At 34.5% G+C, this 72,089-nt stretch overlaps 3 protein-coding genes and 1 pseudogene across 6 annotated transcripts; 2 read left to right on the top strand and 2 right to left on the bottom strand.

The window, feature by feature from the left end:
• Positions 1-20,559: 20,559 nt before the first annotated feature.
• On the top strand, positions 20,560-21,645 carry LOC134259673 (uncharacterized). The gene has a single exon (XM_062742266.1). It carries the CDS (start codon positions 20,560-20,562, stop codon positions 21,643-21,645), a length of 1,086 nt encoding a protein of 361 aa, XP_062598250.1.
• Positions 21,646-23,353: 1,708 nt separating this feature from the next.
• LOC134259672 (uncharacterized) lies at positions 23,354-24,265 on the top strand. The gene has a single exon (XM_062742265.1). The coding sequence runs from the start codon at positions 23,354-23,356 to the stop codon at positions 24,263-24,265; it is 912 nt and encodes a 303-aa protein (XP_062598249.1).
• Positions 24,266-36,205: 11,940 nt separating this feature from the next.
• On the bottom strand, positions 36,206-42,112 carry LOC134259676 (uncharacterized). 4 transcript variants are annotated; one of them, XM_062742269.1, is made up of 3 exons: positions 41,989-42,112; positions 41,379-41,650; positions 36,206-39,116 (listed from the first exon to the last, which is right to left on the bottom strand). In XM_062742269.1, the coding sequence occupies exons 2-3, from the start codon at positions 41,644-41,646 to the stop codon at positions 38,134-38,136; spliced, it is 1,251 nt and encodes a 416-aa protein (XP_062598253.1). In that variant the 5' UTR covers positions 41,647-41,650; positions 41,989-42,112; the 3' UTR covers positions 36,206-38,133. The 4 variants fall into 4 exon arrangements, with proteins under 4 accessions (XP_062598253.1, XP_062598254.1, XP_062598256.1 ...); XM_062742270.1 differs by having other exon boundaries at positions 42,010-42,106; XM_062742272.1 differs by having other exon boundaries at positions 42,016-42,103.
• A 12,834-nt stretch (positions 42,113-54,946) lies between these two features.
• On the bottom strand, positions 54,947-58,228 carry LOC134259670 (uncharacterized; annotated as a pseudogene).
• Between the last annotated feature and the right edge of the window lie 13,861 nt (positions 58,229-72,089).

Below are 72,089 nucleotides of genomic sequence, written 5' to 3'. Positions count from 1 at the left end.
TTAATAGGCTTTACTGAAGAACTCGTGCTTAAAGAATAAAAATCCTACAACACGCTGCAGACGATACATCGTTCCTTTTACAAGGTATTAAATTTATACCATATTCAATAAAAATAATCGATATCAATATGGTAAGATATATATCAGGAATGCAACTCAATAAATGAAACGGAAAGAATACCGGGTATTAAATGATATGACATTAAATTATATAATACAAGTATCAATAATTCACATACCTAGGAATACCAGTATGTTGGGTACTTAGTACATCCCACTAATTATTTTTAGAATCAGTAGGAGAAGAAAGTAGTGCAGAAAAATTACAAGTTCCCTTATTTGCAGACTTGCATAAAAAATTGTGCAGATTTACTAAACTGGGCCTCAAACTTGTTGATAAGGAATATATCTTTCCTTCCAAGAAAGCTTGGGAAATGTAACTTATTAAGATGATCAGCTGAATTATTTTGTGTATTATAACGCCGGTGTGCGACGTCTGAAATTCCCCTAAATAGGAAACTGCCATAATGCCCATTTTGAAGAGCGACACTCAGCACTGACGCTCATAACTATTTCAAAATAATTATTTTCTACGATTTTTTCTTCTAGAATTCTTAAATTATACCTAAATCATCTATATCAACTAAGACCGGCTTGAAATTTTACTGTATACCTGTTTTACAGACGATATATAAGTCAGGTGTGAGAAAATAGGAAACTGCCATTTTGAAGAGCGACACTCAGCACTGACGCTCATAACTATTTCAAAATAATTATTTTCTACGATTTTTTCTTCTAGAATTCTTAAATTATACCTAAATCATCTATATCAACTAAGACCGGCTTGAAATTTTACTGTATACCTGTTTTACAGACGATATATAAGTCAGGTGTGAGAAAATAGGAAACTGCCATTTTGAAGAGCGACACTCAGCACTGACGCTCATAACTATTTCAAAATAATTATTTTCTACGATTTTTTCTTCTAGAATTCTTAAATTATACCTAAATCATCTATATCAACTAAGACCGGCTTGAAATTTTACTGTATACCTGTTTTACAGACGATATATAAGTCAGGTGTGAGAAAATAGGAAACTGCCATTTTGAAGAGCGACACTCAGCACTGACGCTCATAACTATTTCAAAATAATTATTTTCTACGATTTTTTCTTCTAGAATTCTTAAATTATACCTAAATCATCTATATCAACTAAGACCGGCTTGAAATTTTACTGTATACCTGTTTTACAGACGATATATAAGTCAGGTGTGAGAAAATAGGAAACTGCCATTTTGAAGAGCGACACTCAGCACTGACGCTCATAACTATTTCAAAATAATTATTTTCTACGATTTTTTCTTCTAGAATTCTTAAATTATACCTAAATCATCTATATCAACTAAGACCGGCTTGAAATTTTACTGTATACCTGTTTTACAGACGATATATAAGTCAGGTGTGAGAAAATAGGAAACTGCCATTTTGAAGAGCGACACTCAGCACTGACGCTCATAACTATTTCAAAATAATTATTTTCTACGATTTTTTCTTCTAGAATTCTTAAATTATACCTAAATCATCTATATCAACTAAGACCGGCTTGAAATTTTACTGTATACCTGTTTTACAGACGATATATAAGTCAGGTGTGAGAAAATAGGAAACTGCCATTTTGAAGAGCGACACTCAGCACTGACGCTCATAACTATTTCAAAATAATTATTTTCTACGATTTTTTCTTCTAGAATTCTTAAATTATACCTAAATCATCTATATCAACTAAGACCGGCTTGAAATTTTACTGTATACCTGTTTTACAGACGATATATAAGTCAGGTGTGAGAAAATAGGAAACTGCCATTTTGAAGAGCGACACTCAGCACTGACGCTCATAACTATTTCAAAATAATTATTTTCTACGATTTTTTCTTCTAGAATTCTTAAATTATACCTAAATCATCTATATCAACTAAGACCGGCTTGAAATTTTACTGTATACCTGTTTTACAGACGATATATAAGTCAGGTGTGAGAAAATAGGAAACTGCCATTTTGAAGAGCGACACTCAGCACTGACGCTCATAACTATTTCAAAATAATTATTTTCTACGATTTTTTCTTCTAGAATTCTTAAATTATACCTAAATCATCTATATCAACTAAGACCGGCTTGAAATTTTACTGTATACCTGTTTTACAGACGATATATAAGTCAGGTGTGAGAAAATAGGAAACTGCCATTTTGAAGAGCGACACTCAGCACTGACGCTCATAACTATTTCAAAATAATTATTTTCTACGATTTTTTCTTCTAGAATTCTTAAATTATACCTAAATCATCTATATCAACTAAGACCGGCTTGAAATTTTACTGTATACCTGTTTTACAGACGATATATAAGTCAGGTGTGAGAAAATAGGAAACTGCCATTTTGAAGAGCGACACTCAGCACTGACGCTCATAACTATTTCAAAATAATTATTTTCTACGATTTTTTCTTCTAGAATTCTTAAATTATACCTAAATCATCTATATCAACTAAGACCGGCTTGAAATTTTACTGTATACCTGTTTTACAGACGATATATAAGTCAGGTGTGAGAAAATAGGAAACTGCCATTTTGAAGAGCGACACTCAGCACTGACGCTCATAACTATTTCAAAATAATTATTTTCTACGATTTTTTCTTCTAGAATTCTTAAATTATACCTAAATCATCTATATCAACTAAGACCGGCTTGAAATTTTACTGTATACCTGTTTTACAGACGATATATAAGTCAGGTGTGAGAAAATAGGAAACTGCCATTTTGAAGAGCGACACTCAGCACTGACGCTCATAACTATTTCAAAATAATTATTTTCTACGATTTTTTCTTCTAGAATTCTTAAATTATACCTAAATCATCTATATCAACTAAGACCGGCTTGAAATTTTACTGTATACCTGTTTTACAGACGATATATAAGTCAGGTGTGAGAAAATAGGAAACTGCCATTTTGAAGAGCGACACTCAGCACTGACGCTCATAACTATTTCAAAATAATTATTTTCTACGATTTTTTCTTCTAGAATTCTTAAATTATACCTAAATCATCTATATCAACTAAGACCGGCTTGAAATTTTACTGTATACCTGTTTTACAGACGATATATAAGTCAGGTGTGAGAAAATAGGAAACTGCCATTTTGAAGAGCGACACTCAGCACTGACGCTCATAACTATTTCAAAATAATTATTTTCTACGATTTTTTCTTCTAGAATTCTTAAATTATACCTAAATCATCTATATCAACTAAGACCGGCTTGAAATTTTACTGTATACCTGTTTTACAGACGATATATAAGTCAGGTGTGAGAAAATAGGAAACTGCCATTTTGAAGAGCGACACTCAGCACTGACGCTCATAACTATTTCAAAATAATTATTTTCTACGATTTTTTCTTCTAGAATTCTTAAATTATACCTAAATCATCTATATCAACTAAGACCGGCTTGAAATTTTACTGTATACCTGTTTTACAGACGATATATAAGTCAGGTGTGAGAAAATAGGAAACTGCCATTTTGAAGAGCGACACTCAGCACTGACGCTCATAACTATTTCAAAATAATTATTTTCTACGATTTTTTCTTCTAGAATTCTTAAATTATACCTAAATCATCTATATCAACTAAGACCGGCTTGAAATTTTACTGTATACCTGTTTTACAGACGATATATAAGTCAGGTGTGAGAAAATAGGAAACTGCCATTTTGAAGAGCGACACTCAGCACTGACGCTCATAACTATTTCAAAATAATTATTTTCTACGATTTTTTCTTCTAGAATTCTTAAATTATACCTAAATCATCTATATCAACTAAGACCGGCTTGAAATTTTACTGTATACCTGTTTTACAGACGATATATAAGTCAGGTGTGAGAAAATAGGAAACTGCCATTTTGAAGAGCGACACTCAGCACTGACGCTCATAACTATTTCAAAATAATTATTTTCTACGATTTTTTCTTCTAGAATTCTTAAATTATACCTAAATCATCTATATCAACTAAGACCGGCTTGAAATTTTACTGTATACCTGTTTTACAGACGATATATAAGTCAGGTGTGAGAAAATAGGAAACTGCCATTTTGAAGAGCGACACTCAGCACTGACGCTCATAACTATTTCAAAATAATTATTTTCTACGATTTTTTCTTCTAGAATTCTTAAATTATACCTAAATCATCTATATCAACTAAGACCGGCTTGAAATTTTACTGTATACCTGTTTTACAGACGATATATAAGTCAGGTGTGAGAAAATAGGAAACTGCCATTTTGAAGAGCGACACTCAGCACTGACGCTCATAACTATTTCAAAATAATTATTTTCTACGATTTTTTCTTCTAGAATTCTTAAATTATACCTAAATCATCTATATCAACTAAGACCGGCTTGAAATTTTACTGTATACCTGTTTTACAGACGATATATAAGTCAGGTGTGAGAAAATAGGAAACTGCCATTTTGAAGAGCGACACTCAGCACTGACGCTCATAACTATTTCAAAATAATTATTTTCTACGATTTTTTCTTCTAGAATTCTTAAATTATACCTAAATCATCTATATCAACTAAGACCGGCTTGAAATTTTACTGTATACCTGTTTTACAGACGATATATAAGTCAGGTGTGAGAAAATAGGAAACTGCCATTTTGAAGAGCGACACTCAGCACTGACGCTCATAACTATTTCAAAATAATTATTTTCTACGATTTTTTCTTCTAGAATTCTTAAATTATACCTAAATCATCTATATCAACTAAGACCGGCTTGAAATTTTACTGTATACCTGTTTTACAGACGATATATAAGTCAGGTGTGAGAAAATAGGAAACTGCCATTTTGAAGAGCGACACTCAGCACTGACGCTCATAACTATTTCAAAATAATTATTTTCTACGATTTTTTCTTCTAGAATTCTTAAATTATACCTAAATCATCTATATCAACTAAGACCGGCTTGAAATTTTACTGTATACCTGTTTTACAGACGATATATAAGTCAGGTGTGAGAAAATAGGAAACTGCCATTTTGAAGAGCGACACTCAGCACTGACGCTCATAACTATTTCAAAATAATTATTTTCTACGATTTTTTCTTCTAGAATTCTTAAATTATACCTAAATCATCTATATCAACTAAGACCGGCTTGAAATTTTACTGTATACCTGTTTTACAGACGATATATAAGTCAGGTGTGAGAAAATAGGAAACTGCCATTTTGAAGAGCGACACTCAGCACTGACGCTCATAACTATTTCAAAATAATTATTTTCTACGATTTTTTCTTCTAGAATTCTTAAATTATACCTAAATCATCTATATCAACTAAGACCGGCTTGAAATTTTACTGTATACCTGTTTTACAGACGATATATAAGTCAGGTGTGAGAAAATAGGAAACTGCCATTTTGAAGAGCGACACTCAGCACTGACGCTCATAACTATTTCAAAATAATTATTTTCTACGATTTTTTCTTCTAGAATTCTTAAATTATACCTAAATCATCTATATCAACTAAGACCGGCTTGAAATTTTACTGTATACCTGTTTTACAGACGATATATAAGTCAGGTGTGAGAAAATAGGAAACTGCCATTTTGAAGAGCGACACTCAGCACTGACGCTCATAACTATTTCAAAATAATTATTTTCTACGATTTTTTCTTCATAATTATGCGTGTTTCTCGTTATTTATCTGTTAAATAAAAACTGGTTGATAGAACTTATATATATATACATATAATGCCCTGTTCACACGAAAAGTTTAATTCGCAGTAAATTAATGCGAAGTAAACTAATGCGAAGTAAACTAATGCGAATTAAATTGCGTTCACACGACAGCTAATGCGAAGTAAACTAATGCGAATTAAAATTTTACTTTGACAGTCAGGCGTGAGGAAGGCTATTATGACGTCATTTACAAATCACGTCACCTTATCCTGAAACAGATGCATTTGACATAATGTCACAGTGTCTGGAGACATATCTTAGTGATTGACACATTTTTCCTTAGTTTTTCACTCAAAAATAGCACAAGTACTTCAATTTGACCACTGACATGACGCATTTGACTTAATTTTGCCATTACGCATGCCCAAAAATTTAATTCGAATTAGCTTCGCTTAGCGTTCACACGGAGCTAATGCGAAGTAATATATATATAAACTAATTCGCATTAAATTCTCCGTGTGAACGCAAAGCGAAGCTAATTCGCAGTAAACTTACGTTTAATTCGAATTAAACTCTCCGTGTGAACAGGGCATATACAGATATTTAAGGTTTGTTACTAGACTTCAGTTCTCGGTTCACCTCCGTTCACACCTTTAATTGGTATCAAATTATCAATCGACCATGGGGAGCTGTGTTTGTTAGTTATTAACATACAGGTAATTTTTGACACCTGTCTGAGATAACGCCCAAGGCGTGGTTCACACCTATTAAGAAATGACTGAGGGACTGTGGCATGTTTTTTCTTCTTTTTTTAAATACAAGTATCTGTTAAATTCACCGCGATTAAATGTGTAGCCGTTTATTCTCTATAATATAGAAATTTAAAAGATCATTTAATAATTCTATACGAGGTAAAAAAAAAATGAAAAGTTCTAAAATTTTAAAATCTTATTTGTCTTGCCTTCTTTTAAGATTAAAAGAAACAAAGAAAACGTAAAGATCTACGACTTTGGATACTATTACCATGGAATCAAATTCAGTGGGACACCGCTTCGATTTGAAGCGACCGAAATCCCTAGGCATGCGCATAAGCCAGTGCTCAGTGTCGCTCTTTTCCCTATATATTCTATTAAGAGCGACACTGAGCACTAGCGACAGTTTTCACGGTTACACCGGATGTTTACACAAACATGTGGTTTTCAAGCGAACTTATATGAGTTTGAAGGGTAGCGAAAATAAAATAAATTTCCTCTATGAGTTTTAAAAGGCGGTCGAATAGGTCCATTTTGACATCATCTGTTGAGTTAATTTTTTCTATAGCTTTTGCTGCAGTTGAAATGTTTTTCTTTTTCAGCTCTGAACATTTTTGGTTTCGAATTTGAATTTATGTTTCTGCTGTTATCGGGCAGTAAGCCTGAAAAATCTAATCAAATAAACATACATTCAGACGCCGCCATATCGAAACTCTAGTAATCCTACTGTATGGCTGGGTTAGCTTGGGTAGAGTTCATAAGGTCATATGACGTATTTTGAGTAGTAACTATGGTCGTTCGATTGAAACTCCAGTAACTCGAGTACGTACTCGGGTACGAATCGAAGTCGCCCCTCGTGATCACGTGTGTTGGCAAGGGAATCCACCTGGCAATTGTGTTCACCGATAGTACAATAAAGGAATTTATCAAGCGTAAAATTCCTGTGGTATTCGTATAGTAACCCATAATGCAATTATCATTCATCTGATTTGTCAGTTAAAGTCACATTGGTGCCCCATTTGCTAATCTGACGCCAAAAAATATAGTCCCGGTTCCCATGCAAAATATTTGTCTAAAAAAAATTCTAATTCATGACAGCAGAAAATTGTATCATAGAAAAAACTTTAAAATAATTTAAAATTGAATGAATTCAAGAAAGATCGATTGAAGTACATTTCTACAGAATGATATTATAGGGTGGTGAAAACTAAAACACAACATAACTTTTCTGTTTACCATGTCCCCACGTGCTAGTCACTTCCTAGCCACATTTCCGTGAATAATTTACTCTATCTCGCTGAAGTCTCGCTAGCTCTCGCCAGAGCCAATGTCAGAGCTACTCTGAACTCATCGGGTTTTATAATATGCAGAACACCGACAAATAAAAGGTTCCGAACACATTAGTAGGGGTGATTTTGCCCCGTTAAATTCGCTCAGTCACACTCACAGTTCGGTTTAAGAATTCTTACGGAATTTTCGGAACCCGTCTTGTTTTAAATTCGCCCGCTTGTGACAAGGGCAAAATAAAAATTCAAAACCGCTAGATCTTGACAATCCAAGAGAAAGGATTTTTTTCTTAAAGCTGACATGAATTCTTAAAAAGCCATCATTTTTCATCTTTGTACGACTTACTACATTCCTGTACGCCTTTTTCCGCCATATTTCTTCGATTCCGCCATATTTTATTGAAATTTTTTGGTCACCTGTACCTGCTATATATAGCCTTGTACGATTGCTTCACTTGAGTGATTTTCTAGCCTGACTGTCGACATGTACACATCTCCGATAACAAAGTTTTTAGAAGTCCATAAACTGACCAAATACATGTTTGAAAAGTAAAAATTCAAAAAAAAAAAAAAATAGAACTATACCGAGAATTAAATTTTTTTTGAATGCATTTGCTGCAATATAGAAGATAACCTAACACGGAATACATACATGTACACCAAACACCCATGCAGGTCGAGAAAACGCGTCAAGCGCAGTGATAAAAACATTTACCTGACTACTGCTATCGTTACAGGAATGTGCACATGTCGAAAGAATTATCCTATTTTACTTTTATTGAAAAATGCATCTCAGAAGTCATGTAATCCATTGCTAACTCAACAGTGAAAGATGCTTGGACACACGTGGCCCATGCCGTGATGCCGATGATTTTATTTAGTCAGGGAAAATATCAAAGGTTGAAAGCTCAGTGGGGTTGATTGAAAAAAAGTAATTTTTTCAAAAATAAACATTACGCTTGTCTGTACATGTTGTAAATAAAATTTACGATTAAGTACATGGTTTAACTTCATCGAATTCATAAAAAAGCAGGCATTATTGCGAATCATTCACCTTTTGAAGATATTTTCCCGTGATATGAAAGGGGGGGGGGTGAAATAAAACATGCATAACACTCTCATAAAAATAATGTAAGAAAAACGTCTGAAACAGAATGGATTTTTTTTTTATCAATTATTATCAAATAAATACTGTGTATTGGCTTTATTAGACCTAATATAATTTGATTTAAAGTTGTTTATAATTTTATGCACTATGAAAGAAAAAGTGAGCACGTTCACATACCCCACGCTCCCCCAAAAGTCGAAGTGATTTTCCCAGAAAAAAAAATTAAGGAATCGTAATTTCCTCGTAATATGCACATCTATACACATTGTGTCCTAAATATCTGTAAAGTTTGACGAAATTGTGTGCAGCGGTTTATGAGGAGTTGCGCTGACAAACTGCTCACCTCTATATTCAAGATATGGCCAAAATCTAAATGTAAAAGTGCGGAAATTCCCGAAAAATAAAGAATTAGGAATATCCTGGTTATGTGCAAATCAACACACACATTTTCTCCTATAAATATCTGCAAAGTTCGACAAAATTCCGTACAGTGGTTTATGAGAAGTTGCGCTGACGAAAAAAAAACAAGACTGACTGACTGACGGGTCAAAAACATTATACCTCACGCGTGGGGTATAATAAACGAGTTTGATTCTGTGGTACAATAATAATGAAAATAGAATTTAATGTGAATTAAATTTCTAGACATAAATAATTTATGATTATTAGAAAAAGCATATAAGAAGAGAGAGTGAACTCCTCGTGAGAATTCCACATTCTACCAAAAACTAGCTTTTTAAAAATTCTCTTGTCTGTTGTCCAAGTTCAACACATACGTTTGAGAAGGTATTCGAGAAAGTTCCCAATGTTCCTATTCCTGTGATGTATATTTCACGTTTATTATATCTCCCGCCTGAAAAGTGGGAGGTTATATAGTAATCGTTATGTCCGTCCGTCTGTCTGTTACGCTTTGGGGTACCCATCTCTTATCCGCAAATCCTCTTATACCACTTAGAGAAATTTAATGAAACTTTCAAGGAATCTTCAAGTTTATTACATATTACCATTATGCACCTCCTATTTTACTTTTTGATCTGACACGTATGGGTTTATCGAAATATGGACTTTGCCATTATAACCATATGGGAGGCAGGGGGTATCATTTAGTGAACTCATTGCTCATAATTCATGTACGTCTAGTTTCTCTTTCAATATGGGCGTTTGGGTTAATTTCCTGTCAAAAGTAAAATTATTATTCAATTTATGAAGTTTCGACATCCCGCCGGAAAAAAATCCTTGATCTGTCCTAAGCCATAATAAATAGTACAGCACAAAGTGCGTAGGATTTTATACTTATCATTGCCCCAACGGGTGGTTACAGACAGAGAGAGAGAGAGAGAGAGAGAGAGAGATTGAGAGAGTTCAATATACAAAAGAATAAATACATGTAATAATTATCCGTATTCAACCAGTGTCAAGTATCCCTACCCTAGCTTTTAAAATTATCTCCCAAATTCACCTACAGAAATTATTTATATACATGTATATATACATATAAAATACCTAGACTTTCAGGCAGGGATACTGAAATCTCGAAATACTTCCTGTAACAACATAATTATAAAACAGTTACATTCCTCAAAATGCACATACTTTGTAGTCGGAATGACACATTTTAAAAAAAATCTCAAAACTGAATTCGGCAGAAATGTCTGTCTTCCAAGAATATTTAAATAACGGTCATGTCAATTATTTTTTATGCCCCCCCCTCCCGTCCAAAAAAATCAAATGCCTAAATGTCAGTCTGAACAGGGGATGGCCTTTCTCCGTGTGTGTATGTGTTCAAGAATGTATAGATGTACACATAAAAAATTGTATTCTGGTTCATTGCTTTTAAGATTTGAAGTAAATTATTGCCGTACATCAAATTACTTGGTTTAGATTTGAGATTAGTATTAAAATAATCAGTTATAATTGACAAATGAATTTTGCGACGCAAACCAGACTATATACATGACTTTGTATAGAATGTATATTAGAACAACATGTAGATATACAATTCACAATTATAGCTTATGAACATCAGTTATAACCCCCCCCCCCTTTCAGCCGCGCAAGTACCAAATAACTTCTCTTTCCACTTTTGATATTTTCCCTGACCAAAATCTGATCAGCACGGACTAAGTGAATCGACGAGCTAGTGTGTATGGAGTAATGACAATGTGTTTACTATTGAGATTTTGTGGATTTTATTTCTTTTTTGTGATGCATATTTCAATAAATGGAATTCAGGGTGTATATATCACTTGACTTGTGCACATCTTCGATGCACCAGGTATGGGTACGTTTACAACGTTCGAGGCGTTTTCTCGATATGCATCAATTACATAGGACCTGCAAATCAAAGAAGTTGGTCGTTTTGTTCCATTCAAATGATATAATTTCAAAATGTGTTTTCAAATTTTACTGCTTTTTATTTCAGGTTTATTCTGCATAAATTAGCGCACTGTAAAAATACTTACTCATGCATCTAAATTTCTCTTCCAAACTTGCATTTTTTTCCTTTTGATTTAAATCAATAATCATTCAAAAATATGATTATTATGTTGTTTGTTGTGGTTTTGAAATGTCTTGATCAACCCATGTGTTCCCAAATGTTTTACCACCGGAGATGTGCACAAGTAGATAGCCAAGCCGAAAAATCATTCAAGTGTAACGAGCGCATTGGGGTATATATATCGTTACAATGAGACAAGGTATCTGAAAGAAATATGGCGGAATACGGCTTTAGTTGGTATGAAACAAGTCGTAGACCCACGTACATGTATGCTATAGTACTCGACAGCGACAAAAGAATAACTGTATACTTCCTCTAATGCAGGAAAGAAAGGTACCAAAGATGACGAGGAGGTGACTTGCTGCCCCTGGTAAATTGACAAAAAAATTTAGTATAAATTTTACTCAGATTTTTGTATGTAACTAATCTCTGATATGTGTTCTTTTATAGAATACTTTTTTAAAACGAAAATAGAAACGTGATTTGAAAAATGTAGATCTTTTATTGGGGTAGGAGTATCGTGTTTACATCCAATTCCCATTGCACTTTAACCCCACCCCACTCTTTGAAGCCCTTAAAATATACGAGCACAGGTAGGTACAATTTTCTTCTTTAGCTGGTCACTGTATTTTATTGAAATCTATCTATAATATATAATATATATAATTATTATGTGAAAGGAGAAAATTGTACCTAACTGCGCTCACATGTTTTTTTTTTTAAATTGTAAAATCTAGCTGGCCTTTCCCATTATGAACAGATCGACGAAACTATATTTTCTGACGTAAGAATAAATTCATATGCTAATAGAGGCACTTGAAATACTTTCTAACTGACCAATCAGCTAAATAGAATTTGTTACGGGTGAGTACCACAAAAATACTATGGAAACATGCTTCGAATTTTACTGCTTGCCAAGAATTTTTCATGCAGTTGAGTCTCAGATTAGACACGGATCTACATATGTATAATTTCCTAGATCACAGTAAAATTGATATAGTTACAAACAATTGGTAAATATACATTAGTTTAAAATTTTTGTAGCGTGTTTTGTGAGCAATTCGCTAGGTCTACACGTATTCCAGAATATCAGTGAATGCAAGTTTCATGTTCATTTCTTTACCTAAAAACCGTAAATGCTGAAAATTCATGCGTATAAGTATTCATAAGTATAAACAGCCTTGGCTGATCATTATAAAAGTTTGAAATGTAGAAAAGGATAACAGGTAAATTGACCTAAACCACGTGTCTTTGATAAAATGTAAACGTAGTAATTAAACCAGCATATTTTGTTGTTCTGTCATCGGATTTGACAATGACTATGTGCGAAATAATAACAATAGCCCATATAAGGTCTTCTCGGACACGCATTTCGGATTTTTCCTCTATTGTGCTAAGATCCGCCCATGTTCTTGCCATAAAAGAACATATTCTCACAAACCTGGCCGAATTTAGCTGTGATAGGGTCTAAAACTTAATTCAAAGATAATGCAGTATTCCAATTTAAATCTGCACTAGGGATTGATTCTATGTTACAGTCAATATCTACTCTTTCTGTGTCTATTAAGAAAAAAAATTCAGATGTAGGTCAAAATTGGCAAAGTATGGCGCCCAATATGGGAAATGACATAGTGACTACTGTTCTTCCCAGTGCAACGGTTTCAATCAGGGTAAGTTTAGATCAGGGTAAATCAAATTTTCTTGACAATGAAGAGACTTTGATCGATTTAAATTTGAGCTATTTAGATACTCCCTCTAGTCCTTCACTGCCCGGAGTAGGTCTTTAAGTTGCTTTTCAAAATGCTTTCGAATCTGTTGATATTGAGAAGTCTTTAGCTGATGATTCATTGTGGAATATTCCACAGCTAAATCCAGATGAGGTTACCGGCCCTAGAATTGCACTGGTCTGGTCTAGCTAAAGCAGTTAACGCTACTCTCTCTAAAATCTTCAAAAGAAATCATAAATGACATTCGTAAAAAATATAATAGGCCAGAAATTTGCACTTTGTTGAAAGTTCCACGGGTAAACAAGGACATATGGGATGTTCTCGGAAAAAAAAACTCATTCTTCTGATGTCTTTTCAAGAGATATGTAGATGTCTCTGGCCCAGGGTTTAGTACCTATTGTAAATTTAGCAGATCAATTAGGTGGCAGAGGATAGTTATGTTCCCCAAACGGAGTTTGGGAACATATTGTTTTTACTCGGTTTCTTATTATTAAGGTCTTCCGTCTTCACGGAAGACCTTATAGTGATTCTATTGTTTCTTATTATTATTATTCTTTTTTTTTTAGACAAAATTTTGTGCAGGCGATTTCTCGTAAACTATTCGGTGGAATTCAATGAAAATTTCAGGAATAATAGGTCATTATATGAATTTTATATAAAATTCCGTTTGTTGGAAAATTCGCTACCAGTGCCAAGTTATGGGCAATTTCCTGATTTTAAAATGCAATTTTGTCTTCGAATGTTCTCGAAAACGGCTCAAGATATTAACTGGAGACTTGTTAGAGATGATAGACCATGAGTTATAGATGTGCAATTTTGCCTTCGTTTGCGTCGTCAGTACTTCCGGTCGCTACAGGAAGTGAATTTAAAATATGCACTTTTTCAACTTTTTTTGTTTTTCAATATTTTTCTTTGATATATTTAATATTAATGGAGACCCTACTGGAAAGGCCTAATATATAGTTTATTTTAGAGTTGATCAATCCACACACTAGATATTCGCATTTAAAAATCTGAAGCGTGTCCAAGATGGCGGGGCGTCTCCGTGAACTCCGCCATTAAGCAAGTCGGGTTCTAGAAGGTCAGCTGAGCGTTTAGATGAACGAAACTTCTACCAAAAAGATTTATGAAATTTAAAGGATTATTTAGATTGCTACATCGCAATTACGTTGCACTGAGTATAGTTTTAATATGAGGTTTCCTCAAACGTCTATTGAAATTGCTTTTGTCTGCATCTCAAAGTAGAATACAACATGACTACAAGTGGAAATACGATGACAACAATCTTTTGTTTTGCACCAGGGAAAACTTATCCTAAACCATGGTTATAAGTAATAGCTTTTCAAGAAACTTGCCTGACTTAATATTCACTATGTTTCTGAAGTATTACTTGACTTCTGTTTATTTTACCTCGCAGGCTTATGAAATATTAAATGAATAGAAAAGCCAAAAAAAAGAAAAACATTTTTTTTAAAGATTGTTTATTAAAGGTTATATAAATATTCTTGTAATAAATGCAAGTTATTGAACATAAAGAGTATCAGATTCCTTGACCGCTGGAGGGCGAGTGATTTTTTTTTTCAGTGAAACAGTCCAGCCTTTTCATGAACGTGTAACTCATCTTCACTTTGGGGGTAAACAGGATACAATTCATGGAAAATCTTACCGAATTCACAGCTTCAGTTTTACTTGGCCATATACGATATTATATTTGTATAATGTGATAAATATACTTTCTAACGCTCGAAATTCCGGTTTTAAGAACATACATTTCTAATTTTCATTGAAGCTATCAGATCCATTAAATAGATCAAACATTTCAAAGGAATAGCGTTAAGAACTACTTGTGACGTTTGGCACGAAATAATGTATCATGACCAATCTTAAGTAGTAGACAAATGGCAACAATAGTGCAGAAATATATAACATTGGCATGCCTGTATATGGAGTTGCATAGAATTAAAAGTTGAATACATATCGAATAAAGGAAAGAAATCAGTATCATCTGTTCATCACTAATAGATTATCTATCCTAAAAATTACTGTTAAATCTCAAGTAAAAAATTCCGATGTGATCATCTTGAGCAAGTTTGGCGCGAAGATTTACTCGTGGCGTTTGATGCAAAATTATGAATTATAGTGACCGCCTTTCATTATTCTAAGACAGATGTACTGTTTCAGAAGTATATACAAGTAGATTTAGAGATGTGGTCCCAATAGCGTAACAGTAAGCGCTTTGTATTTTCATGCTGGCGACCCGGGTTCAATCCCCTTTGTTTCCATAAAACGTTTTATCACTTTTTTTCAGCTCGATTTTGCAGGGTTTTTTTTTTCAGAATCGGACGGAAGACCTCTCGTTGCTCGCAACGAGTTTCTTTTCTAGTTATGTTCCCCAAACGAAGTTGGGGAACATATTGTTTTTACTCTGTTTCTTATTATTATTATTATTTTTCTTCTTCTTCTTCTTCTTCTTCTTCTTCCTGGAACTTTTTTGTCCGTGAATGATCTTGTAAACTGTTCGTCCGATGTAGGTAAAACCTTTTTAGGGTTAGTAGACATGTTATGCAGATTTGCGGAATCAAGGTCATTTTGCGCGCACGTGCTTGCAAGAGCGTGCACGTGCAACACGTGAAATCACCAATATAATAGATATAGCCACAACTTTTCTTTTTTTTAGATGAAATGCTTTGAAACTCATAATGTAAGGATATATTAGTAGTATAGACATGACGACATGGTGAAAATAGCAAGATCTCACGCGCATGCACGTGCACTTCGCTCTGATTGGCTGCAACTAAAGTCTCAATATCTTTCTTGTTTTTTGACGAAATCCTTTGGAATTTTGAACATAGCCATGCATTAGGATATCCTACAACATGAAATAAAGCAATTATCATGAAAACACGTGCATGCACGTGCGCTGCAATCTGATTGGCTGAAACTTTAAACAGCTATAACTCCCTTGGTTTTCAACCAAACAGGATGGGATTTGGAATATAGATAGATATAATGGACTTCTACAAGTAGGTATGGTCACCATGCACATTCATACATGTGCGTGTACATGTACTGCAATCTGATTGGCTGAAACTTTAAACAGCTATAACTCCCTTAGATTTCACCCAAACGGGGTGGAATTTAGAACATACATAGATGTAATGGACTTCTACAAGAAGGTATGGTCACTATGCTGATGTATGCACGTGCGTGCACGTGAAATGAGTAAAATCAAACATACACTTGAATGAACCTAATTTTAAATAATTTTGGATTAAATACTTTAATATTCAGTGTATTAAAAATATAGATTGTGTAGACAAGATGATATGGTCATGACGCAAATGCATTCACATGTGCACGCGTGCAATGCTAAAGTTTAAATGATTTTTGTACACTTCTTTGTAAATGTTGTTAAAATCTCAGATGCATAGAGTTTGTCTTATTTAATGAAGCTTACAGGGAATATGGCACCAAAAGGGAGTTGGGGAGCGTTTGGGGAACATCTGTAACGGTCCCCGTTACAATTAGCACTAGTTATTATTATTATTCTTTTTTTTCTTCTTTGTTCTCCGGTACTTTTTTGTCCGTGAGTGTTCTCAGAAACTGTTCACCCAACTAAGCTAAAACCTTTTTAGGGTTAATAGGTGTGTAGTGTAGGTGTGCGGAACGAAGGTCATTTTGCGCGCATACGCATGCACGTGCGTGCGCGTGATATGAGTGAAATGATCGATATACTTAATATAGCTATAACTTTTACATTTTTTAATGAAATGATTTGAAACTCATTCTATAAAGATATATTAATAGTGTTGATAATATGACACTGTCAAATTAGCACGAACTCACGTGCATGCACGTGCGCTTCGCTCTGATTGGCTGAAACAAAAATCTCAATATCTTTTCTGTTTTTTGACGAAATGATATGAAATTTAAAATATAGGCAAACTTTAGGATGTTCTACAATATGATATATAACAATTGTCTTGAAAGCACGCGCATGCACGTGTGCTGCAATCTGATTGGCTTAAACTTTAAATGGCTATAACTCCCTCGTTTTTCATCCAAACAGGATGGGATTTAGAACATAGACACATATTATGGACTCCAAAAAGAAGGTACGGTCATCATGCACATACATGCACGTGCGTGCATGTGCGCTTCGTTTTGACTGGCTGAAACAAAAATCTCAATATTTTTTCTGTTTTTTGACGAAATGCTATGAAATCTAAAATATATACATACTTTAGGATGTACTACAATGTTATATATAACAAATATCGTGAAAACACGCGCATGCACGTGCGCTGCAATCTTATTGGCTAAAATTGTAAATGGCTATAACTCCCTTGTTTTTCAACCAAACAGGATGGGATTTAGAACATAGACAGACATAGCAGACTCCTACAAGAATGTATAGTCCTCATGCACGTGCGTGCACGTGAAATGAGTAATATTAAAAATACGCTTAAATGAGTGTATTTCTTAATACTTCTGGATTAATTGATTTGATATTAAGGATATCAAAATGTACAAATAGTGTAGACAAGACGATATGGTCATTACGCACATACATTCAGATGAGCACGCGTGCAATGCTAAAATTTAAAAAAAAATTTGTATCCTTCTGGGAAAACGTTGGTTAAGTCTAAATTGCATAAAGTGTGTCTTATTTGATAGCGCTTGCAGCGAATATGGCACCAAAAGGGAGTTGGGGAGCGTTTGGGGAACATCTGTAACGGTCCCCGTTACAATTAGCCCTAGTTTTTTTTGCAATCAAAACGTTTGACTGACGGTTTACTTAATATTGAGCTGCTTTAAAAATGTGCATTGAAAAAATTTTAAATTCCCTCTACATGTAATAATAGTATGATGTAGTCCCTTGAGAAATTTGAAGCTTTTAGGAATAAAACATGTACAACTTACACAATGAGCCCTAAAGATGACGCAGGGACAATCTCAAAATTTCATGTGAATCAAGCCTATTTTCACTATTTCGCCGCAGCCGCATCTGCTTCCAGGCCCGTGCGCCTGACCTAAGCTACCACACAAATTGCAGAATAACATTTGTACATACCAATGAACAGCAAGAGATAATGGTTCAACCACCTCGTTTTCAAGCTACAATTCATCCTGTGAACCCACCCCGCTTTTCTGTTGAAATACCGGTAGAGCGAGTTTTGGGCTTAGTTTCGTATTTCTAGTCCATATCCCATATACAGTAGTAGTGACACTAAAGTGTCATATTTCAATAAAATATACAAGGCCACCAATTCCCTCCAAATGCACCCTTAAAACATTCTAGCTATAAAATTACCTATAATATGCATTCAAACCTCAGGTTTCTCTATTTTTTCTATTTTTTGACGGTACTTTATTCGAAACTATCCTCCACAGGTGCTTGAGGACAGGACCCCCCCCCCCCGCCCCCCTTCGATATAGACCCCTGGGCTTTTTCGGTTTTTTTCTCATAAAAAATCTTTCATGGCCATATTTGTGATAAGATCTATACCAGCAAATCGAAAAATTACCTAAAACAAACGTTCTTTTAAATCTACCCTACATTCTCTATATAAAAATCAACAAGGTTGCCAACTCCGTAAAAAGCTTATCGAACGGAAGTAACGAGGAGAGGACTAATTTCCGATGTTCCCTTATACCCAAATATGCGTGTAAAACATCAACAATAGAAATATTCTTGTTTTTTTTTTGTACGAATTCTTCATCAAAATTTTATTTTCAAACGTTTTGTAGATTTACACAAATATTTAAGGAAAAGAAGATATTTTTATAAATTGCATTTTTAAAAGGGCATAACTCTCACATACAAATCAGGTATTTGAAAAATAATTAGAGACATTTCATTTGCATCAGCGGTTTAGAACTCTATTCTCCCAATACATTTGAAAGACATTTTTTAAAGTGTATATCAACCAAATTTCTTCAAAAGTTTACTTCAAAACAGTGTCTCAGACTTTCTGCAGAACTGTGTATTTTGGTAAAAAGTCGTCTCCTCGTCACTTCCGTTCACTAAGCATTAACCCTGACTGTAGCTTGACATCCTTTCGAAAACTTGGTCATAACGACTGTTAAAGTGCCTTTAACCTTTATGAGAGTTGATGGTTAATGAAAAAAAATATTCAATCTACAATATAACTTGTTGATTTTAGGGCTTTCTGAAGATTTATGAGACGATTCAACCAAAATTCTCGGCAGTGGCTCTCGGTTTGCAGACGAAGTTGGCAACCTTGTTAATTTATATATAGAGAGGGTAGATATTTTTATAAATGTAAGTTTAAGCAAATTTTCTGAATTGATAGGATAGATTATATCACAAATGTGTCATCCATATATAATTTATGTGAAAAAAAAGTCTAACAGGCCCGGGGGTCTTTATTGGTGGGGGGGGGGGTCCTGTCCTCAAGCACCTGTGCTATCCTCTGCCACCTTAGCAAATAATAAAGCAATCGACAGTCAAAAGACAAAAGCCATGCTATCTGATTCAATATCTTCTTGGATATGGGTTTTACAATTTGTCAATAAAAAGACGACATGAAATCAGAAATCACTTGAATCCTAAGTACAGGAAAATATATAGTTCTGATGTCCCTTTTTCTGAAAATCTGTTTGTTGACAGCTGTATGTTAAAACTTAAAGACATTGGTGACATTAGTAAGTATCCCCTTAGCTCTAACAGGGGGCAAGGTAGAAACTACTCTGCATACAGGAACAGAGTGCCTTTAAACTGCTGGTTATTTCCAGCAGCACAACCAAACATATCAGTACAATCAAGGTTACACGTATCCAAACAGAGAATACCTATACAGACCTCGAAGTGACCAGGGCTTCAAGAGAAGAGGACAGAGTTACTCCCAGCAGCAAAACTAATACCAGAGAAACAGTCAGAAGAAATAGTTAAGGTTATAAAGCTGAACATTGACTATTGGAAAAATTTTACACATGATAAATGGATTTTAAGCACAGTTGAAGGCTATAAAAAATTGATTTCTTTGAGGAACCAAAACAATCTTGAATTCCAAAAAGGAATCTCATTTAATGAAAATGATTCAATGCTGGTTCAAAATGAAGTAGAAAATTTATTAGCAAAGGGTGCCGCTGAAAAAGTTTACTATATCCATCAAATGAATATATTTCTAACATTTTTTAGTCCCAAGGAAAGATTGAAGTCAGAGATCAATAATAAATTTAAAGGGTCTGTTCATTTCAATATTTCCAATTACCTGCCTCCTTAACTATTTGCAATTTCCCTCTAGATCCCCATACAATGCCTCGATATATTTTTTAGAGTAACTACGGTATCACCTCCAGTTATCCCCCTTAACTATAACTCTTCAGTTTTCTCTCGACGCCATATTGGACATGCGGTTTTCCTCATACAGTGCAAAATAAAGTTTATATTGGCGTTTTTGGAAGCGTTTATCCCGTTGTAATTATGGAGAAAGAGTTTAAAGACTGTTCTAAATGTTCGGGTAAGATGAACATTCTAGATGATCACGTTTTTTGTTATAAACATCGTCTCTGTAACGAGGCCTTTCCATGTGACATTTGTAAAACGTGGTCAAAGGAACAGCGGGATAAAATAACGAAGATGATCGAGAAAAGTGTACAGAAAACAATTAAAATGAACAGTAAGGTGCCTCAGTCCGTCTATGGAGACGGCATGGCAGTGCAGGACGTAAGTCCGTCTGTGGAGGCGGCAGTCCAGGAGTCAAACGACAATGCCTTACTGAATGCCGAACGTAACAGACCCGACGTTGTGGATTTATCCGCAATTGTTCAAGAACAAGTAAGACAGCAGGTTGAATTGTTATTTAAACAAAAGAATGTTGATGAAAATTTTAATGATCAACATAACATATCGGCGTTTGCAGCAAGTGAGGCAAGGTTGATCAGAGGAAATGAGACCACCAATTCCAAAACGGCAACCATAAGCAGACCTCATTTTGACAATTTTAAGGCTTATGATGAACAAATGTCAGCCTTTGAGTCCAGTGTTGCAGAGGTGTTGTCTGTTAATGCACGAGATAATGATTTTGAGGATATAGATTCTAATGCATCATTTGGTGGTTTGTGTACCAATTCAGATGCGGCCGTAGAGGTGCCTTTTGGTGCACCAGATTCTTCTGATCCGCTACAGTGGAACGGTTTTGTTTCAAAGATGGCAAAAGTACTCAATATTGATCTTGAAGCTGAGGATCCATTAGAAAATGAAAGAAAATCATTTATTTCTTCGCGATTGAAAGGAGACAAGAGTGACAAGAAAAAGTCTCTCCTTAAAATGCCTATTGAAGGAACACTCATTGATATGATTAAGACAGTTGAGAAAGAAGCAACTTCGGAGCATTTGAAAAATAGGTCAGTACGTGGCAGAGATGATAAAGCATTTATGGTTAAAAAGGATGACTTTGACGCCTTTTGTAATCCTCCAAAGTTGGATGACAATATTGAGGAGGGATTAGTAGTAGGCCAGAAGGGTAGTTTTGGAAAATCGAAAGTGAATCTTTCCATAAGGAGTTAGATAATGACTTTCGGCGAATTGACAATTCAGCAAGAGCCTTATTCAGAGCCATTTCATATGGCACTATGATAGCAGCTTTCTTAGATGAGGCTGAATGTGGGGATGATCGAGTGGAAGGACGTAAAGCCCTCATCAACTCTTTCAGAAGCATGGCTGATTTGACAGCAAGAGTGATGGCAAATTCAGTCTTGAGTAGAAGACAAGTTTTTCTTAAAAATGTAGATTTTATAAGCAAGGCAACAGAGAAGAAATTGCTGAAACTACTTATTTTCGGCAACCAGTTATTTAATGGACAGTACTTTGAATCTCTCCATACATCTGCTGAGAATCTACGAGATGCTAGAGAAACCCAAAATGTTTACAATACATCAAAGGGTTATAATAAGAACTACAAGAGTAGAGAAAATAGGAACTCTACCGAGTTGAGCAGGAAGAGGAAAGCAGAGGTAAATGAGACCTCCACTCATTCTGCAAAAGTCCCTAAGTTTAATGAGACTAATGCCTTAAGTTCTGATCACAGCAAGGACAATTTTCGTTCAGGACAAGGGAACAGGAAAAATTCTTTTTCCAGGCGAACCTTTGGGAACCAGAAAGGGTTTCCGACTCCAAGGAAGTGAATCTCGTTAACAGCCAGTCTGTAAATATGTTTCCCCAGGTAGGGGCACGTTTGCTAGAATTCCACAGGAAGTGGACTGTAATCACGAAGGATCAATGGGTAATAGAGACCCTAAGGGAAGGGTTAAAATTGGAATTAATGATTCAACCCTATGTAAATATCAAGGAAACATGTGTACCAAGATATGGTATTCACGAATCAGTTATTTTAGCAGAAATAAACATGTTATCAGGAAAAAATGTTATAGAACATGTGCCTGCAGGGCAAGTAAGCGACGGGTTTTACAGCTCCATTTTTGTGGTGCCAAAGAAACAAGGAGGGCTTCGGACAATTCTAAATCTAAAACCTCTAAATCAGTTAATAGTACCTCGACATTTCAAAATGGAAACATTGTGTTCTATAATGAAAGCAATGAAAAAAGGGGACTTTGCAATCTCACTGGATTTGACCGATGCGTATTTCCACATTCCAATTCACACAGATTTCCAGAAATTTCTAAGATTCAAATTTCTAGGCCAGAGTTACCAGTTTCGAGCAATGCCATTTGGACTTCGTTCTGCTCCAAGGGTCTTCACAAAAATAATGGCAGTCCTAGCGGCACACTTAAGAAAAATGGTAATCCAAATATTCATGTACCTAGACGATTGGTTGATGATCAATCCAGGCAAGAGAACTCTTCTTCAACAGAGAGACTATGTATTACATCTAGTTCAGGAGCTGGGATTGTTAGTGAATTGGGAAAAGTCGTCCCTAGTGCCATCCCAACATATAGAGTATCTGGGAGCACATTTCAATCTGGTAGAGGGCATTGCAACACCAACAGAGTCCAGGTTTCAGAATATTTCAGACATAATGCAGACTTTATCAATAAGTCAACACACTCAAGCAGTAGTTATTCTCAAATTGTTAGAACTGATGGCTTCATGCATCTATCTGGTTCCGATGGGAAGGTTACACATGCGTCCTATACAGTTATACCTGTTAGCAATGTGGAGACCAAAGATTCACCCTCTTACTCATGTGATAGTGATCCGGCCAATCCTAATTCAGCACCTGCAGTGATGGATGAATCGGGAAAACTTTTTCAAGGGAATGCCTTTACAGGATCCGCCAAGCCAACTGACATTGATAACAGATGCATCAGAACAGGGTTGGGGAGCACACCTGGAGAACTGGGAGACGTCAGGGGTCTGGCCGCAGCAATATCAACAGAAGCACATAAATTGGCTGGAGCTAAAGGCAGTACAGTTGGCTCTTCAAGAAGCTCTGTTTTTGATAAAGGGAAAAGTGATCCTTATACGGTCAGACAACACAACAGTGATCAGCTATATCAACAAGCAAGGGGGGACACACTCACCAGAACTGTGTTATCTAATTTGGGAGTTGTTCCAGTGGTGCATACAGAACAAAATTACAATACGAGCTGTTCACATTCCAGGGAAGAAGAATTTTCTTGCAGATGCACTTTCCCGGGGGAAAATAGTTCGAATGACAGAATGGTCACTCAACAAAACTGTTGTAAATTTATTGTTCCAACAATTAGGAACTCCATGTATAGACTTGTTTGCAACTGCGCAAAACAAGAAGTTGCCAGTCTGTTGCTCCCCGTTTCCGGACATCAATGCTTTTCAAGTAGATGCCTTAGCAATGAGCTGGGAAGGGATTTATGCTTATGCATTCCCACCACCTATTCTTGTGCCCAAAGTCTTACAGAAGATACGGGAAGAGGCAACTGTTGTACTACTCATTGCTCCAATGTGGCCCAGGCAGTCGTGGTATCCTCAGATAATAGATCTTCTGATCGATGTACCAGTCAAATTACCACTGTGGCCAGATCTTCTGTCTCAAAATCACAATCAGATTTTTCATCAAAACCTAGAAACTCTCAGTCTTGTAGCATGGAAACTGTCAAAATGCAACACAAGTCAAGAAGATTTTCTGAAGAAATTGCAGAAATTATGGCAAATGCCAGAAAGACATCTACACAAACAGTTTATGATGTAAGACTCAGAATATATAACAGTTGGTGTAAAGAACAGGGTGTTAATCCCATTACAACATCTATACCAGAGTTAGACAATTTTTATGTATCTTTTCAATGTGAGAAAGTGTAAACCACAGACTATAGCTGGATACAAGTCAGCAATAGCAATAGTTCATCAGAATGGGAGCAGTATTGGTACAAGTACAGAACTTTCTTCATTGTTGAAAGGTTTATTTAATAAACACCCATCTGTACGTCAGTTGACACCGAACTGGAATTTACCACTGGTTTTGTATACTCTCACAAAACATCCATTTGAACCACTAGAGTCAGCAGATCTAAAGTTTTTGACTCTTAAAACTGTTTTTCTGGTAGCCATAGCTTCAGCTTCGAGAGTGAGCGAGATTCACAGTCTCACTTTAGATGATGGTCACTTTAGAATAGAGAGGAAAGGGATAAAAATGTTACCAAATATGGAATTCCTTGCAAAAACTCAAACCATAAATAGACCATGGGACCCTATTTACATTCCTGCATTTGATTCATTCGCCACAGATTCAGAGGATTTAAAATTGTGTCCTTGTCGTGCATTGAAGATTTATATCAATAGAACGAAAACTATTCGGAAGTCAAATAGGTTATTTGTGACCTACCAACAGAATAACCACAAGGAAGCATCAAAGGACACTACTGCAAGATGGATAGTTAGCATGGTTCGTTTTGCGTATGATAATGCAGAAGCAGCAACATTAAATTTAGTTAGAGCACATGACACTAGACAGTTGTCAACTTCCTGGGGTTTGTTCTGTGGTGTATCTGCAGAAGAGATTTTACGGGCAGCACACTGGGCATCTGAATCTACCTTTACATCATTTTATCTGAAAGATGTTCCAGATCATCAGTCCATTTTTGCTAAGGCAGCAATTTTGGACTCGTCAAGGAGAGGGAAGCAAAAATAGGTAATTATGTACCTTTTATGTACTTTTGTCACTTACTTTTCCTCTCCCACCTCCAATTTGGGCTGCAAATTCCTTTGCAAATAGTTAAGGAGGCAGGTAAGTGGAAATATTGAAATGAACTTGGATTTTGGGGGGTAAAATCCGTGTTCATGAGATATTTACACTTACCTGCCTCACCCGGCCCTCCTCCCCTCTCGAGGAAGTTGAAAGGTCAGAACCTTTTAAGTTCGTCGAGAGAAACTGAAGAGTTATAGTTAAGGGGGATAACTGGAGGTGATACCGTAGTTACTCTAAAAAATATATCGACGCATTGTATGGGGAACTAGAGGGAAATTGCAAATAGTTAAGGAGGCAGGTAAGTGTAAATATCTCATGAACACGGATTTTACCCCCAAAAATCCAATATGAAATTATTGAATACCAACATTTTAAGCAAGAAAATCGGCATTTTGTTTTGGAACTAATTGAAAAATATTATTTGACAACTATCGATCTTAAAGATGCTTATTTCAGTATAAGTATTCATCCAGGTTTCAGGAAATATTATTTTGGCTTTTTAATTGGAATGACAGTTTGTATAAATTTACTGTTCTTCTTTTGGTCTGGCGTCTGCGCCTAGAATTTTTTCCAATTTTTTTCAGATCTATGAATATTAAAAATATTAATGTTGTTTCTATATTGATGATTCTTTCATTGTAAATACAAGTTTTGAGAAATGTAAGGGAGAAACTAAAACTGAAATAGTGACAAATGAGTTGGTTTGTTGGTTTCTCATTCCCGCAAGAAGTCAGTAATGATACCCGCTCAAAGAATAAAATTTTTTGGCCTTATCATTGATTTTGTAGAAGTAAAGGTCTTTCTTACTGATGAGAAGGTATCAAAAATTATGACACTATGTTAAGAGATTTTACACGAGCGTAAATTTGCATCCTTGATTGGTCTTATTGTTCATGCAATCAATGCTATATTTGTTGGACCTTTGCATTACAGAAATTTGGAAAGAGATAAAATAAAAAAGTCTTAAAAATTCTATAGATTATGAATCGGAAATGGTTATTTCAGAAAACGTCACTCTCGAGAATTTTTCACTCATGTGGAGACGCCATCACTTACCGGTGGAGGGCTACAAATTTTGTCCTATGCTCGGCACTCAGGGCCTTTAGGCAGTGAGGGATCTTTTTCGTGCCAGTACCTACTGCGACACGGGGCCTCGGTTGTTTTAGAATCTAAGATGCATATTAACGAATTGAAACTTAGAGCTATTCAGTTTGCACTCAGAAATCTTTTTGCAAGCTATTCAAACTGTCACATTGGTATTAAATCTGATAACACTACTGCAGTTGCTTATATTAATTCCATGGGTGGAATGACTTCTGAATCCCTGGATTCTGTTGCTATTCAATTTTGGAACTGGTGTTTAGACAAATATATAATTATTTCAGCTAAACATATTCCAGGAGTGGAAAATGTAAAAGCAGATTTTCTTTCCAGACAGTTCTCAGATTAAAGAATGGATGTTAAATCTGACAATTTTATTCGAATTTGTCATCATTTTTTCTTTCTTGACATTGATTTGTTTGCTTCAAGACTTAATGCATAGTTAAGAAATTTCATTTCTTAGGTATTTGATCCAGATGCTGCTGATACTGATGCTTTTTCCCTGAATTGGACTACCGGTAATCTAAAACCATATAATTAAAATGATGCATTACTAGGATTGATTCGATAATATTGTTGTTTTATTACATTTAAGAGCAATAACTTTTGTATACTCTAAGCTGCTCACTTTGTCTATATAAATGACCTGAACCCTGTGAGAGGAGTGGTTGTCTGTTTTCAAACGCCCCACTGTGCATATTTCAATAGAAATAAAATAGGATATAATAATATATAAAATCGACATTTGTACTCCCCTGTAACGATAGTAGTATTCAGATAAATGTGTTTATCACTGTGCACAATCGACGCGTTTTTAAAGAATGTGTCTAAATTCAAGGAGTGAAACTTAACTAATTTCTTTTTATGTCTCCTATGAGAAATATCAGCCTGATAGTGCAGTGAAAAATAATCAAACGCAGATATGCGGTTTTGTCGAATATGTCATTTAATACAATGACAGAAAGTAAAATGTATAACAAATCATTAAGGGGGATCACCTAATATTAAACAATACAGGTTACATGTACATAGATGAAAGGTACAAGTGTGATCCCCCTGAGACTGACTAGAAATTTACATGCAGTGAACATATCAGAGTACATGTAAATATGCATAAAATATAACATAAATCACGGGCACTGGAAGTTAATGTAAATATATAGTATGTGTATGTATGAAAAAAGAAGTTTGGACACTCTTTTTGAGGCAAATTCGGGTTTGGGGTATTGTAGGCCTTTCTCAGAATACTTGACGCGATTAATCGTTCACATATAACTTACTTTAAATATATGTACCGTTTCGTTCCGCCCCAATGCCGTCCCTTCGAAGAAAAAGATGTTTTTATACCTCCAAGTGCCTAAGAATTTTGCTAGACTGCCTTACTTCCGGTTTATCCAAACTGAATATAAAGGTAAGTTCTGATTTAACTTCCAGTGCCCGTGAAATAAATGAGTAAATCCTTAGAGGCGTCCACACAATTGCGCCAATCCAAGAAACGTATGACAAGTTATTAGAAAAATACAAATAAGAACTAAAATGCAAAATAATATAAAACCAAAAACCCCAAAAAGGGTGGGTGGTGGGTTTTTTTTTCAACGCAATACCAGGCTAACAAAAATGGCGCAACAAAATCAAGGATTTTGATTGGGTTACTCTGTCAAGAAAAGCAAAGGTTGCGATTTCGCAATGAAAGGATATATGATAATTGCGCTGCGATAAAGGCGCATATCCTGCAGACTGCGCAGGGATATGCGGAATTATCCTAAGATGTAAAATATAATGTATTTCTAATAGCGGCATGAATTAAATTATCTGTGATAATATTGTTTTATGATTACAGGATCAGTAGCGTTATGGCTGAAGACTAATTTATCAAACCATCACTCTAAATTTCTGCAGCTATACATGTACTCAAGATATCGAGCAGAAACTAAAATGTTACAGATTTACAGAAATCATACAGACGGGCGGACCGACGGACAGACAGAAATGATTGTCAGAAAATAAAAAAATAGATCAAACTAGGAAAGAAAATGAAAATTATTAATTATTATATGAAAATTAAAATGTATAATTAGAAAAAGAAACCCTTATCAATTTTCAAAAGTTTTCTGATACCTGTTCCTTCTGGGGGGAAAAAGATAAGAGAGAAAATAGCCGTTGAAGCTCGCTGAAGGAAAATGAAGATATTATATAATAAAATATAAATATACTCAAACGGAAGGAAAAAAATAAAAATAGCCACATCTTTTACAACATGGTTATTTTCTGCGTCTGCCAAAGTCTGATAATAGGCGGAAATTTTGAAGGATTCCCCTTTAGAAAAGATATATAAACTCACCGAGAAAAGAATAGGGATCAAAATTTATCCACTGATATGACAAATACACCTCTTTATTAAGTTGCTGTTTGTCATTTAAGCTAATTATCATTTAATAATGATAAGGCGAATTATATCAAAATCAAAAATAATAAAAACATACCTTTATAATGGAAAGTAAACGAATAATTATCATTGAATTTTTCTTTTAAATGGTTTTCGATCTTTTCCTTTTCTCCAGTGGAAATTAATTTTTTATCTTTTGAAACAAAAAGATTGATGAAGCCGTTCATTTGTACTGGGTATATTCTCCTATATGTCAGGGAGTAAATTAAAGATATCTTGCAGCGGTGCAAAATAAAATTGATATAAAAGAGAAATATTTTGGCATTCTATCCGCAGTATATAGTAATCCAAAACATTCATGGATATACTAATTCATCTGAAAATCATTATAAAAAGATATTTTTAATAAAATCCGTCCAAATTAAGTTTCGGCTAATCACTGTTTGAAATTGGGACGACATGTCTTATTTTCACTTTAACCCACCGACAAGATTATTTGTCAGAAATACGTTTCACATATTTCAATCAGTGCATCAGTCTATGGTTTGTTTCCATTTTTCACACATTTGGATTTCAGGTATATAAAAATGTGTGCAAAACAGGAATTTGATCAGATGAGATAATTAATTAATAGTCTATACCAAAGCTGGTAGAAAGGGGAAAGGTGGATCTACAGGAGAGAATGATTGGAACATAAAAATAGAAATTAAAACAAAAAATTATGTGCATTACAAGTTTTCAATTATTTCAATTTTTACTTTCATATCAAAATAGAAAATTTTACTTAAAAAAATTATGAATAGTAAGTGGTAATCATCAATTTCTGCATTATAGCTTTCTAGTCAAAATGTCAAAAGAATGTGCTATAAAAGAGAATGTGTTTTCTTTTTTTTATTGACTGAATAAAAGGAATATATTGCTAATAAATGCTTGCTTTTCTATTGCAAAACAGAAGGAAAAGTAAAAAAGAAATTTCTGTCTTTCTCTCCGGAAATTGTGTTTTTTAAGATGTCGCTATATTTTTATCAAAAAGACTCTTATATATAAACTTAATCATAAGACTTCCTACTTCTATTTTTCTGGTACTTCGGATGAGTCTGTATAAACCGAGGTCCCGTGCCGCACACAGGCACTTGACGGATTTAACCTTTCTTTTCATCAATAAAAAAAACCCATATTATAATTATAACATGTATTATTTTCTCCTTCACTCTCTTCATCCGCAAAAAAAAATCTTTTCTGAACCATAATTGTAAAGAGACTAAATTCAGAATAAACAAAACATTTATTAGTTATGAGTTATATATTCAGCTTAATACAAAATATTTCACTGTTTTTTTTTTTCTTTATTTAATGTTCATTTTAAAGTTTTGTAAACAGACTTCCTCAGCAGACTCCGATGTTGAAATCTTAATCTATATTAAAGATTTAATGTACAATTCTGAAAATATTCTTTAATGTTACTTACAATGTACAATTCTGAATTTATTATCATCCTCTGAAAATATAAGTAAATAAAGGACAGCGCTTATCATCTTCGTCAAAACTTAACATTCTACACCGATACATGTAAAAAGTATAATATTAAAACAACCGTTAAGAAAAATACGATTTGTTTGTGTTGATTCTCTTCAAACATTGTACTTCTTAGTTGAGTATGAACTCGAATGAATAGAATACGCAAACAGCTGTTTAAATATCCAAGACATTTTACTCACATAATAAAGTGCATATCTAATTTATACGCTTAAAAGAAAACATCGAACACTCTACATGTTAAATACTTCACTTATGCTAACGAAAAGAAATTAAATTATGCTGTTTGGTGTAATTTTCAATTATAAAAAAAACTTGAGGATAAAAATATCAAGTGCCAGTGGTGTCGCAGTAGGAGTTGGCACGAAAACAATGTGTTTATGCCCTCATCCCGTCGAAATAAAATGAAATAATTTTCCCTTAAAAAGAATTAAAAATTGCTAAAATCACTTTTATTTTACAATTGACGAAAAGTGTGCTGAAAATATGTAAATCAATAATATCGAAGGAGATATTCTATTTAGAATTTTTTGGGAAGAAAAACATTTTTAATATCTTATTTTCTAACAAGGGCTGTCTGTTTTCTTCCTCCTGATTTCTTGTTGTTTTCTTTTCAATGATCCGGACAGAAGGAGAGGGATATGGAGATAACGAACAGTATTCAATCTCAAAGTCCATAAAACAATACAAAATAGGAGCAGAGCAAACACGGACCTCCGAAACATCAGAGGTGGGATCAGGTGCCATGGAGGAGTGAGCATCCCCTGCCGACCGGTCATACCCGCCGTTTGCTCCTTGTCATGATCAGGAAATAACGGGAAAATACGTCGTCAATTTGGTGTTTAAATATTGGACTAACAACTAGTATGAAAAACGTCAGTCAGCATTTGACTCAACGATAAATTGTATTTGCTGACAAGGTCTTTGTATCGACCATAGAACTTACGAAATGATGACTTTAGAACGAGACGGCTGATATTCTTGTTTCATACAACTATGAGTTAAAAGATGTTTTTTATCTAATTAAATATTGATTAGCAACAGTAATTTATTATTCTTAATTTTCAGGGAAAAGGTAATGACCTTGATCTGACCTTGCCTCTAATATAAATTGTCAAATTCAATTTCATCGAGACCGTCACTTAGTTATATTGTCACTTTGATTCTGTGAAAATTTTATTAATTTTTAAATACAATATAAGAAGCATCCTATCGTAATATTTTCTAAAATTTTCTGTGTAATATCACGACTTAATCCCAAAGAGTCTTTTGTAATGGAAAAGTTGAGAGCAAAAATAAACATACAAAGATGAAAAACCGTGTACAAACAATGAGATGATATTTAGGGTATCGGGCAAAGCAAGACACCCGATGGCAACAAATGTCGGAGTATGAAACTTTTTACAACATGAAATTGTGCATATGGTCACATTTCCTACAAAGCCTAGCAATCCGATAATCAAAGTCAGAACCACGATTGATTTCACAAATCCTTCCGATGTCAAACCAATAATTTTTGAATTGAGTAAATGGAATGATAATGTATAATCCTTTTCAGGATCAAAGAAGGTAAAATAATCCAAAAAGACATTTTTCGTTTCATTCCCGCTTCTCTGAAGATTTCTGTCAAGTGAAAACAAATGTGGGATCCAAAAAGTACTTTTATATTTCAATTCTGTTTCTTCATCGAAATGAGACAAATTCCATTCGGAAGGTTCAGATGTGGGTACGGAAATTTCCCTTTCATAAAATGCCATTTCTCCACAAACTGTAAAAAGTATTTTCTTCATGGTCGAGCTGTGAAAAAAAAAACATATCGGTGATATTGTAAAGTGAGTTAGAAGTTACATCATTTAAAAATAATTAAAATGAAACGAACAAAAACCTAGGAAGAGGATGCACTGGCCAAATATACATCTGTTCATAACCCCCTTCCACTCCTACAAAAAGAATATATAGACTTATGAAAGTGTTCTCTCACATTTCAGGATTGAGAAAGTTTATTACTTTTTTGCTCGTACAAATATTTTCTTTATGTGGACCCCTCATCCCTGGGAAAAACTTCCTAAATCTACGTCTGTCGCCATTCATACATGTATATCGCCGTCAAGTTTGTTGCATGGGTCATTTAAGCATATAGGGCTTTATTTATCCCACGTTTCCAACAATCTTTGATGCTCTGGCATACCCAACAAACTATTAAACATATTCTGCATGTCAGTCATAACTGTTACGATTCCCAATTTCTTGTAGTTATCATATTTTCAGCTGTCTTCCTCAAAGCCTATGCTGTATGCAGTTGAATCTAAATGTAACCTTTACATGCAGCCATGCGTTCCGGCATTAATCAATTACATTAGCTTTTTCCATTATTTACTTCATCCTCTAAAACCATTTTTAGACTCCCGGAGTGAGTTGTTCATCTTTACTTCGCGGGTTCGAATCTACAGCGGGACATGTACATGATTTCATTTTTTTTTTTTATTTGAGATACAAACAATATATACAATTTATAAAAATGTGTTCTTTTTCCATTACTCTGATGAGTATCATACAACTTAAAATGAATGCTAGATGTTTTGTTCAACATCTTCATAATTTACTCTAGTGAAATAATTAACTCCTCTCCCCCCAATGTAAACGTGTATAACATCATGCTTATAGGTTCTATAAATATTGATGGCATAAGTCAGGCAAGCTTTTTGAAAAGCTGTTACTTGTATTGTGAAAAGTTTACAGAAATTTGAGCAATTTCCCTGCGATGTCACGGCGATTTTAAAACTTTCAAAGCACCGTAATGATTCCATGTGGAGTGTAAAGCTTGGTGGGACATGGACTTAAATTACATGTATATAGTTTTGGAATATTTCGAAATTCTTCTTGTATGTGTTACTTCATATAACTATTGACGACCTTGAGGTCTTTATGAACTCTCACGACCCAGCCAATGTAGCGCACTGGCGTTTTATTGCTACTAGTGATGCATTTTTTTATTATTTAATCCTAGATTTTTTTTAAATAGAAAGGTTTTATGTAGATAATATTATTCAGATACAGTACATTTAATTACCATTTTAAGACCCCACGACGCAATGCATTATTTAAACTGTTTGTAAATGTTACCCACACATATTGCTGAGATTTACTCAGTATTCTTTAAAAAACAGTAAAAGAAACTTAGACCAAACTCAAAGGGGTGTATCATTTCCTTTTTGACAGAAATTCAACGTTGATTTGTAAAAAGAAAATTGTAGCTTCAATAAAATTCACTGACAAAATAAAGCCAATGTCAATTTGAATTCCAACTGTTAGATATTAATTAAATAAGTTTACACTTAAAATAAGAGGTTACCTTTGGGGGAAGAAGATAAGAAAGGAAATAGAAAATAAAAAGGAAGGAAAATGAAGATACTATATAATAGAATATAAATATACTTGAACGGAAGAAAAAAAATAAATAACCCCATCTTTTACAACATGTTTACTTTCTGTTACTGCAAAAGTAAGATAATAGGAGTAAATTTTGAAGGATCCCCCTTTAGGAAAAAAATACATAAACTAGCCGAAAAAAAAATAGGGATCAAAATTTCTCCACTGATATGACTAATACACTCTCTTTATTAAGTTGCTGTTTGTCGCTTAAGCTAATTATCATTTAATAATGAATAAGGCGAATTATATCAAAGTCAAAATTAATGCCCTATTCACACGGAGAGTTTAATTCGAATTAAACGTAAGTTTATGGGAATTAGCTTCGCTTAGCGTTCACACGGAGAATTTAATGCATATTAGTTTATTTCGCATTAGTTTACTGCGCATTAAATTACTTCGCATCCGCTCCGTGTGAACGCTAAGCGAAGCTTAATTCGAATTAAATTTTGGGGCATGCGTAATGGCAAAATTAAGTCAAATGTGTCATGTCGGTGGTCAGCTTTAAGTACTTGTGCTATCTATTTTAAAGTGAAAAACTAATACCCCATTCATACGACGAAACTTTGCATATGTGTGCAAATTTACATATAAGTAAATATACACATTATATTACACAATATATTGATAAAAGTTAATTTGCTATCCGTTCAGAAGATTTATGTACTGTAAGTAAATCATTATATTTTCATATGAAATAAGGTGATCTACAGATTCAGAATTGTGGAACCTTATAGAAAAAGGTCATTTTCTTAATATTTCGGTATAAGACTAACTTTTGAATGTTCCTCAAGAAAGTAGGGGGAAGTCCGATCAATTTTTTTTTTTGGTATGAAAAACAACAAACTTTTAGGAAAAATTTACACACAAAAAAAGGAAAATTAATCGAAATCATTCTTTAAAATTGGAAAATGCGTTGGCTTCGGTCCCCAAAGAATTTAAAAGAGCCGTTGAGAGTTCAGAAATAGATGGCTGTAGCCATCTACTGTATGGCGTCTTCAGCAGAGTAAAGCACGACTGGAAATCTTGTCGGTATTTGGAAATCAATAGTATATCAAGGTTTGCGAGGTAATTATGAAGTTTCAGCTTGAATATAATATGTTTTTCCAGGAGAATGAAATGGACAATCGGTTTGTAAAAAATTCAAACAAAACAAACATGTGAATAGGAAATAAACGCGAATCCCTCTGTTGAAATGCATGGTGGGATCAGGTGCCAAGGATCGAGAATATTTGAAAATGCTTAAAAATGCTTAATTTCAACATCCTTGTTGAAATTCCTGTAGCATTAATTTATAAGTCAGTAGCTTGCCTTGGTTTAAAAACAAAGAAAGGTAGAAGAAAGTCAATCTAAAATGGAACCGAAGAAGGATATGGAGATAACGAACACTATTCAATCTCGAAGTCCATAAAAGAATACTAAATAAGAGCAGAGCAGACACGGACTTCCAAAACATCAGAGATGGGATCAGGTGCCATGGAGGAGTAAGCATCACCTAATGACCGGTCACACCCGCCGTACGTGTGCTCCTTGTCATGATCAGGAAATAACGGAAAAATCCGTCGTCAATTCAGTGTATAAATAATGGACTAACAATTAGTATGACAAACGTCAGTCAGCATTTGAATCAATGATAAATAATATTTGCTGACAAGGTCATTGTATCGAACATAGAACTTACGAAATGATGACTTTTAACGAGACGGCTGATATTCTAGTTTCATCAAATTGCTTGTCAATAATTTACCTCGTTTTACCGAGTGATTGATGTAATGCCTATTCCTATCACAGCTCCGGAGAATTCCCATGAAGACAACTTGAATAGTAAGGGGACTACTTATTGATCCTGCAGGGCACATGTTTGCGCGATTCCAGTTGTATTTTTATAATTTAGAGGCATAAACATAGGTTTGCTAGAAAGGGTGCAAGATGCGCACGTTTTTGCAAATTCAAATTTATCTCAGAGGAGACTGGAGATATAGTGTGGATCCTTGTTTTCAGAGTTGAAAAAGCGATTTGTGGAAAGAACTATGCTAAAACAACCCGGCGTATCCTTTAAAGACTTTAATGCACTACCCTTATAAAACTCAAATTACATTCAGCTGCCCTTGAAGTACAGCAAAGATGACCATAAAAATCCAGTATTTTTATCTTTTGCTTTCTAGCCACCATGTTAACAGACTGATATTATATAGAAAACAATACATTAACAACCGAAGCAGCGCTAAAAATGGAGATTTATGCAATAAACAAAACAAAATACATACTAAGTAAATTTGCTGCATGTTCATACGACAAAATTTACACACATGAACTAATAATTTGCGACAACATGTATGCAAAAGTTAATTTGCACCTAGTCCTGACCAGGTGTAAATTTACTCAACTGTGCAGAATTTACATGTGAGCAAATCAGTTCATACGGCCAAAATTGCACATGTGAGTAAATTTACTTACGAGTAAATTATCTCGAAAGAATAAGCAATTCAGAATGGCAGTATCTGTCATGGCTTTATTTTGTTTAAGATAGGTTATTACATAATAAATCAATGGTATCAAACAATGGACAATGATCAAGTATTATTGCAAGTGTCAATGAGTAAGCGCCGATCCTCAATCTGGCATTTGGCGCCTACGGTTTGCAGAAACGGAGCCATATGGTGCTGACAACCCTGGAGGGTAAACAGAAGTTGCCAGCGATGGCTTGTTGCAAAATTCTGTAGTTCGTCGGCATGGATTGCAGCCTGGAAGGATCTCTAAAGCCATGACGAGGGACGATGTTGCGCTGGAATCGGAAATGATAACAGCAGAAACACAGGAGAAAACTAATAATAATTGAATGCACAATATTTATGCCCTAACATACCTATGATAAAAATACTATATCTATGCATATCCGCGTACGTAACTGAATAGGGTGATGTATATATGTAAGCAGTTTTTATGGATGACTGGTATATGTAAGCAAGTTTTATGGATGATCGGTGTAAAGGAAAAAACTGTGTGGATTAGATGAGGAATATTAATCTACATAAAATGGTGGGGGCGGGTGGGTGATCAAAATCGTCGAGCGAAGAGGATGTGTGCGCAAGCGCATTTAAGGCTTGGGGCTATTTTGGAAATTTGGTTGAGGTCAGGGGAGTTATCGCGCTTAGGCTATTCTTCTTCGATAACTGGCATTTACCGCACATGGCGGTAAATGCAATTATCTCGAAAGAATAAGCAATTCAGAATGGCAGTATCTGTCATGGCTTTATTTTGTTTAAGATAGGTTATTACATAATAAATCAATGGTATCAAACAATGGACAATGATCAAGTATTATTGCAAGTGTCAATGAGTAAGCGCCGATCCTCAATCTGGCATTTGGCGCCTACGGTTTGCAGAAACGGAGCCATATGGTGCTGACAACCCTGGAGGGTAAACAGAAGTTGCCAGCGATGGCTTGTTGCAAAATTCTGCCAAGTGGATTGCTGTGCGCGAATTTCGAGACAGCAATCCATCCGCCAACAAGTGGCGGACAATTTGGCAAACAAGACATCATGTCTTATGCAACGCAATGATTCTCAAAGCAATACAAAAACAATATGCAGGGTATCATCAATGAATAATGTGGCAAAGCAATATAACACAACATATCAAAGCATCAATCAGCATAACTGGGGGGGGGGGGAGAGGGAAGGATGCAATGCAACTCAGTGCAATTGCGACTACTATCATGAATATGGGATGGTGTGAAGGTGTTTCTTTTACAAGCCATGCACAGATACTGTGTTTTATGGGAGTGTGGGGAAAACCTTTTGACTGGAAGTCAGAAACTTGGACAATGCCGTTTGAATTGTAGTTGTAAAAATAGAATTTCCAAGATCTGATAAATGAACACAATCGAGGAATAATTTGGGCTGATCAATTCTAATATCTGGGTAACGAATGAGGGCCCCATTTAACTTTTGCACAACAAAGCAACCAATGGAATTATTGATTCTTTTTCTAGATTTCTCTGCAGCTTCGCTCGAAATCATGTAACGCCAGTATTTGCGAGGAAGTATGTTTGACCATACAAGAAGAGTGTTTGGTAATTTTCTATGAATGGAGGCTAATAATGATTTCATGGCTATTTGTAATTTTTTAAGGGACTGAATGCCAATACTGTTGCCACCGCAGTGAACTATTAGAACTTGAGGAATGATTTCATTATGGCGATTTAACAAACTAGCAATGTGTTGATCAAGTTGCTCCCATTTTAGTCCCCCAGATCCGGACCAGGTTACATCTATGTTTAAGTGCTCCAGAGACAAGTTTTGGCCAATTGGTGAACGTGTGCAGTAATCTTCAGCTCGTCTGATGATGGAAGATCCAACAATCCATACTTTGCAGCGAGTTCCTGCAAACTTAGCTTACAGTTAGTAAGACTGACTATCTACAAGACTACAGTATTAGGGCGAACATATGACTTAAAAGCGTTGGATTTCCATCTACCCATGGTTTTGATTTCTTGCTCTGGAGTACCTTGCATATACAATGAAGTTGCAGCCCCTATGCGAAATGAATGGGATTTGAATGTTGATATATCAAGTTTGAGGAATGATAGAGCTTTCTTTAGTATTTGATTGAATTGATAGTAAGTCAAGGGTGAGCCATCCATGTGGCACAGAAACTGTGATGTTTGAGTTTGTGATGGTCTATGGGTCGCGTACTCTAGCAGGTTGTGGAATAGGACTTGATTGTGCTTTGTACTGTTAATGTGCATTGTTGTGCCCTTGCCATGCTGATCTGTTTTAGTTTTCCCTAAAGTGATCTGAATGGATGATTGGGATATTGATACATTTTCTATTGATAATGGGGAACTGTGGGTATTTGCCCTAGTGGTGGTTATTTCACCAACTCGAAGTAAAGCAAAGAATGCGAGCCCATATGCTGAGGAGAACAGTAATTTTTCATAATAATTGCGACACACATGTTGCAGCGAGTCTATTAACTTGACTAATAGGGGAAATGTTATCGGGCTTCTTGAATCTTTTCTATGTTTTAGTTGTTTAAAGCCATTTAGCATTTTCTTAACTATGAAAAATTGGCATGGGTCTGGGAAATTACCAAGTTTTATGTTGAAGCTTAAGCCAGCTAGGTAGGTTTTGGCTGTAGAGTATGTTGTCCCCTTTGAGGATAGGTAAGCAATATAGTTAATTAATTGGTCTATGGGAGGGGGCCATACTTCTGTTAAGTTAAATTTTTTTCTAAATTGTGCAAATGAGTCAAGACCTTTCTGGTATATTTCTTGAGTGTTATGAGAGACTGATGCTGAGAGTAGTTGTTCTACTTCCTGCTCAAATGGTTCCAGAATTCCAGAGGAACTTGGCAGGGATAATAGTCTGCATGGGGGGCCAGCTTCCTGAACTTTTGCCACTGAAAACGAGATATGGCATCAGCTATAGAATTAGAATGACCTGGTACATGTTCGCAGCGGACTTGGATATTGTATTTTAATATTTTATAAAGAAAAGGCCTGAGGAGGGACATAACTCTTGGTGACTTTGATGTTTTTTGGTTGATTATCTCGACAACAGCCATGTTATCAATATGCAAGATTATTTTTCTGCCTTGTAGTTTGTGGCCCCATATGTATATTGCAAGGGCGACTGGGACTAGCTCCAGATAAGTCAGATCTCTACAATCGTGTTGTGACCATTCTGAGGGCCATTGTAGGTAGGACCATTGTGTACCAAATATGACCCCGCACCCAAGTGAACCAGAGCTATCAGAGGATATGTGAATAGTCTCTTTATGTGACCAGTGAATATCTGGGAATACAGTTGTGCCATTAAAGTCGGACAGGAACTCGAGCCATATATCTACATCTTCGCGAAGTGCCCTTGAGATAGTGATATAATGGTGTTGTTTGTATCCCTGTGATAGGCTGTCATAAAATCGCCTACAAAAGGCTCTCCCTGCAGGTATTGCCTTAGAAATAAATGCCAAAGATCCAACTAATGATTGCATTTCTTTAAGAGTAATTTTGCAACGCGAGGCAACGTTTTGAAGTTGGGCTTTAAGGGCGTCGACTTTATCTTTAGGGACAAATATAGTTTGGGTGATGGTATTAATCCCTAACCCTAGAAATGTTAAACAAGTTGTAGGACCTTCAGTTTTTTCCTCTGACAGAGGAACGCCGAGCGTTTCACAAGTTATGTCAAATATTTGCTTGAGGTTTTTGCACACAAGGGTGTTTGCAGGGCCTGCAAAAAGGAAATCATCAAGGTAGTGTACTAATGTGTCAATATTGGCTCGATCTTGAACAATCCAATGGAGGGCTGTTGCAAATTTTTCAAATGTAGCACATGCTATAGAGCAACCGAATGGGAGGCACTTATCGAAATAATAGTTGTTAAAATAAAAACCAAGCAAGGAAAAATCCTCGGGGCGAATAGGAAGGAGTCTGAATGCACTAGAAATGTCTTTTTTCCCCAACAAAGCTCCCTTGCCTAGTTCTTTTATCATTCTTACTGTCGAGTCAAATGATGTATAATGAACGGTGCAGAGATCTGGGTCTATAAAGTCATTAACACTATTTCCCTCTGGTGCAGATAAGTTACAAATCATACGCCACCCCCCTTGCTTTTTGGGAACAATGCCTATTGGGCTACACTTGATATTTGACATGGGGATATTCTTGAACGGCCCAGCTACTCTACCTAATTTAACCTCTTGATCAATTTTTTCTTGGAGCTGCTGTGAATTTGTTTGTGCAGATTTCATGTTTTTAGATTTTTGATATTCCCGTATACCCGAATAACAAATGTTGAAACCATATTGAAAACCATTGATTAATTCATGAGCAATATGTTGCAAGGGGTAGTCTTTTAGCATTGATTTTAGGATGTTAACGTTGACTGGGGTTGGGGCCAAGTCCCAGAGGCCTTGGTTGGTTTGGGGGGAACCCTCTACTCTGAAATCTGCTTGGGGGCTGGCGGGGATGTTCGGCTTGGGATGGGCGAAAGTTTTCTGTGCGAAATGCCTGACTGTTGTGCCAGCGGCAGTTTATGAGTGGGTGATTATTGGAGCATTTAATGCAAGCATGTTGATAAGTGCAGTATGGTCTTCCGCATGTGCCTTTGTAATTGAAGTCAAAGCATTTTGGCGATTTAGTTGTATAATTTGGGGTTTGCTGTGATAGAGTGTTGTGGCCATGAGACACATACAAGAGCCATAATTCTGCGTCGACACACCCCCAGTCGAGAGTATGGTTCCTGGAGCGCTTTAGTCTAAACTGTATGTCATAATTGAGCCAGTTTAAGTTTGATGATCGCTGTGCAGCAGTGCGTATGATGTTAATGTATTTAAGGATTGATTGAATGTGTTCAGGGAACTTAGTCAAGTAAATGCTGCTGAAAATGAGGAAAGCATTTGTCCATGTTTCAATTGAAGTTATTTTGATTTCTTTATGCTTAGCCTTTAGCACTAATTCGCCAGCAACAAATGCGAGCTGTTGCTGGGGCTCGTCATTTGGTTTGAGAGGAAGTAATTTATGCAAGTGAATGAATGCATTATCATATATGTTTTGTCTCAGGTTGTCTGGGACATGGACGCCCAATGCGTCTGAAACGCTACATAATGAATTTGGTGTTGTTGCACTTGAATTAGATAATGTATTAGTGCTGCCTGAAGTACCTGTAGAAAGCATTGTTGGCGATGCCTCAAACTCTAAGGGGTCAGGGATGTCTATTCCTGAGGAAGTTGTAGGCTGGTTTGATAAGGCTAGAGGTATGGCGTCAGGAGTGACCTGGTTCGGTTGAGTCACGGTGCTTGTAGCAGTGGTGACCTGGTTCGGTTGAGTCACGGTGCTTGGAGGCCTGGATGCTTTGGCCTTTTTGGTGGCAGCTGGAGCTCGGCCGGGCCTGGCATATGGAGACTTTGTAGTCCTTTTTGCACGGAGCATGTTTCTATAAAACAAACAACTGTGTAACTTGTGTTTAACATATACATAATTTATTATTATCATTATTAATTGCTTATATATTTATAAATTTTTACTATTAATGTTTTTTTTTTTTTTTTGTTTGTTTGAATCTGAGATTGTAAGTTATTAACATCGTTTACTAATTATGAATGATCAAATTATATGTAGAGTTAAAGCCCTTTTGTTTAACGTTTGGCATGCCGCCATTAACGGATGGTGATGATGAATATTGATCCAGCAAAATCTGCTCACATCTTAAGTGCTGAGGCAAGGGAAACGCCCAATTCGCTTCCAATGCTTCACTAGATGTTTAATACATACCGATGACCGGTGGAACGATACCTGTACAATATAGTAATCCACGTAATGGGTTGCAACTTGGAGGTGATTTTTCTGTTGATGCTGTCTGATCAAAATCGTCGAGCGAAGAGGATGTGTGCGCAAGCGCATTTAAGGCTTGGGGCTATTTTGGAAATTTGGTTGAGGTCAGGGGAGTTATCGCGCTTAGGCTATTCTTCTTCGATAACTGGCATTTACCGCACATGGCGGTAAATGCAATTATATTAAGGTATGCAAATCATGTCGTATGAATGGGGGTATAAGAAAAAATGTGTTAATCACTAAAATATGTCTCCAGACACTGTGACATGTCAAATGCATCTGCTTATGCATAAGGTGACGTGATTTGCAAATGACGTCATAATAGCCTTCCTCACGCCTGACTGTCGAAGTAAAATTTTAATTCGCATTAGTTTACTTCGCATTAGCTGTCGTGTGAACGCAATTTAATTCGCATTAGTTTGATTCGCATTAGTTTACTTCGCATTAATTTACTGCGAATTAAACTTGTCGTGTGAACAGGGCATAACAAAACACATAACTTTATAATGGAAAGTAAATGTATAATCATTGAATGTTTGTTTTAAATGGTTTTCGATCTTCCCCTTTTCTCCAGTGGAAATTAATTTTTTGACACAAATATTGATGAAGCCCTTCATTGGTACTGGGTGTATTCTCCTATACACTGTATATCAGGGAGTAAAGATATCTTGCAGCGGCGAAAAATAAAATTGATATAAAAGAGAAATGTTTGGGCATTCTGTCCGCAGAACATAATAATCCAAAACATCCATGGATATGCTGATTCATCTGAAAACCATTATAAAAAATATTTTTAAAAATCCGTCCAAATCAAGTTTCTGTTAATCACTGTTTGAAATTCGTACATGCCGTATTTTCAATTTAACCCACCGACAAGCGTTAATTGTCAGAAACACGTTTCACATATTTCAAACACGTGCATCAATCTATGGTTTGTTTCCATTTTTCACACATTTGGATTTCAGGCGTATAAAAATGTGTGCAAAACGGGAATTTGACCAGATGAGATAATTAGTTACTTGGTATAGTCTATACCCAGGTTGGTAGATAGGGGAAAAGTGGACCTATGTGTGAGAATGATTGGAACATAAAAAAGAAATTAAAACAAAAAAATATTATGTGCATTACAAGTTTTCAATTTTTTCACTCTTTTCTTTCATATAAAAATAGAAAATTTACCTAAAAAATAATCATGAATAGTAATTGGTAATCGTTGTCAATTTCTGAATCATAGCTTTCTAGTGAAAATCTCAAAAGCATGTGCTAGAAAAGAGAATGTGTTTTCTTCTTTTTTTGACTGAATAATAGGAATATATTGCTGTTGATTCCTATTCCTATTGCAAAGAAAGGAAAGAAAAAAAAAGAAATTTCTGTCTTTCTCTCCCGAAATCGTATTTCTTAAGATGTAGCTATATTTTTATCAAAAAAACTCTTATATGTAAACTTAATCATAAGCCTTCCTACTTCTATTTTTCTGGTCCTTCGGATGAGTCCGTATATACAGGAGGTCTCGTGTCGCACACAGTCAATTAACGGTTTTAGCTTTTCTTTTCATAAATAAAAAAAGCACCCATATTTTAATTATAACATGTATAATGTTGTAAGGTGGAATTTTCAATTATGAAAAGAACTTAAAGATAAACATATCAAGTGCCAGTGGCGTCGCAGTATGTGTTGGCACGAAAACGATCCCTCCCTGTTCAATGGTCCTAAGTGCTTATCCCCTCTCCCCACCGAAAAAAATGAAATAATTTCCCCTTAAGTATTATTAAAAATTACTTAAATTAACTTTAATTTACAAATGAAGAAAAGTGTACTGAAAATAGTTAAATCAATAATATCAGAGGAGATATTTTATTAAGCATTTTTTGCCAAAAAAAAAAGTCTTAATTTTCTAAATAGGGCTGTCTGTTTTCCTCCTTCTGATATCTTGTTTTTTTTTTTCAATGATCCGGACAGAAGGAGAAAAAACAACTCTGATTAATCAGTTGTTTCTTATTTCAAATTATTTTTTCTTCCGTTTTCATATATCTATATTCCGTATCTTCGATTCCTTTCCTTTTCAACAATCTTCAACGACCATTTTTTTCTCATTCCATATTTTGAATTTTTACAAGAGCGAATAGGCGTCAAAAATTAAAAACATCGTGTTTTTCTAATAACTTTTTAGCTTCTAATTACTTCTTTGCGTTCTTCGCCAATTTCAGCATTTATTGGAATATGAAGACTTCTTTATTTTAATTTCCTTTCATTTTTTGTTCCGATTTCCATTTGATTTACTTACTGATTTTTTTTTTTTTTTTTTAATTTTCTGTGCATATTTGAAATTACCAATCGCTAACTACCGGTAATGATTGGCTGGGTTTATAATTTTAAAGTATACTGCATTCTTAAGGTAAAACTATACATAGAATATAGGAATGGTACAATTCTTGATCATTATAAATCACATAAAAACTTATAATATTAAAATGAAACTTGTAAGTTTAGTTACATTTTCATATTGTTATTTGCGAAATCAAAAATTATTGTTAATTTTTCTTCTTCTGATTTTTGACTTGCATGATTGGCAACAGTAATTTTTTATTCTTAATTTTCAGGGAAAAGTTAATGACCTAAATCTGACCTTGCCTCTAATACAGAACGGTCAAATTCAATCTCATTGATATTATCAGTTACATGTAGTAATATTGTCACCTTGATTCTGTAAAAATTTCATTAATTTTTAAATACAAGAAATATGACAAGAATCCTACCGTAATATTTTCTAAAATTTCTGTGTAATAGCACGACTTATATGTGGAAAAAGCATTTCAAGCGAAAAGATATTGAAATATTATTTAATCTAAAAGTTATCAAAACTTCATATCTTTGGATGGGTTTGATTGACACATCCATAAACTTACACTAAGTTTGATTTTATTCTTAATGATTAAGAAAAATGGCAATTATGTTGTGTATAGTAATATTAAGTTCAATAACTTTTAGATGAAATATTATTTTTAATATATTTTCGTTTGAAATGCTATCACGTATAAATCTTAATATTATACAGAAAATTTTAGAAACTAAATAACTTTAAATCTGAGTCTATACACCCTTAAGTGCTGAATGGCGTTTTTCTACTTATTGTTAGTCCATTATTTCCCAATCATGACAGGAAGTGCACTGCAGATATAACCGGTCAAAAGGGGATTCTCACTCCTCCCTGGCACCTGGTCCCGCCTCTTATGTTTAGAGACCTGTGTTTACTTTGCTACTGATTTGTATTGTTTGGGTGGACTTTCAAGCTTGATTACTATTGTAATTATCACATGTTTCATTCGACAAATCAGAATGTATTCAAGAAGTTTGCGTGCGAATAAAAAAAAGAGACTTCTGTGGTCATTTAGATATATCGACAACGTATTATTAATTATTGAAACATTTCTGATGTCATCTTTTGTTAATCTTTTTTATTACCCTGCACACCGCTCAATAAGTTAACGATAGGTGTCAATTAAGATTCAATTTATTGGACAGCTACAAGTAACATTCAAATGAGAACAAAGGGTGAGGTAAATAAATTTATTAAACAGCAGCAAAAAAGCAATGACAAATCAAACAAATTTATATGAACAATGTTGAAAATAAGTCGCGTAAATTGTAAATACTCTTCTGGAAATGGCACAAATAATCAAAATACATTTGAATGTCTAACATGAAATTAACAAAAGAAACCGTGTGTCCGATCATAATTTTCCAAGATGTTCATTACTAATAGATTCATTTCACAATAATTGGGACATAGATAATTCACGGGATCTTGTAGACACATAAGAAAAATTAATCAAAAGCATGTGTTTACTTAAAAACTACATTGGGCTTTTTGCTTTTTTAAGTATCCATGTTTCCGCCTTTAACTAAATTTCAACTGATTCTGTATTATTTTCGTTCGGGACCAATTGCCCATATCTAGTCCTGTAAATTCAGCATAGGAAAATTAATCATACAATTGAAATTATAAATTATCGAAGATACAAAATACGGCATCAAATGTTCATAATTTTTTTTCAAAAACATGCAAAATAAAACAGAATAAATTTTTTAATAATGAGGTCAGGAATGAATCAAACGATTGAAAAACATTTAGGAATTGATTTTAAAGAATTTATTCGAAAACCTTTGTACAGTCAGAGAAGAACAAATTCTCCAAAATAAGGGTCAAACCCTACATAGGGCCACACAGCAAATCAACCACCACTGTGAAACAGAAACTGTACCAGGTCATTTTGGGGGAAGGTTATTCCATTTGTGTTGAAGTGCTGAAGCAGGTTCTTCGACATTGGCAGGTAGTCCAAGTTCTTTATCCGGTCAGAGTTGTTAAATGAATTTTCACAAGAACTTTTCTTTATAACTCATATTTTTTTTTCATTTTACCGTTTTCTCCATCTTTGATATAAGAAAAAGTAAACGATAACAGGAGTTTATATCATACTCGTCGATTTTTACTTAGTTGATGCCGTATATTGTAAATTCTTGCATGTGTTGCCCTTTGTATTCCGTGTCCTGGTTCCTGTTTCAGCGATTCTTGGTAGGATTGTAAAGCACCGTTTAAGTCTCCAACAACTTGCTGACAGATCCCTAGTATCTGCCAGGATATTTGTCTGTGAATTGGTGGTACATATCTTCCATCATCGTACAGGAGCATAGTGTGAAGGTCTGTCAGTGACTGTAGATACTGAGTTCTATTACCAAGGCGGTAGTTTTATAAAATTGACAGCATTGTTACCAATACAAATACTGGATATAGTACACCTTTCACATCCGGTGATTCTAATTTGTTCTCCTCTTGTTCTAATATTAATTCTTCAATAAAGTGAATCCCATGATAAAACGTAATATCCACAACCCAGGCGGCTTTCATTTTTCTTGACATAGACAAATTACTTATTTCTTCACTATATCTCTGTCTGTCTACGTACCGGTTTGTTGTAATACAAAATAAAGTCTTTTGATAGTCTTTGTTTCATCAGTTTAGAAACATCAAGTGCTTTATTGTATCTCCCTGTCCTATAGTAAAACAATGCTAAATACAGTGAATGTGAGATGGTTCCTATCTTTGACGACAATTTCAACATGTTGTACAGCATTTTCCCCGTTTTGTTCATGTCTTTTTTTTTTAGAATGTGTAGAATACTTTACAATAATAAAAGTGGTCAGTGCAAGACCATCAGCTGTATACCACTGTAATGTTAAGGATTTGTATGCTGACAGTGACGAATTTAACAAAGTGTCAACAGATTTTAAAAATATAAAGGAATGACGTGTATTTATTTGAATGAATTTTAATTCATCTAGCTAGCGTACGCAATTCTTTACATGCACATCCCATTGCTTGACATATCCCTGTAGTTAATTGAATCTCACATGGACCGCTGAGGGCTGGTTCTAGGATAGATCTGAGTGTAGAACTAAGCAGTAGGCAGGACACGCCCATTCTGTAATACCAGTAAAGTTGATCTAATAAAGAATCACGTGCAATGCCGACAATCTTATTTATAAACAAATTGTTCCGTGGAATAAAGAAATTAGCGAATTTACCACGCTATACACTCAGAATGAGATATTTAAAACCCATCCAATAGCATTCCAGTAGATTGGTAGGACACCACCTCAAATGTCCAACTTGTATTAACCAGAACATTGTAGTCTTCATGAAGTTAAAACACAGTAATGGTTCCTCTACGTTCTCATTGATCACTTCCTTGAGAAATATTTTGAGAATTCCATAACACATAAATTGAATATGATTCATGGAATACACTAGTCTTTGTTCTGCAAGAGAAATTAAGGAAAATCTACAATCTAATATATCCCCAACGCTAGTTTGTTTACTTCAAATAGCCACACAGAGGTAATTATTGTTTAAGATATCTTTAAGAACACTAGCAGGAGGCCATTTGTGTCTGAGGTATCTTTCAATCCAGTCATTTGTATCAGGGGGCCAATATTTGCAGGTAAAGCAAAATGCTTTATCAACATCAGTACCTCCATATGTATGTCCACAGAAGCATGGACCATGTTCCTGAACATTTTGATACATCATACAACTAGACTCCTTTTCAACAAAAAACTGCCTCAGAAAGAAGCTAGAAATGTAAATTCGATCATTTAAAGGAATGAATGCTGATGTCAAGAAATCATAAACAGAACGTGTAAGAAGCTGTAGTCTAACTTATCCAGGTTTTGTATCCGTGTCATCTATGAAAACAATGTAAAGATTTAATGAAGCATAGTCCCTCAACTGAGAAATGTCATTTATTAAAAATGACGTTTACAAAGCAACTCCATGTAATCTCTGTCAGATGTTTTAAACTAAATCCTTCTCTATACATGTACCTACCGCTTAACATTTTTCTTCTTATATCTACATCTTTTGAAATTAATTTTAGATGTGTTTTCATTTATCATGTCCTCCATGTCCCACGCGTCCCTTCTGATGGTCACTTCTGTTGGTGTCCCTACTTCACAACACAGACCAACATACAGAATCTCTGAGTGAAAGTTAAAATTTTGTTTTTAAATTAGAAACAATTTTTTCTAAAACAACAGTAGTGATTTAAACAATATATTAAATTAATCGTGAAGTTTGCTATTGTCTGTTTGCAGGAGTGCATTAGTATTGTGGGACTGTTGTTAATTTATTTTATTATTATTTATTCATATATGTCAATTACTTTGTAGATTACACCGAGAGCCAGTGGAAAGTGTCGGACGAGGAAATCAAGAAGACAGTGCGGATCAAGCTGAACAAGTGCAATAAGAAGATGTACCAGGCCAGGAAAACCAACACACCTGAGGATTCTTAAGTGGATTTCACAGCAATGGCTTGCTTCTTCCTTATGATTCAATGATTCCCTCCCTTTTCGACTGTTATTATTAACTTATTTATAAAGACTTACTATATCCTGATATATAGAACAACCGCTTCTTCTTTTCAATTCATGATTCCCTCCTATTCAATTGTGATTATCAACTTATTACAAAGACTTACCATATCCTGATGTATAAACAGGTTTAAATACCAGGAAAAGGACATTCAAAAATCTTATTTTTGGATGTGCCAATATGTATGTATTGTACATTTAATAGTGCCAATTAAGTTTATTGAGTGTAAGTTTTTATAGTGCATGTGTTTTGAAATGTATATATAGAGAAAAGTTTAAAAGTGCTGTTTTTTTCTTTTACTATTTTTACCTTTAGTATTATATTGAATAACTTACTTTTGTTTATTTAAGGCAATGTCAGAGAAAACCATATCATTTTTGTCAGTTTCATTTATTTGAAATGTCCTAATTTATTCCTAGAAGCTGTATTTGTTATATCTCTCAAAGTTTTTATAGGTGTTTTTGTAGTTTGATGCAAAGTCTTGTTATGTTCCCCAAACGAAGTTGGGGAACATATTAATTTTACTCTGTTTCTTATTATTATTATTTTTCTTCTTCTTCTTCTTCCTGGGTACTTTTTTGTCCGGGAGTGATCTTGTAAACTGTTCGTCCGATGTAGGTAAAACCTTTTTAGGGTCAGTAGACATGTTATGTAGATTTGCGGAATCAAGGTCATTTTGCGCACACGTGCTTGCAAGAGCGTGCACGTGCAACACGTGAAATGACCAATATAATGGATATTGTAGTAACTTTTCTATTTTTTGATGAAATTTTTTGAAACTCATAATGTAAGGATACATTAGAAGTATAGACAAGATAGCATGGTCAAAATAGCAAGATCTCACGCGCATGCACGTGCGCTTCGCTCTGATTGGCTGAAACTAAAGTCTCAATATCTTTCTTGTTTCTTGTCATAATCCTTTGAAATTTTGAACATAGTCCTACATTATGAATATCTACAGCATGGTATAAAAGAATTTTCATGAAAGCATGCGCATGTGCACGTGCTGTAATCTGATTGGCTGAAACTTTAAATGGCTATATCTCCTTTGTTTTTTTGACGAAATTCTTTGAAATTTAAAATAGTCATGCATTAGGATAACCTACAATATGGTATAGAAAAATATTCATGAAATCACACGCATGCACGTGTGCTGCAATCTGATTGGCTGAAAATTGAAATGGCTATAACTCTCTTGTTTTTCAACCAAACCGGATGGGATTTTGAACAGAGATAGATGTAAAGGACTCCTACAAGAAAGTATGGTCATCATGCACGTGCACGCACGTGCATGCATTTAGAACGAGTATAATTAAAAATACACTTGAATGAGTGATTTTTATTTCTTTTGGACTGAATGCTTTAATATATAGTATATTTAAATATATAGATAGTGTAGACAAGATGATATGGTCATAACGCACATGCATTCACGTACATGCGCTTGGGTGGAATGCTAAAATATGAATATAATTGGTATCCTTTTGGGAAAACGTTGTTAAAGTCAAAAATGCGCAGAGTTTGTCTTATTTAATGAAGCTTATAGGGAATATGGCACCAAAAGGGAGTTGGGGAGCGTTTGGGGAACATCTGTAACGGTTCCCGTTACAATTAGTACTAGTTAATATTTGTTGTTGTTTTCCCGTTTCATTCTTATATTAATAGTATATTCCTCAGGATGAAAACAATCATGTACATGTGCTTTATAGAATTTATGTTTTTAATCTTTATTCCATTGCTTTATCTTCGTGTCTTATAATGCTATTTTTTACTTGAAGTTTTAAATGATAGCTTGTTTCTTGACTGTGTCTAATTCGTCAAAATGAACTTTCATGTATTAGAAAAATACAGGAAAAATTAATTGTGATGTAAATGCAACTGCATTCCTCTACATTGCTTCATAGAAAAAATAAGTATTCATAAAAATTACCGAAATATAAGAGATTATTCATATACTGTACAGATGTATGTATACCTGTTATTAGAGAAAACCACACAGATATAAATTTTTGAAAGTTTAATGGCGAATAATGGCCATGGCAGCACTACAATTTTCAGTAATAAGCAATTACAGTTAGTTACTGGTTACAACCGTAACCAAGGTTATCGATCCAAATACATTGGACGATTTTGGCAACCCAAATGGCAAATGGTAAATACATGTAAATGAAAATCTACAAGAAATAGGCAAATATAGAAATGAATATGAAATAGGCAAATATACAAATGAATCTGTTAAACAACTTACTGGCAAATAATACATTGCAAATGTTTCATCCAGTCTGACACAAATAAGCAAATTGAAATTTCACACATATTGATAATAATTTTGTACAGTTGTAATGTAGCGAGCCCTGGGATCAGATGCTCACTAAATATAACCCTATTTAAGTTCAGCTAAAGATTGCGTAGTCTTATTCTATCCATTATATACAAATCGGGAATCGTACGAAAATCATTCACATGCAAGGCAATAGTTAGCCCTGGGGTCAGATACTCACTAAACATACAAATCACTCTTCAAGTCCAACGACAGATTGTGGAACGGATCTTAGGAATTGTAACTTCATTGGTGCTGGTACAGTAATGGATACAGCAACAGCCATCGAAGGTTACAGCCATGCAGTGCGCCATAACGAAGTTAGGTATTAAACTAAGAGATGTACAAGGCTGAAAATAGAAAAATTCGAGCAGCAGCAAAATGACACCAAATAGACACTTATTTATATATAATCTAACAATACTTAAAGGGTGTTGGTGGGTGGGAATTTTTTAACATAGTATGAAAAATAAACAAATTTACAACTTGAGATGCAGGATGCTTCTGCTTTCCTTGGTTCTCTAACGGAAAGGAAGTCCCAAGGGTAAGACTAAAATACCGAAAGTTGATAGAACAGGGAAATACTTATGACCCAATAACCCCAAATATTGGCCTCTCTAATAACGCGATTTAATTCTCAGCAATTAAATCGAATTACGAGGGGATTTCAATAAATAATGTCATTGGGGCTCAGAAAGAAGCAAACGACGCTTTTCAATGATTTAGTCTTCAAGATTTTACTTATTAATCTATTTTAATTCAAACACATGTCTGTAACATTTTAAATCCATTTTCCGATTGTTTTTAGAACTCATTTTTGGGTATGACCCTTAGTATACTGGAAAATGGCAGATCCAATGATTTCCTGGACTTGTTTTTTCCTTCTGAAAGGTGTTTTATTCAAGTTTGTAAATAGAAACAAGTCAAAAGGTCAAAGATCTGGCAAATATTGTTAATGTGAAAAACATTAACTTTCTGTTTATCCCGTAAACCCCTTAACTCTTTAGGGCATGCGGATTTAAACGCTGTCATGAAGAAATTCAATGTAGTGATTCCTGATTCTGCGTCCTTTCTCTGATAGACCTTTCGATTTCTTTGCAAAAAAGCTGCTTTCTAGTCACCTCCAGATATTAAACTGTCTCCCCGAATACGAATTTGAACAATAATACCACTAATATTTAAGAAAATTGCATATAAATCTGTTTTTGTGCTCTTGCATACCTTTGTTCTTGACAGACCTTCGCCGTTTTTATCAAGTACATCTTATGGTAAATTTTGTTTTAATGGTTTTAAGCAATAGATTCATGTTCAAATATCTGTTTGAATATAAAACAAACGTGGATTATTACAATTACTGATATTTTAAAATAATTGTTAAGACTTTTGTACACGCTGTCGTTTTCACTAATTTTTCAAAATACAGGGTGACCTTAGAGTACCAAGCTTAATTACTGTCAAACGTTTCTTAAAAACAGTGTAAACTACTCCCGATATGATGTCTATCAAATTTGCTATGTGTCTCAGAGTCAATCATACAACATCAAATATTATTTGTTGAAATTTGGCAAACAGTACATAAGTTGTTATAATTTTTGTTGGCAAAGAGGGTACCCATTTTTGATGCCCATTATATAAATTTTTATCTTTGAAATCCACCTGCTAATTTGTCTTTAAAACAGGCATCGGTTGCTGTAAATGTCACATATTTCAGTGAATATTTCTTTGGGATTTTAACAAGTTTTACAGCAGCTTTAATGTTGCTTTTATTTTCACTCTTGTTTACTGATTCTTTACCATTCATTTATAATGCAGTGTCTCGAATAGCCCTTGTTTCCCAGCTTCTCACGATAAAACTATGTGATGAAAAGTGGTCACATAAACTGTTAAAAATTCATTAAAGATTCAATAATGAGGGAAAGTCAAGCTTTATGTCATATGACTACTATGTTGTATGTAATGAAGCTTATGACATTATTTATTGAACGCCCCTCGTATTAAGGAAAACCACACAGATATAAATTTCTTAAAGTTTAATGGCGAAAAATGGCCATGGCAGCACTACAATTTTCAGTAATAAGCAATTACAGTTAGTTACTGGTTACAAACGTAACCAAGGTTACCGACTAAAATACATTGGGCAATTTTGGCAACCTAAATGGCAAATGGCAAATACATGTAAATGAAAATTCAAGAAATAGGCAAATATAGAAATGAATATGAAATAGGCAAATATACAAATAAATCTGTTAAACAACTTACTGGCAAATAATACATTGCAAATGTTTCAACAGTCTGACACAAATAAGCTAATTGAAATTTCACACACATTAAAAATAATTATATACAATTGTAATGTAGCGAGCCCTGGGAACAGATGCTCACTAAATATTACCCTATTTAAGTTCAGCTAAAGATTGCGCAAAATGGACACTATGTGTCCACCGCCACAATGGCGGTAGCTGAACGCTTATGACTAAAATGCCCCCTCACCCACCCACCCCCACCCACCCCCATCCCCCCACCCCTTTCTAAAGAAAGGCAAAGCACATAAATTAAACATTGCATACCAAGACAAATGAGTATAAAACAATCACATTAGCTACATTAGTGTCTATTTAAGTGTGATTTACATTATTTAGTCAGTGAAATAAGAGTGTCATTGCCATTTTCAGCAGGAAAAACGCCCACCCCTGACATTATAAATCTGTGCAAAGCTTTCCTCAAAGTTTCAACAAATATCTTATTGCCTTGCTGTGACAAGTGCACCCCATCCTCTTTAAGCAAAGTATGATCAACCGAAGTGAAATCTGGGTAACGAATATATCCACATTGATGTGCCAGAAGTTTCTTTGCAACAAAGCTGTTTACTCGAACCCTTGCTTTATTAAGCGCCTGGTTGTTCTTAGCATTGCGCCACATCAATCTAGGTAATATCTGAGACCAAATAATTTTAGCAAAACCGAAATTGAATCTAAAGAATCATTTATGCTGTGACGCAAAACACAGATGGAATTTGCCCAATGTCGTTGCCCCCACAAAGTAAAACTAGATAATATGGGGGATCTTCATAATTTAACATTAATTTGATTTTAGGGAGGAGATGTCGCCATCTCATGCCGCCTTTTCCCTGCGACCAGATTTCAGCCTTTAATGTGGATAACCCAAGACTGGACCCCCCATTTTGTCTAGCATAACCAAAAGCATGCCATATAATTGACGATCCAACAATCCATATTCTTATACCTTCTGAAATATATGTAAACTAAAATGAATATATTTAAAATAACATTTATCAGACTGGTATTAGAAAACCTATCAAGCTATTCTGTATGAGGTGCTAGAAGTAATACAACCAATTGAATCTTTAGCCATTAATCAAATTTGAGGTTGGTATTCTTATATATCTCTTGTAAGCTTTTGATCCCCAACGACCCAATTCTTGAATTTGATCATCTGACATGCCGTTAATAGAAGCTGTTGTGGCACCACCTATCCTAAAGGAGTGTGACTTGTACTTATTATTGTCTACCCCAATGCACGACAAAGACTTTTTCAAAATGGCATTGAATTGATAACGTGTTAATGGTGACTTGTCGAAGTGACAGAAAAAAGGACTTTTAGTCACGGGACATTGAACTGAATATTGTTTTAGTAGCTTGACTGGACATATCTTTCCCTCAACTGCAGGTAGAACCAAAACAACCCCTTTTCCAAACTGTCAGTTTTAGAATGAGACAAATAAATTTTTACATCTGAATTGTCCCGAGAGAATTGGATGCTGCAAGCATCCAAGGCATGAGAACTACTGCTTTTCTTACTATCTAACACCAACCCCCAACCCTAAATAGGCCAAAAAATGAGCATGAAAAAACTGCTGAAAACAATGTAGTTTCATGGGATGATTTACAAACAATTGGGAGTACATTCAATATTTTCCCCCAAAATTCTGGTGTAATTTGCAATCTAGCATCTACTGAACTTTGCAGTCTTTACATGCCTACCACCATCTTTTTGATTACAAAGTTTTGGGTGAAACTCGGTTACCATCAAGTTTACATTTAAAGCTTATACCTGAGAGATAGGTCCTTACAGGAGCAGATGACAGACCCTTTAATGAACAACTAGCTACAAATTCTATAATCTGTTTTTCATCAGGAGGCCAAATCGGATGTAACCCACAAGATAACCTGAAACGATCAAATTCAACTAAACCTGTCTGATAAGCAAGTCTTGTATTTGTTGAAATTGAACTCTGAACTAATCTGTCAAATTCAGTCTGGAGATGACGTTTCAAAAGGACTCTGGAATTGATGCTGGCTCCAAGTCCGCCTGAAGTACAAGTGACCGAAAACGCTGAAACTGACAACGAGATAGAGCATCAGCAACCTCATTATGAACACCTAAAATATGACAAGCCTTGAACTGTATATTGTTTAACATGGAATGAAGTACCAAGGGACGAATTAAGCACAAAACACGCTTAGACTTAGTTTTTTTTTTCAAAATTGTTACTAAGGCCTCGTTGTCTACATGGAAAACTATTTTCCTGCTGAATAACTGACTTCCCCAAGCATGATTTGCCAAAACAATTGGAACAAGTTCAAGAAATGTGATATCCCTGATTACTTCAGTACCAGCCAAATCACTTGGACACTTGAAAAACAACCAATGATTCCTAAAGAAAGCACCTCAACCTATCTTTGAATTCCCTGCACTGTCAGTAAATAATTGGAGTTGATCATCATCTACCCAGTCGATTTGTGGAAAGTGACAGCAGCCATTGAACAAATCTAAAAATGTAAACCACACATCCAAGTCCTCCTTAACTGCCAAAGAAACCCTGATAAAGTGATGTGGTTTACAGACCCCTTGCATGATGTCATAAATACGCCTAGTGAAAGTCCGACCTGACGGAATGGCACGCAAACAAAACAAAAGTTTAACAAACCTGCAAGAGCCTGAAATTCCTTTAGAGTAGCCTTCTTTCTTGACAAAAAACTGTTGATCAAATCCTTTAAACTATTTAACTTATCAACTGGGATTCTTATCATCATTTCAACTGAATCTAACTCAAAACCCAAAAAGGTCAGGGAAGTTGAAGGCCACACTGTTTTATCATCAGCATAAGCCCCACAAACATTGACATAAGTTCATCACATGTATTGCTACCTGTCCTACCAGCAAACAAAAAGTCATCTAAGTAATGCACCACTAATTTCTGTCCAGACTGTTGCTTCAAAATCCATTCCAAACCAGGGTTCTCCATGAGCTGTTTTACTGTGTTGCTCCCGACACAGTAAAATTTTCTCCGACACAGTAACGATTCAAATTTTATGCAGTAAGATCTGTGATAATTATAAAATCTAAACACACAAATTCTCTCAAACTGAAACTTTAATCAAACAATTTTACCGTCTTTCAATTCTAAAAATTAAGGTACTTAATTATGATAATTACTAGGGCTTCACCTTGCATTATCTATTATCTCCTAGACCCTCGGCGGACTTTAAGCATGACGAAACAGAGACAAATAATTTGTTTTCATACTTCCATGTTACGGATAATTAGTAGTTGCAATAAAATACATTTTATTGTGTTTAAAAACTATTTAAATATGCCTTTTTATAGAGCCACGGCGCTAGATTATGTTAGCCCTGTAAGTCAAACACAACATCGTACCAAAGTCATTTATCTGATGTAAATAAATTGCTAAAAATTTTCAACATGTTCAAGGAACTTTTAAAAATATTTATCTGTTCTGAAGTTTCCTTTTTTAATGCGGTAACTTGATCAAGAAAACTGATAAATAATCACGGCAAATCTCCTTTCAATAATAATAAGTAGTCCGGTCAGAATTTCCTCTGCATTTAGAACGTGTTTTTACTTTTATCAATATGTACGACCATACCATTTGTGTAACGAATTAGCAATTTTAAAATAAGTGTGTGCATGTATATTTTTGTACTTATAATAAATAGTGATTCAGTTGCGAATTTGGTAGCGAAAATACCGCAAAAGTTTAGTGCTTCGCGTAAACTAAGCAACACAGTAAGATTTCAAATGATGGAGAACCCTGCATTCCAAACATGATGAAAATTCCTCAAAAAGACTACAAGACACTGAACATCCCAAAGGCAGGCTTTTGTCAAAGAAAAACTTGTCATTTATTTTAAAACCTAAAAGCTCAAAATCTGATGGGTGAACAGAAAGCAACCCAAATGCAGACTTTAGGTCCATTTTACCCATCAAGGCCTCTTTACCCAACAAACCTAGTAACCTAACAGCATCATCTAATGAGGAATAATTGACTGAGGAGAAAGATGGATCAATAAATGAATTAACACTTGAGTTTTCAGGATAAGATAAATGATAAATCAACCTAAATGAGCCAGTGCATCTGCTAGCCCCTAGACGAACAGTGTGGATGTATTTAAGCAAGCCAAAAAAATTTGTAGGGTGTACTGTGGCATATATTGATGAGAAAATCAAAAATACATCAGTCCACTGCTGTACAATAGTAATTTTTACTGTAGCCCGTTTCGGTTCAATCACTACTTGACCATTAGAGACTGTTAATGTTTGCTTACCATCCATCGGGACCGGATTGGATAGAAGTTGACCTAAATCAATGTATTCACCTTTAACAATTTTTTGTTTGAAAGATTCTGTCACATTTGCCCCCAAACTACTGTATATAATATCGATCTCGTTACCTGTGGTATCTAAATTGACCTCAGGTTCATTGCTGGGACTAGTGGAAGGAGTAGCCACACTGCAAGTTGTAATACTAGCTGTACAGGGTGTGTTTTCCTCTGTCGAAACTTCTGTTGACGCAACCGATCCCCTTAATTGTTTTTGTCCACTCGTAGGTGCTGACTTGGCAGTGGATTTCCGCTTCGCGGGCTTGGCAGCCGGTTTACCTCTAGGCATTTTCTGAAACTACCGACTTAAGAGTAAGAAATAAATATAAAAAGCATAAAGATATTAATATTATTATTATTATTATTTGTTTATTTATTTATCTATTGCTAAAATATTGTCTCAGCGTTACGACCTTTCTGTTTTATTACACATGTGGCTTTTCAAAATCGAAAAACATCCGAAGAGTCATTTACATAATGGTGCATATACGCACGAAAATAAAAATTGCTAGAAATATTCTCCTTAAATTTCAATGCAAAACATGAAATTTTTTAACATAGTATATAAAATTAACAAATTTACAACTTGAGATGCAGGATGCTTCTGCTTTCCTTGGTTCTCTAACGGAAAAGGAAGTCCCAGGGTAATACTAAAATACCGAAAGTTGATAGAACGGGGAAATACTAATGACCCAATAACCCCAAATATGGGCTTCTAATAACGCGATTCAATTTTCAACAATTTAATCGAATTATAAATATCGTTTAAAAGAAATTTAAAAAATCATACTTTCTTTAAAACAATGCAAAGAATACATACATGCATTTTTGTACTTCACTATCAAATTTATTGTTACTATTTATTTTCAATTGTAATCTTTGTTACAATAAATTTTTTTTAGCATAAACTGTTTGCATCACTTGTATATGTTTAGGAAAGTCTGAAGTTTTTACTAAGTTGCTTCAAGTTTTCCCTAAGGTAAATCAAAGTTCCAAAGTTTTCAATATAGTAAATCAAAGTTTTAAAGTTTTCATTATAGTAAATCAAAGTTTTCAAGTTTTTACTATAGTGAATCAAAGTTTCAAAGTTTTTACTATGGTAAATCAAAGTTCCAAAGTTTTCGCCATAGTAAATCAAAGTTCCAAAATTTTCGCCAAAGTAAATCAAAGTTCCAGTGTTTTTGCCAAAGTTAATCAAAGTTCCAAAGTTTTCGCTAAAGTAAATCAAAGTTCCAAAGTTTTCACTATAGTCAATCAAAGTTCCAAAGTTTCCGCCAAAGTTAATCAAAGTTCCAAAGTTTCCGCCAAAGTTAATCAAAGTTCCAAAGTTTTCGCCAAAGTTAATCAAAGTTCCAAAGTTTTTGCCATAGTAAATCAAAGTTCCAAAGTTTTTGCCATAGTAAATCAAAGTTTCATAAGTTTTTACTTTGGTACTTTAGTAAACTATAGTTAACTATAGTTTACTATAGTATTTTTTGTTAGGGCTACTGGAAATATGGCCCATTCTGTAAATTAAGCAAGGAGAATGATAATGACGCAAAATAGAAAACATAAGAATTAATAACTTTATTTTTTTAAAAATATTTTTAGCGTGGTATGTTTTTGTTCAGTCTAATTAAAATTACATGTTAGATCCGCTCGCATACTCGGTACACTAACATCGATGTTAGTGAAGCGAGTATGCGAGGGGATCTAACATTCTAATTTTAATTAGATTGGTTTTTGTATGAAATGAAAATTTTAAAATGCCTACTAAACTGCATTAATGTGAATTAAATATAAAATTTCTTTTAACTTAATAAGGATTTAAACTATCTGTTAATATGTAAAATATGTATATAAATATATATTTAAATTATTGACTTTTAAAATTGTTTCTGAACCTGTGCTTGATTAGTGTTTGATGCAAGTGAGTTTATATGCATATTATTTAGTAATATTTGCATATCCACTGCTCTCTCCCTCTATGAACATGTAGTCATCAATTGCATTCAAAGGACTATAGACGCAACTGCTTCTGCTATAAGTGCAATTGCTCTTTCACACTCGTGTAGTGCAAGCTCTACTACACATACATGTATGTTATGTGTTGAGAAGTATATAATTATATGAAATGTTTCGAAAAAGGAATAAATATAAGTTTTTAATAACAATTTTTGGGAAAAAAAAAAAGAAATTTAGAACAATTTAAAATAACTGATTTATATCTTTAAAAAGAACTATATGCGGTATATTGCATATATTTGCCCCCACAAAAGTCAAATTTTGAAAACTTCCCGAAATGTGCTGAATTCAATAAATTGTATGAGAAATATAAATTAACAAAAAATATTATAGTTTCAAAGCAGTGTATTCTCCATTTTTGTTTTTATGACGTCACAAACTAGTCCAATTTTATATTCTTTTTCAGAAAGAGGACAAAATGAACAAAATTTCAACAATTTTAGCTTTAAAATTTATAGAGCGCAAGTTTGTTCAGGAACAATATTGACATATTTCATTGATATTATCATTCTACACACTATATCAAAATATTGATCCTGAACACACATGCGCTCGGTGATTTTTACTCAAAATATCGACGAAATATGTACATTTTTCTGTAAAAGTCATAAAAAACTGAAATTTACGACATGTTTGTGACGTCATTACGTACATATGACGTCATTACTTATGAAAATATTCAGTGCTTTGAAGTCAGCATATACTCCCCTGTTTAAGAACTTAATTAAATATATCTCCATCAAAGTTTGATCTGGGGGGCAAATATTGGTTATTACCGAATAAAGTTCTTTAATATATTTTTTAAAAAATTAAAGAGAATTATCATTTTTTTAGCTCACCTGAGCCGAAGGCTCAAGTGAGCTTTTCTAATCAAAATTTGTCCGTTGTCTGTCGTCGTTGTCGTCGTAGTCGTTGTCGTTGTTGTAAACTTTTCACATTTTCATCTTCTTCTCAAGAACCACTGGGCCAATTTCAACCAAACTTGGCACAAAGTATCCTTGGGTAAAGGGGATTCAGGTTTGTTCAAATGAAGGGCCACGCCCTTTTCAAAGGGGAGATAATTATGAATTAGAGAAAAATTAATGGCATTTTAAAAAAATCTTCTTCTCAAGAACCACTGGGCCAGGAAAGATGAAACTCATGTGGAATCATACTCAGGTAGTGTAGATTCAAGTTTGTTCAAATCATGACCCCCGGGGGTAGGGTGGGGCCAAAATGGCCGATCAAAGTTTTACATAGGAATATATAGGAAAAATCTTTAAAAATCTTCTTCTCAAGAACCACTGGGCCAGGAAAGATGAAACTCATGTGAAATCATCCTCAGGTTGTGTAGATTCAAGTTTGTTCAAATTATGACCCCCGGGGCTAGGGTGGGGCCAAAATGGCCGATCAAAGTTTTACATAGGAATATATAAGAAAAATCTTTAAAAATCTTCTCAAGAACCATTGAGACAGGACAGATGAAACTCATATGAAATCCTCCTCAGGTAGCGTAGATTCAAGTTTGTTCAAATCATGACCCCCGGGGGTAGGGTGGGGCCAAAATGGCCGATCAAAGTTTTACATAGGAATATATAGGAAAAAATCTTTAAAAATCTTCTTCTCAAGAACCACTGAGACAGGAAAGATAAAAACTCATGTGAAATCATCCTCAGGTTGTGTAGATTCAAGTTTGTTCAAATCATGACCCCCGGGGGTAGGGTGGGGCCAAAATGGCCGATCAAAGTTTTACATAGGAATATATAGGAAAAATCTTCAAAACCTTCTTCTCAAGGACCACTGTGCCAGGAAACATGAAACTCATGTGAAATCATCCTCAGGTAGTGTTGATTTATGTTTGTTCAAATCATGACCCCCGGGGGTAGGGTGGGGCCAAAATGGCCGATCAAATTTTAAAAATCTTCTTCTCAAGAACCACTGGGCCAGAAAAGATGAAACTAATGTGGAATCATTTCAGGTAGTGTAGATTCAAGTTTGTTCAAATCATGACCCCTGGGGGAAGGTAGGGGCCAAAATGGTCGATCAAAGTTTTTCATAAGAATATTTAGGGAAATTTTTTTAAATCTCCTTCTCAAGTACTTCAAAGCCACAATTAGTGATATTTATAATTATTAAATTATCCTCAGGTAGTGTAGATTCTAGTTTATTCAAATCATGATCCCCTGGGGAGTTAAGATTTAAGCCCCCCCTCAGAACTCAGTAAACTTTCATTTCTGATCTGAGAATAATTGCTTTTTCCTAGCCTGTGTGCTCAGGTGAGCGCTGTGGCCCCTGGGCCTCTTGTTATTTTTTCTTATTATATTTTTGCATATTTGTTCAAAGAATGATAACTCTTCACACTAGGGTGATAAAACATTCAGAAAAAGCAAAACTTCTTTAATTTAATAGTATGTCTATTTCAAGAACGATTTCAGCTCTTGAAAATGAATAGAATTTTTTTTTTTTAAATCATATAGAAAAGCATTCTTGAGTTATAATGATTATTAAAGCATATTTATTTTTGTCAGAGGGTTTCAATAACGTTGATCGATGACGTCACATCTGCATCAAAACAAAAATTAAGAGAATGTGACGACGGCGCAGCTTGTATCCAGATAACTGTGTTTTAAAAGAGGCTAATACTTTATAAATTGTTTATGATTTATTAGAGAAAAGGTGCAATGATCAGGTATACTAATTTTAAAGCCGTGTGTTTTTCTTTACTGAAGACAACAAGCCACATCCTTATGTAAGCCAGGATTTCCTCTAATATTCTTGACCACACCAAAGAATGCAAATATAAATAATAAACAACGAATATTAAGTGAACATGGCATTATGAATAGCAATAGCTCTGCTGGCATATTTTCCATGATTCGCTATCGGACATCATTACGATGTAAATCACGTGTCATTAATTATGGAATCAAACGTGTACAAAACCATCACGTCACAATGGGGCACCTTAATGTATGAAGCACTATAACACAAAAGAGCGTTAACACAATATAGTGCGCTCCTCGTCATGATCGGGAAATGACGAAAAAATCTGTCGTCAGTTTATTGTGTATATTATTAATAGATTAACAATAAGTATGAAAAACGTCAGTCAGCATTTGACTGACTGATAATTATAAATTGTATTTGCTGACAAGATCATTGTATCGACCATAGAACCTATGGAATGATTACTTTAAACGAGACTGCAGATATTTTTGTTTCGTCAACTTGTTTGACAATAATTAACCTCGTTTTAGAAATTGTTCATACGTATAGGATTCTCTTCCATATCAAATCAACTGAGATATACACCCTGTCATTGTGGTATCTTTTATCTCAAGCTCATCGGAATAGATCGTATCACCATAAGTATGGAAATTACTATTGTTAATTGACAATACGTCGTCGATAAAAATTATGCCTCATATTAATACAAAAATATGAATTAAGAATGTTATATAGATTTTTATTGACAATATATCCTATGTGGTTTTTGGAGACCAGGTCTTCAAAAAACCTAGTGGAATTTTCATGGTTACCAATTGCGTTCCGTTATTAGACCTCTATTTTTATCATTTGTAGAATTTGTTAAAAGTCTTAAACGCGAAAAAAAGAAAACACTTGCTGTGGCCTTCAACTCGACATTTAGATATATTTACAAAGTATCGTCAATTCATAATGGTTATTTCCATTCTTATATCGATACGGTATACCGCGATGTCCTTGATGCCACATATTCTGACACATCTGTTTCATATTTTGATAAGTCAATTGTAAAAGACATTAATGGTAATCTTAAAACCAAGCCTTGTGGAAAAAATGTTGACTAAAAAGCTGATTTATAAAAAGAATGTGTCCGCCATATTCGATCAAACTCTCGCTTTATCAGAGCAGAGGGCCTTTTATGTAGAGCCAAGCTAAATCAATGTTTATTGTAATCATTCGTTACTGTAAAAGGTTGTATGCTATACAGCACCGGTATCGACAAAAAATTACTCTGTATTTTTTTCTAATGTAGGGGAGTAAGATACCAAGAAACTTTGCAAATTCGAGTAACTACAATAAAATTTTAACAAAGGTATATGCAAAATAACCAGCACGAACCCGGATCGGCATTTCACAACGATACCCATGACAATTAAGCAGTTATGTGCTACGAATTCGAAGCGCATACCCACGTGCTGATATCATGGATAGTAATACTAGTATGCAAAATGCGTGTGCCTATTTACAATTACTGTGTAGCTTTGGCTAGCAATGCCGACTCGTGTTCGGGCTGGTTATCTTGCATTACATGTACCTTTGTTTATATTTTGTTGCACTTACTTATTTGTACCTGCGTTTGGTTGTATAATGCACTGACCTGTACAACTATGATTGTATGTTTTTATGTTATGTACTTTTCTACATTAGATAAAGTGTTACAGTTATTCTTGTTGCTAACGAATGTTGTTAAGCAATACGTCCGTCTAGTAACACCGGTATCAACCGATTACAACAACAGTTGTCAACAGTGTTTCAGTCAGCTTCTTATACAAAGGTCCTCGTATATAGCGATTTCCGAACCAAAATGGCGGATACATTACTTTTACGAATTATGTTCAGCTTAACGAGTAAAAAGGGAATACAGTAAACTGCTTTTTATTCACGTGCGAGAAATTTTTCGCGAAGTTCGCGAGAGCCTTGTCATCGCGAATATTCTCGCCGCGAACCGGTCCATAAAGTCTGTGTCTATTAACAACAGATCCAAAAAAGGCTTGATCGCGAAAATTAGTCGTCGCGAACTAGTTGACCCCAGGTAAATTGCGAAATAAAGTCGTCGCGAATAAAAGTTGGTTTACAGTATTAAAGATAATTAAAAAGTATTTTTTACTATTTTTCCCCGTTAAATGTTAAATATCTCTCTGATAAGAGAGATAACTTTCTGATGACAGAAAACAATTCTCCAACATCATTTTTTTTTGGTTCCTTAAGTCTATTGAATTTAATAATGTTTTATGATGAGTGTTCAAAGGAACATAGAAAACACATCCGGACAAAATTAGAAATTTTTCTCACAGTTTCATGGCAAATGTAGCCATTTTGAAACTGAATGACGACACAACAAAACTACGACCAGTGATCGTCTTTTGGGTAAAGTTTCAGGAAGATTGTCCCAGCCATCTCTGAGACAGCCTGAAGAACATTTTCATGCAAGTTTCATCAAGATTGTACAAGCCAACTCAGAGAACACATGTGCACATCTTAACCTTTTTTTCTTTTACGTTTCCATAGCAACTGTGAGCGACCAATTACAATTTTTTTTTGAAAATAGAAATCTCTTTGGCACATTGCAAAGACTTATTCTGAAAAGTTTCAAAACGATTGCTTGAGCAGGTACGGAGAAAATCGAAGTTAAAGAATTTTCACTTTCCCATGACAACAAAATATTTGAAAATTTCAAATGCGAATAGCACAACTCAACTACAATTGCTACTCAGTAATCATTAAAAAATGAACACAACAAAACTACAACCATGCAGTGATCGTCTTTTGAGTTAAGGATAAGGAAGATTGTCCCAGCCATCTCTAAGAAACAGCCTGGAAAACATTTTCATGCGTACAATCGCAATATGTCGCCCTGACTTCGTTCGAGGCGACATAAAATAAGAAGAAGAAATAGAAGAATCACTATAAGGTCTTCCATACCATAGGTATGAACTATGAGATGACCTTTTCAAGAGAATTAGTGAAGAAAATTTAAATGTAACGTCAAGTCAATAGAAACATTTTTGTCACATGTCATTGTGAAGTACCGAGGCCCCGTGTCAGCGGCAGGCGTTGGCACGATAAAGATCCCTCACTGCTCAATGCCCCTGAGTGCCGAGTAAAGGTCAAAATTTGAAGCCCTTCACCGGCATACGGTGACGTCTTCAAATGAGTGAAAAATTCTCGAGAGGGACGTTAAACAATCAATCAATCAATCATTGTGAAGTAAGCGACCGAATTTACACAAAACACAGTTTGTTTTATCCAATCAGAAACTGCATTATAAAATTATAATTAAATATGATGATATGAAATTTATTTTCTTTATTCATTATTCTTATTCATTTCATTTTCAAAAATTACATTATGTAACTTGAAGGAAGCATCTATTTTAAACAGTTAAGGTATAAAGAAAACAAACAAATATCAAAAAGCATTAATCATTGACAAAGCTTTTGACATGGACGAATAAATGAGTAATAATTTAATAGCTAAGCATTGGCAGGTTTAATATTAATGTTTCTAAATGTAATTTAAACAGTGTGCATATTTGATTTAGAGTATCTAGATCTAGCATGTAAAAATATGCTTTCTAATTCCGTGATGAGTTATAATACATTTTGGTAGACAAGTAATTTTAATTTTAAATGCAAAGTGTAACAATCCAATTAAAGTTATTCATTCAATTCATTGTTTACTTCTTTTACAATTTTGATGAGGTTGTAATTAGGAAATGATCTGTGAAGCAAAAAATAGTATGTAAGGATTACAAGAGAAATTAAGGAGTGCAAAGAGTAGCCAAATACAATGTGTGTATACATAATAGATACGTGAAGTAGAACCCCCCGAAAAATTAAGAAATAATGTAGCGATGAAAGCAAACATGCCTGAGATTTGAAAACAAACAAAAACTAATAATATAATGGAAATAGTGATATTCATTCTACTGCATGTGCCTTTTGAAACATATGAGTTTTGAAAAGATTTCACCTTTTTGATGTGTATAACAATTATGGCGCAAAGAGAAAACAACAGACAAAGACCACGAAAAATAATGAATGTAATTCGCGCCGTTAATAATCGAAGAGATAAATCTTTAATAATTGTTGATATAATTATTAATATGAAAGCACAAAACAATGAAAAAAATACCCAAATCATTACAGAGCATGCGAAAACAATTGACGCAGTAAGCCGTATTTTACTCTGTAAGGGATGGACTATTAATAAATATCTGATCATAGAAAGGTACACAATGTGTGCACTTGAACAGTTTGCCACTGTTTCACGTAGAAACAAAAAAGTCATAATCCCTAAGAGTCTTTTGTAATGGAAAAGTTGAGAGCAAAAATAAGTAAACAAATTGGAAAATAGGTGTACAAACAATATGATGATATTTAGGGTATCGGGCAAAGCAAGACACCCGATGGCAACAAATGTCGGAGTATGAAACTTTTTACAACATGAAATTGTGCATATGGTCACAACATTTCCTGCAAAGCCTAGCAATCCGATAATCAAAGTCAGAACCACGATTGACTTCGCAAATCTTTCCGATGTCAAACCAATAATTTTTGAATTGAATAAATTGAATGATAATGTATAATCCTTTCCAAAATCAAACAGGGTAAAATAATCCTCAAAGACATTTTTTGTTTCGTTCCCGCTTCCTTGAAGATTTCTGTCAAGTGGAAATAAATGTGGGATCCAGAAAGTACTATTGTAGTTCAATTCTGTTTCTTCATCGAAATGAGACAAATTCCATTCGGAAGGTTTAGATGTGGGTACGGAAATTTCCCTTTCATAAAATGCCATTTCTCCACAAACTGTAAAAAGTATTTTCTTCAGTTAACAGTAATGATGCATTGTTATTTATAATTCTAAAAATTAAATTAAATACAAACCACTTCCGCTGAATTGAAAAAAATGCATTTAAGGAAAATAAATTCTACAACAAAACATACCTCTCTTTGTATTAACAGGGTAACAGTGGCAAGCCGTGGCTCAAGTTAAACACTGGCTTGTAGATGTTAGGCATCAGCTAATGTCAGCTATGAAATAAAAACTCGGAAGATCTTATATACGTTATCCCCCTCTTACTGAGAGATAAGTTCCCAGAAAGGAAACGCATAATCTTCCCTGTTTTTCGTTATCTATTACAATATATCTTTGTTAGTCACAAGGACTTTTCTTTTGAAAAAGTACTGGCGTTATCCTGTTTTTTTTTTTAGAAGAATTAACCCTTCATATCGTTTACTGAGAAAAAAAACCTGTCATCTCTGTATGTTCACTTAATTACATCTACTTCGCTAGGGTAAACCGGGATACTTTTGATCACTTCTGTGGCTTTCAATCCCCAGAGCACAGTTGTTCAAAAGAACTTTTCTTTGTACATGTGCATGAAAATAATAAATGGGTTAAGAATTCAAATAGTATATAGGACGGATGATTTCCTAGCTCCGGCTGAGGTCATTCGATAAGAAAGATGCTTGTCACTCTTGAATTGTAAATGCGCTCTTTTGCGTTTTTTTAAGTAATGAACGATTGATTGATTGTATGTTGTTTCAAGTCCCTCTCGAGAATTTTTCATTCATACAGTGACGCCGCGTCATTTGCCGTTTGAGATCTACAAATTGTGTCCTACACTCGTCACTTAAGGCATTGAGGGATCATTTTCGCGCCAGCGCCTAATGCGACACGGCACCTTGGTTTATACGGTCTCATTCGAGGACCCGGTCTCAACGTCCAACAGTGGGTTTCGAGCCCGCGTTCAAACATGTCTGTTGATTCAATAAAGTATGGGTTTGGTTACTAAATACGTTAGTTTCCCAATGCTGCCAAAGACATTCTAACATTAAATTCTTATTCTTATCCTTTTTTTCTGCATATTTTGAACCAATCTCTACATATTTATGTAAATAATAAAAAATTCAGATTTCACGAATAATTTGAGAAGAGATTTTTAAAAATTAGATTCTCCCAATTTTTGAAAATATTATCTTACATCGTTTCCTAACAGAATCATTCGAAGTGGTAATTAGAGGACAACTTAAGCACATAATATTTATACAATGTACATGCACATATAAATTATTTTGAACTTCTTTGCATAACGTTCAGTATCATTTAAAATGAATAAAAATATGTTTTGTTAAAGAAGATGGATCCTTAGAAATTTGATCTTACACCATAGATTTTTATAAGATTCCTTAAGCTCTTTTACTGTTTTGTTTAATAACAATTGCCAGTGGATTTTTTTTACATACGAGGGTTGTCCAAAAATGTCGTAGACAGGGAAAACAGTTTTAATTAGTTTCTCTTTGCTAAATAAAATTTCTTTCCCTGTCATAGCAAAAAGTAACATTTGATGATCATGCATTTTACGTTCCATGATGATATCACATCAAATAAGAAACCTATGTAAAAATAAAGAAAGAATGTAAGAGTACACTGGCGCACGAAAGCAAGCGTAAATAACGTCATAATCTCTTTACCTGCTGCACTGGCGTCTTTTAACATTCAATATTTTTTTAAGTGATAGACCACTCTTGACTAAGGGACTTATCTAAATTCACAACTGTCCGTTTGTTTTTAATTTGTTTTCTTTAAGCAGATTCAAATTTCAGTCGAAATTTAGTCGAAAGATCGCCTTACATTGTTGGCAGTAGAGAATACACGTTGTTTGACGTCGTTCGCTGTCCAGATTGTTCCCAATTGTATGCGTTTAACAAACAGTACTTTACTTCTTACATTACGTAATTATTTTCGGTATAGAGGAAAAACTCTCATTGAATATCATGCCATTTAAGGATGTATTCTTCTGATCATTTTACCCCAAGTGGGTCTTCGTGCTAAAACATGTCGTTAAATTCAAACTGATAGGCCTAACAATTTACAAACAAGTTTTTAAAGTTTTTATGATTTACAGGTTTAACTGTATTAATTTTTAAATAAAAAATCTTTCTATGTTGCATCTATGACCAAGACGTGCAAAATTACGTTATTTACGACATGGGCCTAAGCAAGTGGGCAGAAGACGGGATCGCCCGTTTCAAAGTGACAGGAATGCCGAATTGCACTCCGAAATTTCATAACATTTAAAAAAATTGCCGATATCACAATTAGGTTTACAGGTACAATCTCGAAAGCGGTCCCCAAACATGCCAGCCAAGGTCGCCGAGGTGTTTCCAGTATCAGTGGAAAAGCGAAAATGTAGGTTTCCAATGCTTTCAAACTCTTTGAAAATAGCAATGTTTATCCATTATAGATACAAGGGTTTCAAAATACATAGTATACTGTCACATCGCAAACTGAAACATAGGATAAACATGTTACATATATGTACGGAACGTTAGGCCTAAGGGGTCTTCAGATGTGTGCAGACGACAGCATTCGTATTAGGCCTATCTTTTTTATTGCCACTTTAGCTAGTAGTATATGATAACTTTCCTTCGATATTGTAAATGCAGAATATCTATCCCATATTTATAGATATAACGTACGAAAATTCTTTAATTTTTAGCTGTTTACATTCGATAAGAAACTAAGTCGCTTCATTCTATGGCGGCCTATAAGGGTTAAAAAATGGAATATTTCTGAAAAAGAAAAGAACATGCACAAATTAATTGATTCTAAACTATAGGCTTGGGTTCATAAAAGCAAAGTCAGATATACAAAATAATGATTATACATTTTTTGAACAATAATATTACCAGTAATTACAATCTATTTTTTTTTTCTAAAATAACTTTTTTCAGGTAAGTCTTGTTGGCACAAGAATCACATGTACAAATGAAGAACTTTAGAAGAGAGCAAAGATTTAGAACCACTACAATCAGATGGAGAAAACCATGCAAATCAGATTGAGAAAGTGGGACTGGATTTGACAAATGCCAGGAAAGCCACCATCCAACACCACAAACCAGGACCCAATCCAGAACCTTTATAATGGTTACTTTTTGTTCATAAAAAGCTTTTCTAAACAGAATTGCAATTATTACATGTACCTGAAATTATCAGACTAATTTTGCATATTTGGTGAATAAAAACACATATTTTGATGCCTAAATGTCTTGATTAATTTTCATTAAATGCTGAAAAGAAATAGGGGTGGGTATATAAAAAATATCAAAAATTGTTTATATGTACTCTAACCCTTACTTTTCATGCTATGAAAAGGAGCCATAATACCTAAAGTATCTGTACAACAATTTTCGTAAAAAATTTAATTGTAGAAATATGTTTTTCTCTGGTTTTTCGAGCAATTTTATAGGGAAAAATTTGCCTAGTTTTGACACTGGTGAACAACATTTTTGGGTACAAGTTATTTAATATGTATTTATTTGCTCATATTTTGCTTAAAAAATCAACTTTGCAATAATTTCAAATAAATCTAAGGAAAATTACGTTTAGATTGATTGTATTTATAAGTTTATGGGTATTTTATGGTCTAATAGCATTTTAATGAAATTTCCCAGGCTCTATTCGAAGGGTTGAATCTTCTTGGTTTTAAATTTTTACAAGGATATTACACTTTCAGAGAAATATATAAGCAAGTGGAAAGTTAAATGCACGTTTTTTTTTCGGGTATGAGAAGAATACACCCTTAAAAAAACTCTTCTTTATTAAAATCTGGTGCGTAATGTCACTTCTGTACTCTTTTTTCCGTCTTTGATGTATATAAACCATATCCAACACAATTTATTACCTCTCCGTGCGCCGGTTACGCGTTTGACGACGTCATTTTCATAAAACTCAATTCCAACGATACTATATGAAAATCATGACACCAATCGTCTGTTTCTAAAGCTATTTATATGAAATTCTGACATACTATCAATATTAATATTGTTGTTTCAGTTATTTAAATTTGAGTTCAATGTATTTCATAGTACTAAGGAATAAAAGCAATTGTTATATTTATATGTTAATAAAAAAAATATTCCGAATTTTGTTCTTGCACCGACAGGCCTTATCGGCCTTCGTAAAAATCGTCCTAATATTATTAATATGAAAGATATATATTTAAAAATTCACAATTTTAAAGAACATTGAATATATTATGTCTACGCAAAATTTGGTAAGTATTGTTTGCATGTTAGAAAAAATAAACAGAAGGGTAGAAGACCAGAGAAAAATCAAGTAGGTAGCAGGTGCTTGGTCACGGTAATTACCGTATAAACACTGCTACAGGCGATAGCGGTCTTTTAGAGGCATAGGAAACCCTAATTACTGTATGTACAAGTGCAATGAACATTTTACATTTTAAAACCGATGTTTTAATGTATTAATAAATAAGCTTAGAAATATTTTAAAAATATACATCCGAGTAACCGAGTACCGATTTTAGTATTCGATACTCGGACGTTCGATCGAGTACCCGGTTAACCAGGTACTCGTTGACATCCCTAAAAAAATTA

The sequence above is a fragment of the Saccostrea cucullata genome, unplaced genomic scaffold (genome assembly GCF_032062105.1).
Source record: "Saccostrea cucullata isolate Sc308-1 unplaced genomic scaffold, CSIRO_AGI_Scuc_v1 ctg1235, whole genome shotgun sequence".
Classification (NCBI taxonomy): Eukaryota; Metazoa; Mollusca; class Bivalvia; order Ostreida; family Ostreidae; genus Saccostrea; species Saccostrea cuccullata.
Note: the sequence above shows the minus strand (reverse complement) of the source record. Positions and strands in the feature narration are given on the sequence as shown.

Excerpts from the sequence above, each read along its gene's own strand:
- LOC134259672 (XM_062742265.1), top strand. The coding sequence starts at position 23,354 with ATGCCTTTACAGGATCCGCCAAGCCAACTGACATTGATAACAGATGCA.
- LOC134259673 (XM_062742266.1), top strand. The coding sequence starts at position 20,560 with ATGGAGAAAGAGTTTAAAGACTGTTCTAAATGTTCGGGTAAGATGAAC.
- LOC134259676 (XM_062742268.1), bottom strand. The coding sequence starts at position 41,709 with ATGATAATAATAAATTATGTATATGTTAAACACAAGTTACACAGTTGT. Across the intron at positions 39,117-41,378 it reads GCCAACAATGCTTTCTACAG|TGGCAAAAGTTCAGGAAGCT; the intron begins GTACTTCAGGCA and ends TCTCGTTTTCAG.